The sequence below is a fragment of the Kogia breviceps genome, chromosome 9 (genome assembly GCF_026419965.1).
Source record: "Kogia breviceps isolate mKogBre1 chromosome 9, mKogBre1 haplotype 1, whole genome shotgun sequence".
NCBI classification, from domain to species: domain Eukaryota; kingdom Metazoa; phylum Chordata; class Mammalia; order Artiodactyla; family Physeteridae; genus Kogia; species Kogia breviceps.
The window spans coordinates 7,185,673-7,239,960 of record NC_081318.1 but is presented as its reverse complement, the minus strand read 5'-3'; the positions used below and the strand labels follow the sequence as shown (position 1 = coordinate 7,239,960).

General features: G+C 44.6%; 2 protein-coding genes across 7 annotated transcripts in view; one reads left to right on the top strand and one right to left on the bottom strand.

The window, feature by feature from the left end:
• The window catches only part of LOC131762942 (zinc finger protein 425-like), an 11,573-nt gene extending 1,579 nt beyond the window's left edge, over positions 1-9,994 (bottom strand). Inside the window, exons 1-4 of the mRNA XM_067041933.1 lie at positions 9,891-9,994; positions 9,148-9,241; positions 5,756-5,880; positions 1-202 (exon numbers count right to left, since the gene is read on the bottom strand). The exon at positions 1-202 is cut by the window's left edge and continues 1,579 nt beyond it. Of these exons, the coding sequence (XP_066898034.1) occupies positions 1-202; positions 5,756-5,864 (311 nt within the window). The 5' untranslated portion in view covers positions 5,865-5,880; positions 9,148-9,241; positions 9,891-9,994. The remainder of the gene's footprint in view (positions 203-5,755; positions 5,881-9,147; positions 9,242-9,890) is intronic.
• Positions 9,995-21,980: 11,986 nt separating this feature from the next.
• On the top strand, positions 21,981-50,880 carry ZNF398 (zinc finger protein 398). 6 transcript variants are annotated; one of them, XM_067041930.1, is made up of 8 exons: positions 21,990-22,277; positions 22,972-23,192; positions 24,280-24,399; positions 25,680-26,075; positions 32,709-32,835; positions 33,385-33,498; positions 43,465-43,578; positions 44,970-50,880. In XM_067041930.1, exons 5-8 carry the CDS (start codon positions 32,802-32,804, stop codon positions 46,112-46,114), a joined length of 1,407 nt encoding a protein of 468 aa, XP_066898031.1. In that variant the 5' UTR covers positions 21,990-22,277; positions 22,972-23,192; positions 24,280-24,399; positions 25,680-26,075; positions 32,709-32,801; the 3' UTR covers positions 46,115-50,880. The 6 variants fall into 6 exon arrangements, with proteins under 6 accessions (XP_058930266.1, XP_066898031.1, XP_066898030.1 ...); XM_059074283.2 differs by lacking the exons at positions 22,972-23,192; positions 24,280-24,399 and having other exon boundaries at positions 21,981-22,277; XM_067041929.1 differs by lacking the exon at positions 22,972-23,192 and having other exon boundaries at positions 24,280-26,075.
• Positions 50,881-54,288: the final 3,408 nt, after the last annotated feature.

The following is a 54,288-nucleotide window of genomic DNA, read 5'->3' as shown; positions in this document are numbered from 1 at the left end:
TCATTCTTGTCCTGATTAGATGCTGTGATGTCGAGGCTTTTATTTAGAATCTCTGTTTCTTGGAGAGTTGGGTGTTGTAAGGCGGCTCTTTGATCTGATAAAATCTTTCTTTCCTCCTTGGATAAGGGAGCACAGAAGCCTCGCTCTTGGAGACCATTTAAATGGCATTCCTCCTCTTTTGTCCGGAGAGTTCCCTGGTCACCTGGAGAGACAAAAAGGCCCACCCTCATCAGTGATGGGTCTGCAGGGTCAAGGACTATCGTAACATCACCGACAACGTGGGAAAGGGACTCCCGTTGTCCCCATGACTTTGTGAATCTGCCTGCCACAGGTGAATTATATTGAAGTTTAAGTTGGATGTGCAAATCCTTTCATCATTTGTTAGCAAAAGGCTTAGCATGAAAAACAATGGCAGGCAAATACATTTTGTGAGCCTATGAGGACCCTCAGAGGCTAAGCAGAACTTGGAGGGAAATAAAAATGAGTTACTCTGAGAATCTGACCATTTCATTATAATATTTTTTTAAATCTGTGAAATAAATAGCACAATATTTAAGTAGGAAGGCTTCGGGTCATATTCTTGCACCCTTCCACCACAGATTTCAGGAAAAGTTTTCTGAAGAAATGCTAATAGGAAGTATCTTTCTTAGGAATGTCAAATGGAAATTTACTGAATTCACAAAGAACACCGTGGAAATAATTCCCTTTCCCAAGGAACTCCGAATTATAAGAAAGTCACTGCTGTTCCCAAAGTAAGAGCCATGATGACAGGGAACAGAGGGAGCTGAGCTGGCACCTTATTCTCACCCACCACACCTGGAGAGGACAATTCCCGACAATCACCTGAGCTGCGATATTCCAGAACATCTTTTTCTCCCTCATCCTATTGCAGTGGGTCACATAGGTCTCCTTTTTTAAATCTCTTAACCTGGGAGCAAACCTCACCTATCAGGCTTGCCCCAGAGCAGGACTCTGATTCTGCTCTGAGGTCATCTCAACAACAACACAGATGTTTCCAACTAGATGACGTCATTTACTAAGTTAGCACCCACAGCTTTTGCCTGGACCATGAGAAGAGCATACTTGCCTGTCTCCTTGAATCCTATTTCTCATCACTTACTGTTTATCCCAGGCAGGGGAGTAGTTGTGTTACTGGGTGAGTACCACCTGGTACAAAGGAAACCTTTGTTTTTAGGGACAGCCACCAATGTCGTTCATTCTTTGGTACTCAAAAACCTTTCTAAGCCCTTTCTAAAGGATGAAATTAAACTCCCACCATGGCATTGTTGGTCTCTGATACCAATTATGTGCCACCACTTCCACGCCCCCATCTTCCACTATGTCCCACAAATAACATTCAGCGATACTCAGCGCCTTCCATTTTCTAAATATAACAGGCTTGTTCCCACCTCTAAGCCTCAGCTCATGTATGACCCCTGTTGAGTCTTCTTTGCCTTACCAAATATGCCCATTCTATGCTATTTAAATCCTAATTCCTTTAGAAGTCCTCCTGGGATATTGCTCTTTCTCCTCTGCTTTCTCCTCTAAATCCCTATAGCACTTTATTATCATTGCCACTTACTATTTATAAGTTGTATACAGTCTTATTTTATAGTTGACTAATCCGATAGTTCAATATAATTGACTAACCTAACTTCCATGTCAGTAGGTCAGTAAGACAGACAATAAACTCTTAGAGTGGGAAAAAATATATATATATCTCTGTTTCCCAACCCCTGGCCTAAATAATATGTGACATAGTCCTATGAACATGGTAGGGACAACACTGATTAGATGAGTGAATTAATAGACCGTAGCAGTGAAATGAAGCCCCTGGGAATTCTTTTATCCTCCGATGGAGCTAGTCACACACTCCCTGGGTTTAAATTCCCTCTTCTTCAAGAGAGTCCTTGATACCCAGAGACTTAGTAGATCTCCATTTAGTAAAGCATTAACATACTCTAAAAAATGGCACATTCTCTTAAATACTTAAAGTATTAATATGTTTAAAATGTTTTCCTTATAATACAAGGAATTAAAAAGTAATCCTTCAAAAGGAATAAAAAAATCCCAAGTTCTAAAAATCTGTACAATAAAAATATATATTGCACAAAATTGGAAGGCTTCTCATTTCTCTGTACACAAATGGCCATGACGATGTGATGGGGAGACCGTTTCTCCTCAGGGCTGGACAAGTGGGTCCTTTACTGTTCTCTTAAAGGTAGTTCCATTTTCTGTTTTTTTTTTTTTTTAAAAATGAAATATATACAACTTCCTTCTTTATAAAAGTAAGACATTCTTATATTGCTACCAACTTGAGTGAAAAAAAATAACATTCTCCATCAAAATAATATTTCTTATTCACTACATCCTGCTGACTCTGCAGAAAGATTAGCAAACAAAGCTAGGAGAATAAATGAGTCAGGCCCTCAAATCCATCTACTCACCAGAAAGGCTAAGTGTCATTTGTGTTTTCTCTAAGTGTCCTTGGTCTCTGATTAACAGCATGCTTCCTGTTCCATCCAGGTGATCAAATCTGGCTTTGAAATACAGCCTGCAGAGAGAGTCCACACAGACTCAGTCTGGGTTTCCTGAGTACTTGACTAAAAACAATTTTAGTTTTTAATTTTTAATTTTAATTTTAGTTTCATGGCTGACCTTGATTCCTGGAGACGAGAGATCAATGTTAGGTTAAAAATAATGGAAACCCTTGAAATTACATGAATAACTGTTAAATGTTCCCGACAATATTTCACAAAATTAAAGGGAACAGAGAGGTTGGGGATGATGAGGATCCAGGTAGAAAGTATTCAAAAGGGATCATTATGAGAACAATGTGAGTAGAATAAAAAGCCATCGGGGGGGCGGGGTCAAGGAGGGAACCCAGGTGACAAAACTTTTCTGATTAGACTCTGCACATCTAAGGAACTAATTACTGAGGTGCCCACATTCTTTCTAATATTTTATTTATTTATTTGGTTGTGCCACGTTTTAGTTGCAGCAGACTAAGGCGGACTCCTTAGTCGCAGCTTGCAGGCTCCTTAGTTGTGGCTTGCCAGTTCCTTAGTTGTGGCATTCGAACTCTTAATTGCAGCATGCATGTGGGATCTAGTTCCCTGACCAGGGATTGAACCCGGGCCCCCTGCATTAGGGGGAGGATTCTTTACCACTGTGCCACCAGGGAAGTCCCGCCCACATTCTTTCTTGATCAACGTAATGAAGGAACCAGGAGGCTGTTAAATGACAGTGATTATAAAGAAGTGGAGAGTAATGTGTCTAATGACATCAGCCCGAAGGGAAGAGGGGCTGTTACAAAGTAGTGGAGGGATTTTAGAAGATGCATCAGATACCCTGCAGTGGTGTCACCTATGGCTCAGCCCTTGGATCAGTGTTTCTCGAAGTGACCTAGTTACCACCAGCATTAGCAGCACCTGAAGTACTTGTTAAAAACGTAGATTCCTGGGCCTGAGCCTAGACCTGCTAAATCCTAATCTCTGAAGTTAGGATCTGGACATCCTGTAAAGAAAATCATTTGCAAATAATACTGTTTGGTTTTTAAAATTTGGGGAAATCAGACTGGATTCTCCAAGACAAAGGATTGTGATAACTCAAAACTCAACACTGGATCAGCACAGGGCTGATAGTAGTTTCTCCTACCCTACTGGCCTCAGTCTCCTTAGCTTGACCCTAACTGTTGGGGTGTCCTGGGGACAGCTGGGGGGTGTCCTGTCCTACTGACATATTCTCCCTAGATGATCCCAACTAGCCCTGTGGTTTAAATGTCATTTATACAATGACCCCAAATGTGTGAATCCAGTCCTGATCTTCACTGGAATTCCAGTCTCGCATAATCAATTATCTACTTTATATTTCCATATAAATGTTTAATAAGCACCTCAAACTTAATGTGGCCCAAACCTGCTCTCTCCCAAGACTTCCTCATGTCAGTGAATAAAACCACTGCCATCGGGGCTTCCCTGGTGGCACAGTGGTTGGGAATCAGCTTGCTAATGCCAGGGACATGGGTTCAAGCCCTGGTTCGGAAAGATCCCACATGCTGCGGTGCAACTGAGCCTGTGCGCCACAACTACCGAGCCTGCGCTCTAGAGCCTGTGAGCCACCACCACTGAGCCTGCGTGCCACAACTACTGAAGCCCACGTGCCTAGAGCCCATGCTCTGCAACAAGAGAAGCCACCGCAATGAGAAGCCTGCGCACCGCAACGAAGAGCAGCCCCCGCTCGCCGCAAGTAGAGAAAGCCTGTGCGCAGCAACAAAGACCCAACACAGCCAAGAATAAATAAAATAATTTTTTTTAAAAAGGCATTGCTCTTTAAAAAAAACAAAACAGAAAAACACTGCCATCAGGATACTCGAGCTAAAAATCTAGAAGTTCGTTCTTCTTTCACCGGACTCCACTGCAAGCCACTGGCAAAATCTGGGGTGCTACCTCCAAAACATATCTGGAGACTGCCTCTTGCTCTCTATCTTCATTACTACATACCTGGTTCAGCTGCCACAAAGATTCACCAGTACTGCCAAGGCTCCTGGTTGGTCTCTCTCCTTTATTTCTACGCACTACAATTTATTTTCCACATAGCAACCCAAGTAAACATTAAAAAAAAAAGAGATACCGTATTACTTCTCTATTTAAATCCCCCTACGGGAATTCCCTGGTGGCCCAGTGGTTAGGACTCTGCTTTCACTGCCAAGGGCGCAGGTTCAATCCCTGGTGAGGGAACTAAAAGCCCACAAGCTGTGGTGCGGCAGAAGAAAAAAAATCCCCCTATCATCTTCCCTTTATCTTTAGAAGAAAATCCAACCCTGCACCTCAGCCTAGAGGCCCTTCACAATTCGGCATAGCTGCCCTTTCTGTCCTCTTCTCCCATCACTCTTGTGCTAACCCTCTGCGCATATGCCACAATAGCCTCACTGGTTCCCACGGTGTACTGAGCTCATTCACTCCAACCTTTGGGCCTTTGCACTAGTTCCTTCTCTGCTTAGAATTTTCTTCCCCCTGATTTCACATGGTTGACTCCCTCTTGTCATTCATATCTCAGACAGAATAAATTATAAACCCCCAAAGAGAGAAAGAATTCTTCAGGTATACTAAGATCACCTATTAAATTGATAAGAGGAGAACTATTCTTAATGATAGAAGACCGAGTTAGAGCAAGATGAGTAAGCAGTGAGGTACGATCTCCCCAAATTCCTCTTCCAATCCACTTCCTGAGTACTTCCCTGGAGATATCTAAGTATCCTATCCCCCTGCTCTCTTCTCTCTCCCTTTACCAGGGAAACTTTCTTCCCTGTTGTATCCACGTTCTGCAATGTGTTGGGTCCTCAGCTTATTCTAATATAATAACTATGTCCCCTTCAAGAGAGCCTTAGTTCTTATAAGGATGCATCTCATTCAGGCAACATAAGCAGGCACTAAAGTATCAGTTAAAGAAATAAAACAACACACTTTAAAAAGAGAGAGGCAATTAGATTATTTTGTAATTCTAACTGTGGGAGAAATGGGGGAGGGTTGGAGTGGGAGATAGGGAATTCAGAGTGTTAACAAGGCTGAGGGGCACAGATATCACTGGATAAAAAGGGACAAAATTCCCAGGCCATTACAGGAAGTTAAAGAGACATTCTCAATGTGAATTGGGCACAGTATCATATTCAACCAGCCAACAGCCAATAAATGGAAGAAAGCCTATTAGTATTAGGTTGGGTCCCAAACAGCGATTCCTTAGAAACCCATCTTACCCAGGGAATCAAGCGTCTCATCATTGGTCTTCATTTCTTGCTGATACATTTCCTTCTGCCACTTCTCCAGGATTTCCCACTCTTGCTCCAAAGCATAAAGCCACATCATCAAATGCCATGGGTAACTGAAACCATAAACAGTACATACATATATTTTCATTTCAAGGCTACTGTGTTTTTCAACATCCATGTCTTTAAGAGACAGGAACGAACAGTATTAAAGCAGTTACCTCTGGATGGTGCCATGAACATAATAAAGGGGTCTACTGGAACTAAGTAAAGTGAATGAATGAACAGCAGGCCTTTGAGCACATGTACCATCTAAAGGAGGATACTTAGCATAGCAGCAAACAATTACTGCAATGTATGACTGGGCCAGTGTTGCCAGATATGTCCATTTTAAAAGTAACTTTTTAATTTTGAAACGATTATAGATTCAAAGGTAGTACAGAAGGGTTCCCTGTACCCTTCAGTTTACCCCAATGGTCACACGGTACATTATTACAGTACACTGTCAAAACCATGAAACTGACAGTGGTAGTGTGTGTATAATTCTCCGTGATTTCATCACATGTGTTGACTCATATAACCACCCTGCAATCATGAACAAAACTATTCCATGACCAGAGATCTCCTTTGGGCCACCCCTTCATAATCACACCCACTAATCTATTATCCATCTCTGTAACTCTGTCATTTCAAGACTGTTACAAAAATGAAGTCAGAGAATTCACTGGCAGTCCAGTGGTTAGGACTCCGTGCATCCACTGCAGGGGGCACGGGTTCGATTCCTGGTCAGGGAACTGGGCTACTGCATGCCATGTAATGTGGCCAAAAAAAAAAAAAAAAGTCATAGTATGCAACTTTTTGAAATTGACATTTTTCAGCCATCATAATGCTCTTGAGATCCATCCAAGTTGTTTATTGTTTATCAATATTTCATTTCTTTCTATTGCTGAGCAGTAGTCAATGGTGTGGGTATCCCAAAGTTTGGTTAACCACTTACCTATTGAGGGACAATGTAGTTGTTTCTAGTTTGGGGTTATTACCAAACAAACTGCTATAAATAGTCATGTACGAGTTTTTGGTGGGGATACATTTCATTTCTCTGGGATAAATGCCGAGGTCTACAACTGCGGGGTCATATGGGAAGTATATGTTTAGTTTTCTAAGAAACTATTTTCCAGAGTGGCTGAACCCTTTTACATTCCTACCAGCAATGCATGAGAGATCATTTCTCGCATCTTCACCAGCATTTGGTAATGTTGCTTTTTTTTTTTTTGCTGCACTGCACAGCATGTGGGGTCTTAGTTCCCTGACCAGGGATCGAACCTTCGAACCTGCACCCCCTGCCTTGGAAGGGTGGGGCTTATCCACTGGACCGCCAGGGAAGTCCCAATGTTGCTATTTTTTTTTTTTTTGTGTGTGGTACGCAGGCCTCTCACTGTTGTGGCCTCTCCCATTGCGGAGCGCAGGCTCCGGGCGCACAGGCTCAGCGGCCATGGCTCACGGGCCCAGCCGCTCCGCGGCATGTGGGATCTTCCCGGACCGGGGCACGAACCCGTGTCCCCTGCATCGGCAGGCGGATTCTCAACCACTGCGCCACCAGGGAAGCCCTGAATGTTGCTATTTTTTAATTTTCATTATTCTAATAGTTGTGCAGTGATCTCATTGTGATTTTAGTGTGCACTTCTCTAATGAATAATGATGATGAGCATCTTTTCATGTGCTTATTTCTCATCCACATATCCTCTTTGGTGAACTGTCTCTTCATGTCTTTTGCCCATTTTCTAATTGGCCTGTTTTTGTTGTTGTTGTTGTTGAATTGAGAATTCTTTATATATTCTAGATATAAGTCCTTTGTCAGATATGTGGTTTGCAAATATGCCCTCCTCCATCCGTAGCTTGTCTTTTCACCCTCTTAACAGAATTTTTCCCAGAGCAAAAGTTTTTAATTTTGATGACATCCAACTCATCATTTTTTTCTTTTATAGATTGTGTTTTGGGTGCCACATCTATGAACTTTTCACCAAGCCCTAGGTCCCAAAGGTTTTTCTCCAATGTCATCTTAGAGCTTAACATTTTACATTTGGATGTGACAGTTCATATATATTTATTTATTTACTTATTTTGGCTGCGATTGGTCTTAGTTGTGGCAAACAGGCTCCTTTAGATGCGTCTCAAAGTCTCCTTCATTGTGGCTTGAGGGCTCCTTAGTTACGGCACATGGGCTCCTTCGTTGTGGCATGCAAACTCTTAGTTGTGGCATGCATGTGGGATCTAGTTCCCTGACCAGGGATAGAACCCGGGCCCCCTGCATTAGAGGTGTGGAGTCTTTTTTTTTTTTTTTTGGTGGTACAAGGGCCTCTCAATGCCGCAGCCTCCCCCGCCGCGGAGCACAGGCTCCGGATGCGCAGGCTCAGCGGCCATGGGCCACGGGCCCAACCGCTCAGCGGCATGTGGGATCCCCCCGGAACAGGGCACGAACCCGCGTCCCCTGCATCGGCAGGCGGACTCCCAACCACTGCGCCACCAGGGAAGCCCGGAAGTGTGGGGTCTTAACCAGTGCCACCAGGGAAGTCCCTGGATGTGACAGTTTTATGTGAACTCTCCTGATTTTTACATTTTGGCAACTAAAATTCACAATTTTAACAAGGAATAGTTAAAAACAAACAAACACCCAAAACACACAGCTGCGAGCCACAATTTGTTCATGGACGTTTAATCTACAACCTCCGGTATGAACTGACTAACCAGGACCCCTCTTCCTGGAGGTTCGAAGGACAGATGCACTGTGACAATAGGGAAGGAAGAGAAGATATGTAATTTAGCTTGTGAAGATTCCATTTCACTCCTTTCAAATTCTGTGCCACAAATGTAGATGAGAGCCTACCAAGGCAAGTGCTGGGCAACTCACAAGACAGCTCGGGCTCTTCGCAAGTATATGAAAAATGTTGGTCCCAAATGCTACAAAGTAAACTCTCCCAATAAAGGAATCTAGGAAACTCCACAAGCAGGGCCACTTAACACTTTCTGAAGAGAAAAGTTGCAGAGATAAAATTCCATCATCAAAACTATTACAGGCGCCCAAAGCTGAAGTATCAGCTAGTATAACAAACAAGTTTAAACTTGGTGTTGCATTTAAGGTGGGACTTTCAAAGAAATTCCTCTACTGTTTACTTGCAATTCACCCACGTGCTTTCCACCTACAAAAGACTTTTCTGTGAGCATTCTCACAATTAGCACTGAACTGCTCCAGTGAAAAGGAAAATCAACCAGAAAATGCTGATCTCTCCCTGCCTACCCCCAATAACACAACAGCCAAGAAGCTGACATCACTTGAGCTTTCTCTGTGGACTCAAACTTATAGGCAAAGAAGAACTATTACAAACCACCAAGTTTCACAGAACAGAGAGAGATATTCCAGGACGTTGAAGAGAGGTGGCCTGAAGAAATCTGAACACAACTGGTACCTGCCAAGGAGTGCTGGGGGAGAGGGGTGAGAAGCAGAAGGAAAGAAAATGCATTACATTAGTGAGATTATTAGATAGGAAATCTCGGTGGAGATACGAGGACAACTTGCATACTTAGGCAGGTTATACTTAATTGAATGTAGAGTTTCCTGGATTAGGCTTGGGATATGTCTTTCAAACTCTAAAACCAGTGTTCACATTTTCCATTAAATCACTAGAGTATTCGTGGTAAATCTGAATTAGGATAACCACCCAAACTGGTTACGTTTTCCGTCTTTTCCTAGAAGAAGCAGTCTCCAGTCTTCTTCCAACTTTTCCTCATTTGCTGATGAAGATGTGCTTCTCTGAAACTCCGTATCAGCAGAGCTCGGAATGTGAGCCCAAGAGAAACCAGGACGTTCAGAGACCCCAGCACAGGACGGGAACAGCAGGGGAACTGAACGGACCACGAGCGAGACCCTGGGTTTCTCCACGGGGCCCCTTTCTCCCAGATCAACCTCACAACAACTCGAGCACCTAGACCGCGCCTTCTCCGGCCCCGGGGTCGGAGCGCAGTCCTGCTTACAGACAATCACCGGCCAGGCTCCCACCACCTCGCTCCCTCAACCGGGGAGCCCACTCCAGATCGCGACGGGGCCCGCATCCTCCACGGCCCCTCTCACCGGAGCCGGCTCGGCCATGTCCCCTCGCGGTCCCGCCCGACCCAGGCCCCCCGGCCACCCGGACATCCAGGCGACGCCGCGGCACCTCCCCTACGGCGATCCCGCGCTCCGCCCAGACCAGCCGGCCCGGCCCGGGCGCGGTGCACGCTGGGATTGGCGGCCGCTCCGCTCCCACAGCGTCCCCTGCGGCTAGGAGGAGCAAACGCCGGCCGTGGGAGCCGCCCTCGCTGTGCCGGCCGCAGGAGTGGACCTCGAGCACATTTTCATGTGCCTAATTCTCAGCCACAGACCCTCTTCGGTGAAATATCTCTTCACGGCAAATAGTCTTATTTTAACTTTGTTCTGATTTACATTTCTTTAATTACTATTGATGCTATAGACTTTTTAAAATTGAAAAATTTATTGAAATAATTATAGTTTTATATGCAGTTATAAGAAATAATGCAGAGAGGTCCCATGTTTCACTTCTATTAATTTGTGTGTGGGTATTTAGTTCCATGAGGCTATAGGCTTTTCTATGCATTAATTTGTTTTTCCTCCTTTGTAACGCTTTCTTCATTCCCTATTTGATCCTAGAAAATGATCTTACATATTTATATAAATTCCATATCACATCACAGTCACATCACATAATCCAGTGATGTTTCTCATACATTTCTTATTCAGTAGCTTGACTTATCAGATTTTTCAAACGTATATTTTCAAATTCACTTATTTTTGTCTTTGATGCCATCTGATTCTTAAGTATTTAGAATTTCTCTGCATATACAGTTTGTAGTAAATACAAATTTATTTTCTTTGATAAATCCTTTATGTAAAACTATCCAGTTTATGGTGTTAGATATGGATCTAAAGTAGTTCTTATTATTCTAATATCCATCTGTACTACCTGGACGGCCTTTGCTCTATCACAGTGACATTTGCTTTATGTCCTTAACTAGTAGTGTTCCTGAGACTTCAAAGCCACTGGAACCCCTTCCTCTTTCTGTGTGTCTGGAGCGCTCACAGACTCTTGTAGTATCTCCACTGTTGTCCCTCTGCTGCTGCCAATGAGCATGTCACTGTTGTTGTGGTAGCCAGTGATTATTTCTCCTAAAGCTGCTGCTGGGGCCTCAAAGTTGGGGGTATGGATTTTCCTCAAGTGATTACAGTTTTCAGCCTAATTAAGTTTCTGGGCTTACAATGTCTTTTACTGGGACATTCAAATGATATTCCCAGGAGACCAGAAAAGTGAGCACCTGATGGACACCCCTACCTATTACACACTTGGTGTGTAAATGGCAGCCCAGTCTCTGGATGTCTCTTACACAGAAGGAAAGAAATCACAAATAGGCATGAATACAGCTATTTTTGTAAAATTCTGCTTAGCTTCCTAAGCCATCTGTACCAGGTCAGCCCTTCTGTTCTCCATGAATAAGGAAGGTGTTTCCCTACATGGCCTCATAAGAATCCTGCCCCAAGATTTAGGCTATCCCAAACCAACTTTGCACATCTCCATTTTCCCCAGAGTTCTTTCTGGCTGACTTCAGGGAGTCCTATTACAGCAGGAAGCCAGCTATGGTGGAAAGAGCTTGAGTTTAAAGTGAGAAAGACCTGGCTTTGGATATAGGCTATACCGTCCGCCATCTCTGTGACACCAGGCAAGTCACGTGACACTTGGAACCTTAGTTTCCATATCTGAAGTGTTGCTGTAATAATTAAGTGGGAAGCAAATTAAATGTTCATTGACAGAGGAATGAATAAAGAAAATGTGGGGGCTTCCCTGGTGGCGCAGTGATTGAGAGTCCTCCTGCCGATGCAGGGGACACGGGTTCGTGCCCCGGTCCGGGAAGATCCCACATGCCACGGAGCGGCTGGGCCCGTGAGCCATGGCTGCTGAGCCTGTGCTCCGCAACGGGAGAGGCCACAACAGTGAGAAGCCCACGTACCGCAAAAAAAAAAAAAAAAAAAAAGAAAAAAGAAAATGTGGTACATACATAAAATCGAATATTACTCAGCAATAAAAAAAGGAACGAAATAATGCCATTTGCAGCAACATGGATGGACCTCAAGATTACCATACTAAGTAAAGTAAGTCAGAGAAAGACAAATATCATATGATATCACTCATATGTGGAATCTAATTTTAAAAATGATATAAATGAACTTATTTACAAAACTGAAACAGACTCACAGATTTCGAAAACAAACTTATGGTTACCAAAGGGGAAACGTTGGTGGGGGAGGGGTGGATAGGGATAAATTATGAGTTTGGGATTAACATACACACACTACTATATATAAAATAGGTAACCAACAAGGAAGTACTGTATAGCACAGGGAATTTTACTCAATATTCTGTAATAACCTATATGGGAAAAGAATCTGAAAAAGAATGAATATATGTATATGTATAACTGAATCACTTTGCTACACACCTGAAACTAACACAACATTGTAAATCAACTATACTTCAATACAATTAAAAATAAAATAAAATATATGTAAGCAAAACATTTAAAAATAAAAATGAAAAAAAAAAACGAAGAGAGAGGACATAGATAAAGCAGTTTTACCGCAGTACCTGGCATTCATTCCTCCCGGCCTCGCCCCTCTCCCACCTCCCTTGGCCTCAGATTGTCTGGTATGCGGAGAGGCACATCCTTCACCCTACCTGGAAGGCTCCTTGGCTCTCTTCTCTTGAGTCTTATTTTCTCTCCTGGCCTGAATCTCCCAGTCCTGTGTTATTTCCCTGCTAACAATTCAGTATAAAAGCCAGCATATTAGGCAAAAATCAGATATAGTCAAAATTACCCCAAACATCTTCCAATTTGCTCCTAATTGTTGTACACATGGTTTTATACAACTCTGTACAGCAGTTCTTATACAAACTAATGTTTCAGAACCAGTGACTTAGACCAGAGGCAGGAAGAAAAGGAAAGTCCAGTTACAGATGTCTGCACATTCAAACCATCCTGCCTCTGAGATAATCATCGAATCTCTGGAGGTGGAGAAGCAGCGAGTGGGGAAATGGAAAGTGTTGCTGCATGACTGTTGGGACTCCTCTAGTCCTCTATAATATTAAACCTTTATAACCTTTCCACAGTCAATAGTCTTGTTGAGTGCTATCATTCCACTAAGCACATACGGGAGGCACGCAAGATGTGAAGTATCTGCCACATGGGGGCTCTATGAGGACTAAAAGCTACAATGTGCTTATTGCAGCAGCACTTGGTGTATAGTAAGCACTCGACATAAGTCAGCTGTTTTTATTACCTTCTTTAAAAGGAGCAGATAAAAGATCAAAAAATCCCAGAACCAGATGGAAAACTGCCTTTCTCATTTCAATGAGAAGCATCATATACACTTAAATGAAAATACATGAACCAGTTCTTTAAAAATATCTGGTTAGAGAAACCTAGGATTCTGAAAAATCACACACACACACACACACACACACACACACACACACACACACGGAGGAAGAACGTTACCTATAATATTGTTTTATTTTTACTTTTTCTTTTCTGGGGCTAAGCCAGGATCTGTTTAAATTACTGGGATTCACTCTTCACTGTTCTTTTTCTGGTGCTGGAAATGAGGAGGAAGGTGCCTGTCAGCCCCCAAAGAGAAACCATATCCTAACCTGCAGCTTAGATTGTAAAGTTGCATTTGTCAAGTTTGAACTCTGATTTGAATCACTATTTACAAGCAAACACTGATGTTTCCTCCTTGATAAGCAGGAGAAAAAAAATCTTGTTTTTAAAGCAGGAATGAATAGCGGAGGCTGTATCGAATCTAGGAATTCCGGGAGAATGTGGCAGTCTGGTCCCCAGCTGCATATTAACAGATGCCTGGCATAGAATTTTGTTTAGGAATCATATTAGCCACTCCCACCCGCCGTATGGGGCAAAACGCATCACCTAACAAATTACCCTTTCCCTTCTTTTAAAAACAATTTATTTGTTTTATTTGTGGCTGCATTGGGTCTTCGTTGCTGCACGCGGGCTTTTTTCTGGTTGCGGCGAGCAGCGGCTACTGTTCTTTGCGGTGCGCAGGCTTCTCTTGTTGCGGAGCGTCGGCTCTAGGGGCGCAGGCTCTAGTAGTTGTAGCACGCGGTCTCAGCAGTTGTGGTTCACGGGCTCTAGAGCGCAGGCTCAGTAGTTGTGGCGCATGGGCTTAGTTGCTCCATGGCATGTGGGATCTTCCCGGACCAGGGCTCAAACCCATGTGCCCTGCATTGGCAGGCGGATTCTTAACCACTGCGCCACCAGGGAAGTCCACGCTTTCCATTCTAAAGATCTGGCCTTCTTAGTCTTACACTGAGGAAACGTTTCCATGAGCTGCAGTGAACTGAGGAAAAAACATATGTTCGAGGCTCTCTACCCCCGTAACAGCTGGAGAAAGTGTAACAATGACACAGATGGGGAGCTCCTGAAATAAATCCCCAGGAGGCATCTATAAATTTGTAAAATGTGGATTCAGGGGAACTCGCCATGGGGAAGGCTTGGGACCCTGTTGCTTACTCATTGTCTTGTCAAAATTAAATGTTCTGTGGTTGCAGTTATACTGTGTTTTGGTGATGGTGACCATTTCTATCTCTTCGGGAATGAAACCTGGAGAAATCCAGTGTCATAGTCTCACTTTGGAAATGATAAAGCGAGCTCCCCTGGGACTTGCAGCACCCCAGACGTATGTCAGGAGTTTCCTCTGATACATCTCAAAGTAGTCTCTGCAGTGTCCATGCTGAGGACCCCCACCAGTGTGCCAAGTTAGTAAGTGCTTTGTGCTGCGAAAGTGTCAACCTGCTGTATAGCACAGGGAGAGCTACTTCACTTCGCTGTACAGTAGAAACGAACACAACATTGTAAAACAACTACACCCCAATTTAAAAAAAAGAAAGAGAGATCAGTGTAGATGTCCTTCTCCATAGGGACAGGAATTTGTTTTGTTCCCTGCTGTATTGCCAGGGTACAAAATCTGATACAGAGTAGGTAAACACATCTTTGTTGTATGAAAGAATATTAAAATCAAAATATGTTGCCACTTTAAGCAAGACTAGAAAGAATAAGTAAAACTCTTCTCTTTAAACGACTTGGGATCTGGATCACCACTGACACTTTCCATAATGAGTTTTACCAAAAGCTTTAATCCGAGAGCATTACAATTGTCTGCAAATTTGCTTGGGAACAATATAAGAAGGAAAATTTTTTGAGTGTCAGAAAACTGTATATCCCACACAAACAAAAATATAATTTTTTATCATAAAAAAGAAGGTCTCTGTAAATAAATGCGAAAGTATAAAGAAAATAAAGTCATACCACCTAGGTAAAAAAAAAAAAAGAAAAAAGAAAGTGTCACTGAACCAGAAGTCCCCCAGAGATGATAGCAAAATGCACCAAAAGCGAGGCTGAAGTTTTGAGTTATTATTTCTCTTTTTAAAAGATATTTATTTAGGTTGTTCCAGGTCTTAGTTACAGCATTTGGACTCTTAGTTGTGGCATGCATGTGGGATCCAGTTCCCCGACCAGGGATTGAACCCTGGCCCCCCGTACTGGGGGCGCAGAGTCTTACCCACTGGACCACCAGGGAAGTCCCTGAGTTATTGTTTATTTCATGAAGACTTCTTCCAAAAATGTTAGGGATTAAAAAGAAAGAAAGAAAGAAAAAACTCAAGAGGGGGGAGGGCCTTCCTAAGCAAGGTACCAAACCCCCAAATCATAAAAGACTGAAAATGTCAATTACATAAAACTAAAAAATTTCTGTTTTGCAAGATGCCAAATGGCAGATGTCAGACTAGGGAAAGTATATATAACATAAAAAATTGCTGTGTTATATAAAGAGTTTGTGCAACTCAACAAGAAAACATCAACAACTCAACAGAAAAATGATATTTTAAATGTGAACAGTTCACAGAAAAGGAAATTCCCAAGGCTTTTAAGCTTAAGATGTTCAACTTTATGCATAATAAGAGAAATAAAAAGTTAAATTAAATGAGATTCCACTTTTTACTTAGGTTGGCAAAGATCAAAAAAGTTCATAATACATTGGGCTGCAAATATGGAAGAAAAAAGCACTCTCATACATCTTGGTGAGACTTTGTGAACATGACCTCTATGAAGGACAATTTACTGATAGACTTCAACATTTTATTTTATTTAAAAAATTTTTTTGGCTGCACCGCGCAGCATTTGGGTTCTTAGTTCCCCAACCAGGGATCAAACCAGAGCCCCCTGCATTGGAAGTGCAGAGTCTTAACCACTGGACTGCCAGGGAAGTCCCTACTTCAACATTTTAAATGTACACACCTTTTAACCCAGCATTTCCACTTCTAGAAATTTTTCCAACCGATGGTTTTGTACCTATGCACAGAGAATTATGTTCCAGGATATCTGTTACTATATATATATAATATATATAATATAATATAATAATATATAATAATAATATAAAATTATATTATATTAATATTATAATGTTAATAATATATAATATAATTATATAATATATATTAATATTATATATAATATAATAATATAATATATTGATATTATTATATTATAATAATATATTATATTATATATAATATTGATATTATTATATTATAATAATATATTATATATAATATATAATATTATATATAATATATATTATAATATTATTATATTATATATAATATTTTATATGTTATTATATTATATATAATATAATATATATATTACTTATAAAAGCAATATTATCTATTTAGACTAGAAATAATCTAAGTGTGCCTCAGTAGGGGATTGGTGTCAAGTAAGGAACTACACAGGGTTTTACCCTATTTGCAAGTTCCCAAGTTAGCCTGCCATAGTTTCCATGGATGCTGGACAAGACAGGAGATTCCTGGGTCAGAGACAAAGGACTTTGTTACTCACAGAGCAGGGGGCAGCGTGAGCTTCGTGCTCCGGTCAATTCACTCCTGGGGGTAACACAATATGGCCCAGGTGGCTAAGGCACACACAATGGACCTGTGCCAAGGAACAGTGAGCCTAGGAGCCCCCAGCTGGGGCTGCCAGATTTAGCAAGTAAAAACACAGATGTCCAGTTAAATGAGTTTCAAATAAACAACAAATAATTTTTTAAAATCTATTTTTGGCTGTGTTGGGTCTTCGTTGCTGCGCGCAGGCTTTCTCTAGTTGCGGCGAGCGGGGACTACTCTTTTTTTTTTTTTTTTTTTTTTTTTTTTGCGGTACGCGGGCCTCTCACTGCTGTGGCCTCTCCCGTTGCGGAGCACAGGCTCCGGACGCGCAGGCTCAGCGGCCATGGCTCACGGGCCCAGCCGCTCCGGGGCACGTGGGATCTTCCCGGACCGGCAGGCGGACTCTCAACCACTGTGCCACCAGGGAAGATGCGGGGGCTACTCTTCATTGCAGTGTGCGGGCTTCTCATTGCAGGGGCTGCGCTTGTTGCAGAGCACGGTCTCTAGGCACGCGGGCTCAGTAGTTGTGGCTCATGGGTTCTAGAACTCAGGCTTTGTAGTGGTGGCACACGGGCTTAGTTGCTCTGTGGCATGTGGGATCTTCCCGGACCAGGGCTCAAACCAGTGTTCCCTGCATTGGCAGGCGGATTCTTAACCACTGCGCCACCAGGGAAGTCCCCCCAAATAATTTTTAATATGAATGTTGCACAGGGCACATTGACACTAAAAATTACGTGTGGTTTATTTGAAATTCAAATTTAACTGGGCCTCTTATATTTAATCTAGCAATCCTATGTTAATCTTGTAAGGGGATGTTAGTCGACTTGTCCAACCTCTGACCTGGAGGAAGACAACATCTTTACTATCTTTGTCAAGAAAAAAATCGGCCTTCTCCCCCAGGGGGAGACATGGTCTCTGTCCTCCCAGGTTGTTTGCATACACATTCCCTTGAAACGCCAGTCCAGGATAAAAACTGTTGCAAGACATGTAGAAACACCATGGAGAATTGCCCACCAAAAATTCACATAAACTATGGCGTAAAAAACATGTATGTCATATGGTTGATGTAAGGATTAAACCTGACGGTTGTGTAAACAAATAATAATCACTACTTCATTTTCAGTTTCCTTACCTAAATGCTGTTTTAATTTTTTTTGCAAGCTTCTTTTACGATTTCATTTAGCTTGTCAACCTCTCTAACTTTCTGCATCTGTGCTCTGCTCCCCACGTTACCACATTTTAAGATCCAACAGCACTGCCCCTCATGTACTTTTCTGAATATCCCATGCTGAGCACACCTCTGGAACTTTGCATGGCTCTTCACTCTGATTGGAATGACCCTCTCCCATTCCCGGGACAGCTGATAACTTTTATTTTCCTTCAAGACTCAGCTATCACGTCAACTTCTCCAGGAAACCTTCCCTGAAACTCCCAGGACACAGAAAAAGGTTCTTTCCTATATGCTACTTACTATAGCTGCTTTTATTTCACGTTTATATCTGTTGTGGGTTGGACTATATTCCCCCTCCCCACCCCCAAAAGACATGTTGAAGTCCTAACCCCTGGTATCTGTGAACGTGACCTTATTTGGAAATAGATTCTTTGCAGATGTGATTAAGATGTTAGTTAAGATGAGGTCATATGGGAGTAGGGTGGGCCCTTAATCCAATATGACTGATGTCCGTATAAGAAGAGGAGAAGAGAAGCAGAAACACAGAGGCACAGGGAGGACACTGTGAGTTGACGGGGACAGAGATTGGAGTGGTAGTGATGCCTCTACAAGTCAGGGAACACAAGGATTACCACCAGCAAATCCCAGAGGCTAGGTAGAAGCAAGGAAGGACTCTCCCTAGAGCCTCAGAGGGAACATGACACCTTGATTTCAGAATTACAGCCTCCAGAACTGTGGGAAACTAAACTTCTGTTGTTTTAAGCCACCCAGCTTGTGGTACTTTGTTATGGCAGTCCTAGGAAATGAATGCAATGTCACATAATTACACAATATGCATTGAGTTGAAATTATTTGCTTTCTTGCCACCTCCCACTGCTACACCGCTAAGTAAAGCTACAGCCCCATGAGGAAAGTTTATCTTACTCCACTCTTTATCCCCTGTACAATATCTGGCACACGGAGGCACTCATAAATGATTGTAAAACGTAAAGGAAATGTTAGAGTGTCAATGATCATGTTTGACTTTTCCAAAACCCCAAAGTTCTTAATCGGTTTACACTTGGCCGTGAGAAGACAATTTTGCATATCATTGAATGTTTCAAATTGTAATGTCTTCTCAGTGAAAAAAATCTATAACCATCTTCAGCCATCTCCGATTGGTGGGCTCTCTCTTCTTACCTTATTCAGGTAACAATTTCACATTAATATTTGGTTTAAAGGCAATATGGGGAGTTCCCTGGGGGCCCGGTGGCTAAGACTCCAAGCTCCCAATGCAGGGGGCCCGGGTTCGATCACTGGTCAGGGAACTAGATCACACATGCCGCAACTAAGACCCTGCACAGCCAAATAAACAAGTAAATATTTTTTTTAAAAAGCGGGGAAGTAATGCAGTGGAGTAGTCAAGAACTTGGGCTGTGGATAAACAACAAGGCCCTACTGTATAGTACAGGGAATTGTATTCACTATACTTTTATAAACCATAATGGAAAAGAATACGAAAAAGAAAATGTATATGTATAACTGAGTCACTTTGCTGTATAGCAGAATTTAAACACAACATTGCAAATCAACTATACTTCAATAAAATTAAAAGAAAAAAACAACTTGGACTGGGAAGTCAAAGGAATTTGCATTTGAATCCCTACTTGTCCATTTCTTAGTCCTGTGACCTTGGGCAAATTAATTGACTTTTAAGGCATGTTATCTCTATTATAGAATAGTTGAGAAGATTAGATCGTATAATACATGTAAAGAGCATAGCATGGCCCCTGACATTTAGTACTCAATAAATGTTAGTTGTTATTGCTATAAAGAGATCATGAAAGGGAAAGACTTTAATATAATTTTTCCCACAACTAGAAGAAAATGTAAAACTATTTTTGTAGTTTTGGAGTAACATGGCAAAACGCAAATTTAGAAGGCATAAAGGGAAACACACTGACAGATTTGACTACATAAAAATAAACTTGGGGAATTCCTGGTGGTCCAGTGGTTAGGACTCCACGCTGTCACTGCCGAGGGGCCAGGTTCAACCCCTGGTTGGGGAATTAAGATCCCACAAGCTGCGTGGCGTGGCCAAAGAATAAAAAATAAAATAAAAAATTTAAAATAATGAATAAATAAAAGCTAAACTTTGGAACATTAAAAGACACAACAACGGCAACAAAAACAAAAGTGAGAGTTATGTATTGCTGGTGGGAATGTAAATTGGCATAACTTCTCTGGATAGCCACATATCTCAAGAGTCTAAAATAATCATGCCCTGGCCCAGTAATCTCTCACTCCTGGCAACTGCATCTAAGAAAACAATCAAAAAAGCTTATAGGGCTTCCCTGGTGGCGCAGTGGTTGAGAGTCCGCCTGCCGATGCAGTGGACACGGGTTCGTGCCCTGGTCCGGGGAGATCCCACATGCTGCGGAGTGGCTGGGCCCGTGAGCCATGGCCGCTAAGCCTGCGCGTCCGGAGCCTGTGCTCCGCAATGGGAGAGGCCACAACAGTGAGAGGCCCGCGTACCGCAAAAAAAATAAATAAATAAAGTAAAAAGTCATTTGAAAAAGAAATTAAAAATACGAGGAGGCCATCTTAAATCTGCTTCTGAAAATACGTATTTTCTTGAAACAGTGCACAAAACTTCAGTCAGCGAAATTGCTTCGATGAAATGCTATCACCATCCCCCCAAATTTTCAAGGCTAATCTTTACCTTAATAAGCTCCTATTAGAAGAAAGAATATTTAATAGTAATGTTACCATATTATACTGGCGGAACTAGAACTGTGCCCCAAGAAGCTCAGTTGAAAGTATCTTATTTAGTAATACAGTTGTTTCTATTTAATGGTCATATGAGTGTCCAGCAGTTGCTCTTCTTGCCTTATAAGTTCAAACTTTAAATTTTTTAAAATTTTAATTACTACATTTTTAATAATAAAATTACAAAAATGAATTTCCTTTCCGAGAAAATTCAGATTTCCCCCCTCTTTTCTAGAAGTTCATTCGGTTATGGTGATATTCTGATTCAGAGAATAGCACTTTTTTTAAAAACATCTTTATTGGAGTATAATTGCTTTACAATGACAATTTTTAACCATCATTCACCATTTGACCAAAATATATATTAATTTGAGGTAGACCTCAAATTACATACTGCAGGTGTAGCTGCAGTCTAAAAATAGCTTAGTAGGCTCAAGAGCAGGCCCAACGGGACGGTTCTCATACTTTTGTGATTTATAGCTTCTTTAACTGTTACGGGCATTGACTTGATTCATTTGCTGAAATACAGGTTCGGGAAGACTTTGAGTCACATTCAGCCTGTTTGAAAGGAGGGCCTTGCTGGAAACTCAGGGTTATGTGGTTGTCTTACTGTAACATACGCTCTGTCAGCCTTAGATACACAACCTCCGTAGATACAACTTGGTTCTTTGCTGTCCGTTAGCACAGACCCAGCAAACCCCAACTTCAATAATCCGAGAGGTAAGGACGACTGCAGTTTTGGTCCTAACACCGGCCACGTGGGATGTGAACCGCTTCCCCTTAGGAGCCACATTTGCAATTTCTGCAAGTGATGAACGTCGCCTTCATCACAGATCTGTGCCTCATGGTGTATGATTCTAACCCACGGTCTCCCTACGCCCTGTCCGGCACCTGGCCCTCGCACTCCGCCCATTTCCACCTTCCTGCGTCGGGCTGCCCTCCCCCTGGCGCGTCCCTTCAGACGGGGCCGGCTGATTGGGCCTCCAGGAAGAAAATCACTTCCCACAAACCACACTTCCCGGGTTTGTGGCTGGGCCCTAAGTAGCAATCTGTTGAGCACTCTCGGGGTTTGTGAGAAAACAAGACCCACTTAGTTCCGTAGAACAAACCATTCGCGAGCGGAGCCGAGCAAAGCCCAGCCAGCTGGTGGGGCGCAAGTGGCCGCCGGGGCCGGCAGGGGGCGCGCTGCCGCGGCGGGCGGGCGGCGCGTCTAGGCCTGAGCGGTCCCCGGGGTGCGCTCGGTGCCCACAAAGCGCCAGCTGAGGGGCCGCTGCGGGCTGAGCGCGGCTGAACCTGCCCGCCACCCGAGCTCCACCGGTCGGCCGCCCCGCGCCTCTGCCGCGTCCCCGCGACCCGAGCAGCCGGGCCCGACGGCAGTGCGATAGACGGGTCGGGAAGGCAGGGCCGGGCGGGCGCCGCCTGCGGAGAGGCCGGGGGCCGGCCTGCGTGGGACAGCGCGGAGGCGGCGGCGGCGGCGATTCCGGCCCGGGCCGGACAGCGCAGGACCATGGCCGAGGCAGCCCCAGCTCCGGTAAGGGGGGCCCGCGCGCCGAGCGCAGTGAGCCCGGGAGGGTCGGGGCGCCTCGGGCTCTGCGATCGGACCCGAGGGAAGGGAGGAGGGCAGGGAGTCCGGCCTGTCAGGCTCGGGGCCCCGGAGCAGGGCGCAGCCCGGACGGCCGAGCACAGACACCCCCCGGGGTCCCGCCGGCAGGGGAGGGGCCTGGGGTGGACCCCGACGCCGAGCGCGGGTCTGGGACAGCTCGCCCTCCCCCATCGTTGGGTCCCTGCGCCTGGGTGTGAGGCCCCGGCTCGCCCATCCCGTTTGGAGGTTTCTAGCGGAGAGAGCCTCTTACACCAATGGAAGAGGACGGAGTGAAGCGATCCTCGCCTGGTGCCAGCCCCGCTCCTGCCTGCCGGACGCGGGGCAGTGGGGTTGGCTTGGTTTGGGGTTTTCATCAGCCATTCTCCAGCCCTGGGAGCCGACCCCACAGTCACCCTCGCTGCCGCCTCCGTGAGCCTCGCGCAGTCACAGATGCCGTGGTGACGGCAACACTTAGGTGTGCTGAAGTACCGCCGGAGGACAGGGATCCCCAGTGCCCAGCGCGTGACGATGCCGGACACGCAGGAGGCCCTCCGTCGGGATTGCAGAGTGAACGACCGGTGCAGGTTCCGAGGGCGGGATTACCTTCTGCGTGTTTTATTCATTACGCGGATGTTTACTGCAGGCCTGCCGCGTGCCAAGCCCGCTCCGTCAGTTGCTAAGCCTGCAGAGCTGACCAAGACAGTCGCTGCACACAAGAGCCGTGCAGAGCCAGCAGGAACTAGTCAAGTAACAGGACTGGAAACGATGCCTTGGATTTGCCAGCTAAGAAGCCTCTGCTCACCCCAAGGAGAGTCATTGTAGTGGATCAGGAGCCAGACTGGCCTACAGAGTAGTGACCCGAAAGTGAGAGGGGGAGGAAGAGGAGGAAGAAGGGAGCAGCAGCAGTGGGGTGGGGGACGAGCACAGGGAATGTCATCTGTGCCCTCAGACCTATTTTTCCCTTTCGGATCTTGTTTTTCAATATGGTAGAGATGATCATGCGTCTATATGCCAGCTCTGTCCGATAGAAACATAATAGAAGCCACATATAGAGCCTTAAATTTCCTAGCAGTCACATTTTATTTATTTAGTCATTCATTCATTCATTCCCAGTGGCCTGCTGAGCCCTCGGCAGTGAAAGCATGGAGTCCTAACCACTGGATGCTAGGGAATTCCCAGTAGTCACATTTTTTTCTTTCTTTCTTTCTTTTTTTTTTTTTTTTTGCGGTACGCGGGCCTCTCACTGTCGTGGCCTCTCGCGTTGCGGAGCACAGGCTCCGGACGCGCAGGCGCAGTGGCCACGGCTCACGGGCCCAGCCGCCCCGCGGCATTGTGGGATCTTCCCGGACCGGGGCACGAACCCGTGTCCCCCGCATCGGCAGGCGGACCCCCAACCACTGCGCCACCAGGGAAGCCCGCAGTAGTCACATTTTAGAAGGAAAGAGAAATAGATGAAATGAACTTTAATGATATGTTCTATTTAACGAAAGGCTTACAAAATATTTCAGTGTGTAATTAGTATTAAGAAATTATCAATGAAGTTTTACATTTTCTCCCCATACTCAGTCTTCAAAATCTGGTGTGTATATTTTACTCACGGCACATCTCAATGGAAATAAATGCATCTCAAGCGTTCAGTGGCCACATGTGGCTACCATATTGAACAGTGCAGGTCTGTCCCATGGAGAAGACCCAGGAGAGATTGAAACATTGACCATAAACAAGAGAAAAGATTCGTGTACCTAAAACAGTGGAAGGAGGTGGCATTCAGAGCATAAAGTGGAGAGATTAGTTTTAAATAGGATGAACCTTTTTCCTGAGGGAAGGAAAGAAGAAAGCATGCACTAAGCTACTGATGAGTTTGAAGTGGGAAGGAGTGTGAAGGAAAAGAAGAGAAAGAGGAGAACGTTGAGAGAGTTGAGGTCTAATAATTCTAACCCTCTTCTCAAAGTAGGAGCCGCGTCATCTCCCGCGAGTGAGGGGCCCACAGCGGACGGGAGTCTTCCTGCTCAGCCTGCGCTCCCTGAAGCAGCGACAGCAACATCACCTGGTTTTCAATGCAAACTCCCAGGTTTCCTCCCAGACCTACTGAGTCAGTCTTGCATTTTAGCAGGACCTCCAGATGATGCTTACGCTCATTAGTTTGAGAAGTGCTGTGCTAACAGCTGGGGAGGGCCAGGGGCTTGTAGTGGCCCCTCTGTGGAATGGGAAGAGGAGCATGGCGGCACAGGGCAGTGCTGAGTCCCTGCTGAGCTGAGAGACCATGGGTGTGTGGTGACACCAGTTTACCTGGTTGTGTGACTTCAGTTGGTAGGGCTTACCAGCCTGCTTCCAGGAACAGAGAATGAGAACAATTGAACTGATTCAAACCTGGAGGTTAGCCGAGCAGGTGAGGCAGACGAGCGAAGGGGTTGAAGTTAGCTGAAATGATCAGCCAAGGACGAAAGCAAAGCCCGGGGCAGGCCGGTAAACCCGGAGCAAATGGAACGGTCAGGGGTTCAGTGGGATTGCAGAGCAGGTGAAAGGGGAAAAAGGTAGTGGGAGAGCTGCAGAGACCGGAGGTTGTGGCCAAAGAGCCGGTTATCAAACTCGTAGAGTCAGAAGGCTTTGCAGAGGCCATCCTCATCCAACCTCCCATTTGTTGTAGGAGTTTCATTTTCTATACACTCTTTGTTCCAAGGTATGTTCAGTGAGGGGGCAGCCTGTTATGTTCTTGGAAAGATCTAGTTCAAAACTTATTTATATAGGCCAGAGTTTACGTTCCTGAAAATTTCATGTTGGCTCTAGTTCTGCCCTCTGGAGTAACACAGTATAGGAGTAAACAAGTCTGTCCTGCCTTCTGTTTTATAACCCTCAAATATTTGAAAATAGCTGTCATGCTTTCTCCACACTGAACATTCTCAGCTTATTCAGCTACTACTGAATGATATGGTTGTGGCTTGTCAGCAGGGTGATGGATGGGGCCAGAGCCTAAGTCAATAAATAAGGGGTTTATCAGAAGAGCACTGAGCTCATTGAAACCTGGAAAGATCCTGATGCACTTAGAGCTTTTCCAGAGACAGAGGATGCAGCAGCAACCTGGCCTCTGGGTGATTGGCTCTGTGCCAGGCTGCTTCTTGATCCAGTTTCACCTGTTTACTGTCTTACCTACTCCATCCCTCAACCACCAAAGCAGTTCTCTTGGCTTTTGATGTCAGTGAGCTCCATAAAGAGGAGGCTTATGCAGGCACTACTAAAACTATATTTAGATTAATCTCCTCTGGCCACTTAAGCAACGCTTATCTCATTTTAGTTCGGATTAGGGCTCCTTCTAACACTCCATGTCTCATCTCCTCTCTCTACTGCACACAGACTTCTGAATGGGACTCCGAATGCCTTACATCCCTGCAGGCGCTTCCTCTTCCCACACCCCCAGCAGCAAATGAAGCACACCTGCAGACTGCGGCCATCTCCTTGTGGACGGTGGTGGCGGCCGTGCAGGCTATCGAGAGAAAGGTGGAGGTCCACAGCCGGCGACTCCTGCACCTGGAAGGACGGACAGGGACAGCCGAGAAGAAGCTGGCCAGCTGCGAAAAGACAGTGGCTGATCTCGGGAACCAGCTGGAGGGCAAGTGGGCGGTGCTGGGGACCCTGCTGCAGGAGTACGGGCTGCTGCAGAGGCGGCTGGAGAACTTGGAGAATCTGCTGAGGAACAGGAACTTCTGGATCCTGCGGCTGCCCCCCGGTATTAAAGGAGATATCCCAAAGGTAATACCTCCACTTCTGCGTGCAAAGTGCTACCACTAGACCTTAGACTATTAGCAAGGGGTAGTCTTGGTCAATCAGTTTGGCTGAAGGAACCAAGAAGTTGTTTTGTGTTTTATCTATTTTGGAAGCATTCCGTGTTCAATTTAGTGATCATGTGAAATGTCAAACTTCAGATTGGAAAACTCTTCGCAATCCAAAGCTGGCTATCTGGCAGATGGATTTTTTTCTCTTTTGCTTTCTCCTGCCCATTACCCCCAAGTCACTTTTTTCATTTTTTTTTTTCTTGCGGTACGCGGGCCTCTCACTGTTGTGGCCTCTCCCATTGCGGAGCGCAGGCTCCGGACGCGCAGGCTCAGCAACCATGGCTCATGGGCCCAGCCACTCCACAGCATGTGGGATCCTCCCCGACCAGGGCACAAACCCGCATCTCCTGCATCAGCAGGTGAACTCTCAACCACTGCGCCAGCAGGGAAGCCCACTTTTTTCTTTATTAACCTGTCTGCTACTTTACAAAAGTAAATATTATTTAAATCAGTCAATTTGAATTTGTTGGCAATTCTGGTAAAAAAAAAAAGTTAGAGGAGGACAGAGGAAGGGATGTGGAGTTAAGTGGTTAATATAAGGTTTGGGTCTGTCTGTGGGTCTAGGATCCACATGGATCCTGTCCTTCAGCATCCTTTACACAGTGTGCCACAGTGCTAGGGCCCGGCCTTTCTGAAGGGAATAGTCCCTAAAACAATAGTCCCTAAAACAGGAAATAAACATCATTCTTGAGCTATGGAAGACAGCCTTGAGGCAGCTAGTTTCCAGACATGCCCGTTTATTTATTCATTCATTCAACAAATACTTCTTGAACATTTAGTATTTGCTTGATATCTACTTCCTGAAGGCACAGCAGTGAACAATTCTTGTAACCTCCCCTGGAGCTTAAATTTTAGGGGGAAAGATAATATAAACAAACAAATCCATTTAAGTACTTTGATAAAAATAAAAGTGCTATCTGATGATTTATTTTTTAGATTGGATGTCACAGAAGGTCTCAAAGTAGCTAATTTTTAGGCTGAGACTAATGACAGGAAGGAAATTACTGGGAGAAGATTGGAGGAAGAGCTTTCCAGGTGTAAAGAATACCTGGTGCAATGCCCCAAAGGCACAGACAAACTTGAAACACTGAGGGGCAGGAAAAAGACCAGTTGGCTGGTGTGCAGTGAGTAAGTGGAGCGCGGCTAGAGAAGCAGGGGCAGCTCACTTAGGGCAGTGCTTTTCAGCCCTAGCTGTACAGGAATCACCTGGCGGGCTTTTAAAATTTTGATGGGCATCACATCTAGAGGTTCTGACTTAACAGTTCAGGATGGGGCTTAATCATTAATCTTAAAACTCCATAGATAATTCTAATATGCAACTACGGTTGCGAACCACTGACATAGGGCATTGGAGACCGAGGTAAGGAATGTGGACTTCATCTTGGGTGTAATGGGAAGACTGGGGGATTTTTTAGCAGAGGGGTTATATCTGGTCTGTATTTTGAAAGAATCTCTTTGGCCGCTCTGGGCCGAATGGGTCATGGGGGTAAGAAGAGAAGCAGGGAGAAAACAATAAGGCAGCTGTAATAGTAGGAGGGCCAAGAGTGGCTTGAGTGAGGGTGGCAGCAGTGGAGATGGAGGCAAGTGGACAGATTCAGGCTGTTTTGATGGTAAAATGGACGGTAGGACTTACAAATGGGAATTAGGGAGTGAGGAATTAAGAACAAGAACTGTAAATTAACTGATAATTTACTGAGCACTTAACTGTTGTTAGTGCTTTAGTCACTTTAATAAGACTCCTAACTTGCCCAAGCTCATATAGTCAGTAAGTATAAATAATGGAGTTGTACCGTGACCCAGTTGGCTCCAGAGTGTATGCTCTTAACCACGGGCTGTTAGGCTTTTGACTTGAAGGACTGGACGGATGGTGTTGGCATTTACAGAGGTGGGGGTGCTTCAGGGTGGGAAGGAATTCGTTCTCCTTTGGCAGCATTGGTCTGAGATGGCTGGGATACATTCAGGAGTGATGTTAAGTGATCTTTGAAGCTCAAAGGTGAGAAATATTTGGAAATCATTGACGTACAGATTGTATTGTTAAGTCATGAGGCCGGGGGTGATTACTCCGGGAGAGAATGTGGCGAAGCAGCAGAAAGAGTCCAAGGACCGAGCGCCATGAGTGGGAGTGGTGGCCAGTGAGTGTGTGGGTCACGGGGTCCAGGGACAGTGGTCGTGTGGGTTAATGTGTTACTGAGCGGGCGAGAAGGATGGGGATGGTGAATGCAGCCTGGCAACACAGCCCCGCTGGGGACCTCGCAAGGGTCGTTTTAGCGCAGTGGTGGGGAGAGGGGGGGTGGGGGGGCAGGCTGAAGAGTGAATGGGAAGAGAGGCGACGGAGGCTCCTTTAAGGCTTGCGGGGGAGGGGAACAGAGGTGAGCAGGAGGCCGGAGGGGTCAGAGTCAGCATCTTAGAGGGAACCTTCCCCACACTGTGTTTTGTTTGTGTATCTATCTGGAGCACCTCCAGAAGTTTTATTGGGTAATTTAAACGTAGTATTTGCCATAAAGTTACTTACTGTCTTACCTGGATGAATGGGTAACATTTAAACTGTCCATCTTAAACTCCAAAGTCATGTATAAAATAATGTGATTTCTCTGAAAGATTTCTTCATGAAATTGAAATATATTGAAGATTTACTAGATTGAAACATGGGCCACAAAGAAGTTTTGTGTCCTTGATTTGTTGAAAGTGCTCTTATTCTGCCCTTACTTTTCAATGCCAAACTCAAAATAATTTTCCCTCAGAATTTTTTTCTTAATTTTAATTTTTTAAATTGTGGTAAAATATATATGACATAAAATTTACCATTTTGGGGGGGAGGGGAGAAAAGAAAAAATATTTACCATTTTAAACATTTTAAATGTACAGTTCAGTATTCACATTGTTATGCAACTGTCACCACCAACCATGTTCAGAACTTCTTCATTTTACAAAACTTTAATGCTGCACCTATATAACCCCCCCATCGCCCCCTCCCCCAGCCCCTGGCAACCCCGCTTCTGCTTTCTGTCTCTGTGAATCTGTCTGCTCTGGGTCCTCATCTAGGTAGGGTCATGCGGTATGACGTCTGTCCCCATATGGCTGGCGTCTTTCACTGAGCATGACCGCTCCCAGGTTCATCCGTGTCGGAGCAGGTGTCAGAATTTCCTTTTTAAGGCTGAATAATACTCCATTTCTCTCACAGTTTTAAAGGCATTGGTCCTTTGTCTCATAACATCAAATGCCATTGATGAAAGGTTTAATAACAAATCAATTCTCATTCGTTTGTAAGAAATCTCTCTTTTTTTTTCCTCTCTGGAAGATTTTTATCTTCTCTTTTTTTTTTTTTTTTTTTTTTTTTTTTTGCGGTATGCGGGCCTCTCACTGTTGTGGCCTCTCCCATTGCGGAGCACAGGCTCCGGACGCGCAGGCCTAGTGGCCATGGCTCACGGGCTTAGTTGCTCCACGGCATGTGGGATCTTCCTGGACCAGGGCACGAACCCGTGTCTCCTGCATCGGCAGGCGGACTCTCAACCACTGCGCCACCAGGGAAGCCCTTTATCTTCTCTTTGAACTTGGTTTTTCTAAAATTTATTGAGGCTGTGTCTGGGTGTAGGTCTTTTAAAGGTTTTTGTTGGGCACTCGGTATGACCTTTCAGTCAGAAGACTGATATGTTTTCCACTCTGGAAAATTTTCTTCTGTGATTCTATTTTTATAATTTTTCATTTCCCCCTTTCACATTATTTTCTGTTCTCTTTCTGGAATTACTGTTTGACAGATGATGGATTATTGTCTTTGTGTCTAACTTTTACTTCATATTTTTCACCTTTTAAAACTAGAGTTCTGTGACGTTTCCTTCCAGCCTTTCTTTTATTTTACCAAGTATATATTTAATTTTCCAGAATATTTATTTTCTCCTTTTTTAAAGCAGCCTGAATTTTTTTTTTAATGGATGCAGTATCTACTTGAATGTCTCTGAGGATATGTATTAGAGCTTTGTTTTGTTTGTTTTTTTAAAATTCTCTAGGATTGTTTGTAGTGTGTGTTCATCTTGATGCTGTTAGTTTTACTTTTTCAATATCGAGTAATCCTTGGTTGTTTGTAGGTTAATTAAGAGGTTAATTTGAGGAAGCTGGCATGTTTTCTCTGCCACCGTGTAAGTCTGTTTAACCAAAGGATCTTTCCTTTGCAGGAGAGGCTCTCTCCATAGGTGCCCGATATAGGTGGGCTTCACTTTAAGGTGCTGTGCAAGGAGCAAACAGGCAGTGCAGGGGCCACCCAGAGGCCAGGAGTAAGGTGGTACTCTAAGTTGTCGGCACCACACTGGGACCGGGTACTGTCTCCAGGCAGGTTTTTTTGGTTTTTAAAAATATTTAATATTTATTTATTTATTTATTTATGGCTGCGTTGGGTCTTCATTGCTGCGCACAGGCCTTCTCTAGTTGTGGCAAGCGGGGGCTACTCTTCGTTGCGGTGCACAGGCTTCTCATTGCGGTGGCTTCTCTTGTTGTGGAGCACGGGTTCTAGGTACGTGGGCTTCAGTAGTTGTGGCTCTCGGGCTCAGTAGTTGTGGCTCGCAGGCTCTGGAGCGCAGGCTCAGTAGTTGTGGCACATGGACTTAGTTGCTCTGCAGCATGTGGGATCTTCCCGGACCAGGGCTTGAACCCGTGTCCCCTGCACTGGCAGGTGGATTCCTAACCACTGTGCCACCATGGAAGCCCTCCAGGCGGGTTTTTAAATGTCTTTAGAGTTGAGGTCTGGGTTTCAGCTTTGGGATAAATGCTGCTTTACCAGGGCTGATGAGGACAAGGCAGGGGGCCCCACTATTCCAAAGGTAGACCTCCAGACTGCAGTTTATAACCAGTAACCCCTGCTCAGCATCTCTTCCAGCTTTGAGCTTGGAATTCTCTGGATTCCTTACTGCAGTCCTTTCCTGTGTGTTGTCAGAGATGCAGCTTCCTCGTACCTTAGACCCCAGCACAGGCGCATCCTCTAGGTCTCAGTGAGAAACTCATCAGAAATGCTGATCTAGTGACGGCCTCTCCTTCTCATTCTTGGTACTGTTATTTAGTCCCTCCTAATCTTATTTACTGTCATTTCAGTGGAACTCTGGGTGGAAAGGGAAGTACATGTGTGTTTAGTTCACAATCTTGAACCAGAAGCCCATCTCAATCCTATATTTTTGTCATTATTTTATCACATGTGTTTCTGTTGTAAGCTATCACAAATCTTTTGTGTAGTGAGATTAGATAAAAAATTAACTATTGAGCACCTACATTTGCCTCAGTTGGTTTTAGATGCTGAGCAGGATGTAAAATGAGTAATTTATGGTTCTAGCTCCTAAGGAACAAAATTTATGGTTGGGGAAAAAAAGATGACACAAATGAAGCAATTAGAGAGAAATTAGTTGCCTCATAGAATTGTATAGACCTTTGTATTTTAAAGGATATGTTAAGTTTATGAAGATGAGTATCTTTTTATTGAATTTTTTAATTTGGGGGGAAAAGTATATGTATATATATTAGTTATGTGGAGTCTTTCTTGCTCTTGGATATTTCTTTTCCCGTAGCATCCTGTTTTTATTTTATGGGTTTAATATCTCTCGAATCTTTATGGGATTACTGATTAAGGTTTTTAAAAAAATTCTGTTGCCTAGGTATTTCTATTTTTTCCACAGTTATTTTTTCCCCTCCTTTTATTTTAGTCTTTCTTGATCATGTGGCAGGATTTCTCTAAATGGTCACTGATACTTAGAAATAAGCTCATATTTAAGAAAAAAACTGTTGAAAGCTGTCAGGCAGGAAAAGGAAGAGCTAGCCATCATGATGATGGTAGGAGGAGAGCTTTACACTAGGGGTAGTGCCCGTACTTGGTGCCTCAATTCCCCAGGCAACTCTTGTATTTCTTTCCAGAGAAACATATCCACTTGCCTGTGGATAAGCTCCTAGCTTTAGACAGAATTGTGCTGGAAGGTGGGAGGATTCTGTTCTGTATATGACCATTTCCTTCATGAAACCTTGACTCCAACTAGGCAGAATCTATCATTGTTCTCTGAATGCACTCTCCAATGTTCCATGCTTAAATGTTTTTCCCATTCACATTAGGTCTGTTTATAAGCTACGTGTCTTTTAGGACTGGCCAGAGTCCCGTCTTTTCTAGACTCATCCCAACCCATTATAGATCTGTTTCCAAAATTTCTTGTCCATGTCTTTAATTTGAATAGACTCATATGCTCCTTTTAGGCAGAAACGATATATTTATAATCTTGGTGCTTAGGATAAGCCTTCTACTGGATGGATATTCAAAATATGTAGAGCTCTGTGAATTAAACCCTGCTTTGCATTTGTACGTACCTCTATGAGTGACTGTTTGCACTCTCCTAGAACTCATAGCCCTAAAGTTTATCACAGTGAAAACACTGTCAACTCTTGGAGGTTAGATCTGTGTCTTAAATATTGCCTGTGTCCTTTCAGCATCTCACATAGGTTTGTTGTAACTAGTAGGCATTTAGTAGAGATTTATTGAATGGTGAAACTGCAGTGAGAGAAACTAACCTCGGTGTTATAATTTCAGGTGCCTGTGACATTTGATGACATCTCCATCTACTTTTCCACTCCAGAGTGGGAAAAATTAGAAGAATGGCAAAAGGAACTTTACAAGAATATCATGAAGGGCAACTACGAGTCTCTCATTTCCATGGGTGAGGCTAAGTTGGCACCTTTAGAATGAGGTGACAGCAGCTCCAAGAAGTCTCAGAATGGTCCCTTTTCCTCCAGTGTCCTCGTTTTCACTCTGTCCTCACACACTTCTGGTTCCAAGCGAAAGATTTCCAGTTCACCCTTGCTAAACAGGAAATCATGATCTCTTCTTCTGCCCAATCATGGGACAGAGAATGAAGTTCAAGGTGATGGGTTATGGGTGCGCCAGCTGCAGTGGTTTCCATGGTATCCTTCACTTTGCAAGGGCCTTGCCTCTCCTCCTTGAGGCACACTCACTCTTACTCCATGGAAGTAGCAGGCGGTGCCCAAGTAGCACATGTGCCTTTCCCACACCTCACCTCTCCTCTTACCTGTTTCCTAATAGATGGCGTCCATAGTTGGAGGTCAATGGATGGGGGGAGGTGATCTAGACTCTAAAAGAAATTCCCTGGGCCTGTGGACCTCACAGCCTTCAGTTCAGCTTTATGGCCATTAGTTGTCATCCTTATTTATCACTTTGTTGTACCCTCTTTCCCATTTTCCTCTCCTAGATTATGCCATGAATCAACCTGATGTCTTATCTCAGATTCAGCCAGAAGGGGACCATAATACAGAGGACCAGGCAGGGCCAGGGGAAAGTGAGATTCCCACAGATCCCAGTGAAGGTGAGTGAGAGAAGAGAGTATCCACTCCTTGTCTCCCTTTCCTGGTCAGAGATGGTGGCTCAGAACTCAGGTAAGCAGGGCTTGGGGCTTCTAGAGCCTCTCAGTCCTAAAGCAGGTAGACTGCGAATGGGTCATCAGGCATTTAAGTAGAGCTTAGAGACAACCTTGTCCAAGGCCTTCGCTCATCAGTACCACACACCGAAGGGCTATTGAGGGAATGTGTGCCCAGCTGTTCAGAAGTGCTAAGGGGCTGGGAGTCTGCCTGGTCCCTCGGGGACGCACTTAACTGGCAGACCCTGATGGCATCCACCTGGGCAAAGTGGATTTTGCCCAATTAGGGAGCCAGCTATCATTAGTTGACTCTCCCTAGTTTTTTTGGTTGGCAGCTCCTTGATATTATGTGGGAAAGACTACTAGTCAAAGTCCAGTTGTATTATTTCTCTCAAGTCCCACCTCTGTTATCAGAAAAGTCTCATGCAATTTGTGTTCTTTGATAGAAAGCTCACAGAAAATTCATCCTCCAGACATCTCTATTAGATGAACTTCTGACAACCCACCCCCGCCCCATACACTGTTATTTTTTCTAACATTTTATTTTGAAAATTTTCAAACAATCAGAAAAGTTGAAATAATTTTACAATGAACACCTAGATACCTATCACCTAGATTCTATCACTAACATTTTACTGTACTTCCCTATTACATATATATCCATCCCTGCATCCCTCTATCCCTGCATCAATACATCTTATTTTTCATGTATTTCAAAATCAGTACAGATATCAATACATTTCCCCCTAATTAGTTCAGCATGAATATCATTTACCTAGAGTTCAATATTTGTTTATATTTTTCCTTTTGATGTAAATTTTTCTTTTTAATTTTATTTATTTATTTTTGGCTGTGTCGGGTCTTCGTTGCTGTGCGTGGGCTTCCTCTAGTTGCGGCGAGTGGGGGCTACTCTACATTGTGGTGCGCGGGCTTCTCATCGTGGTGGCTTCTCTGCTTGCAGAGCACGGGCTCTAGGTATGCAGGATTCAGTAGTTGTAGCACACGGGCTCTAGAGCACAGGCTCAGTAGTTGTGGCCCGTGGGCTCAGTAGTTGTGGCACACAGGCTTAGTTGCTTCACAGCATGTGGGATCTTCCCGGACCAGGGCTCGAACCCGTGTCCCCTGCATTGGCAGGCAGATTTTTAAACACTGTGCCACCAGGAATGCCCCATTCTCTGAGTTTTGAGGAATGTATATATCTGCTACCCACTATTTTTAAGAATGTGTAGGTGATTGTATTTAGGCAGTGTAACAGGTTGAATTTTATTAATCTCTATATCATGGATATAAATAATGAGTCTAAAATCATATCACAAATAAAGATGGGTTATTTGATTGCAGAAAAATTCATTATTGGAAATGGCTCCTTGGTCACCTTTGTTAGTTACATGACATAGTTCTCAGTGAGAAAAAATGAGTGTATCATTTTATTGTTTAGGGATGAATGGAAAAGGTATAAATAATTTGGTTTTGAAATTATATATGGGGCTTCCCTGGTGGCGCAGTGGTTGAGAATCCGCCTGCCGATGCAGGGGATACGGGTTCGTGCCCCGGTCCGGGAAGATCCCACATGCCGCGGAGCGGCTGGGCCCGTGAGCCATGGCCGCTGAGCCTGCGCGTCCGGAGCCTGTGCTCCGCAGCGGGAGAGGCCACAACAGTGAGAGGCCCGCGTACCACAAAAAAAAAAAAAAAAAAAAAGAAATTATATATGAAAGTTTGATTTAGCTTCCATCTTGTCAATTTATTTTTACCTTGGTTTTTAAGACTATTTGTGGGGGACTTCCTTGGTGGTCCAGTGGTTGACACTTTGCCTTCCAGTGCAGGGGTGTGGGTTCGATCCCTGGTTGAGGAGCTGAGATCCCACATGCCTCGGGACCAAAAAACCAAAACATAAAGCAGAAGCAATACTGTAACAATTTCAATAAAGACTTTAAAAGTGGTCCACATCAAAAAAAAAATCTGAAGAAAAAAGACTCTATTTGTAGTCACCCTTTATACTTTAATACATTTTTATTTAGAATTAACAGTGTAAGCATTGCATTTATTTAGTACTCTGGTTTTATTCTTTAGAGTTTTAGCTTGCATTGGTGATTACCAACCTAGATATTTACCAGAACTTGAGGAAAGAAGTCATATAATTTGGACTGATCAATATATAGCCTTTAAAAAATTCATATGTTTCTAACCTTTAGAACCCTTAATATTTTCCTCCTTTTAGGTTTAATTATATTTTAATGCCTTTTTATTCATTTAATTCAATTGTTTTCTTTTGGTTGCTCAAATTGTCAACAAGTGAGAGGACTTTTAAACTATCTCCTGTGTCTCCTGTGTCCTTCTAGTACTGCCTCAGTACTCGTTTTCTTAAAAAAATATGTTCCAGGCTGTGTTGGGATTTCCAAGACTTCTCCTAGGCCCTGTAATTTGCTGGGAGGACACACAGGACCCAGCATATAGTCACGCTCAGGGCTGAGATTTTATTACAGTGAAAGGACACAAAGCAAAATCAGCAAAGGTTAAAGGCACTCAGGGCAAAGTCTGGAGGGAACCAGGGGCCAGTTTCCAGAGTCCCCTTTCAGTAGCGTCTCATAGGACACACGTAATTCCTCCAGCGATGAGTGTGACGACGCGTGCAGTGTGCTGTCTCCCAGAGAAGCTCTCTGGGGCCTCAGCGCCCAAGGCTGGTCACGCAGGCACCCTCTGCCTGGCAGGTACCAAGATTCCAGACTCCCAGAAGGAAAGTGGATGTTCAACATAAACCACAGTGTTTGTACAAACAGCTTAGGCCCAGTGAGGCACTCAACATATAGGAAAGTTTGATGTCAGCATAGGGAGCTATTTGCCAGCCAAGCATCAACCTTGCAAGCAGGCCTAGGGATAGGCAGTCTCAGGACTGCTGTGTTAACAGGAGCCTATTTTAGATTTTCCTTCTCCTAACACATTAAAAAAAGTCCTGGTTCCTTTCGGTGGAGAGTAATATTAACTGTCTGGTCATCAAGGTGCATAACAGACCGTCCACACGGATGCCAGGTAGATACTAATGCTGGGCCACTTTAGTGACAGAACTAATAAAGGTTTTTTTTTGTAGATTATTCTTCCCTTTAGCCATTTATATCGTTTTTAACATCTTTTATTATAAAAAAAAGAATCAAAACTTTTCATTTTTGAGCAAGCAGCTTCTCTCTTCTTTAACGTCATCATGTTTGTTTATTTATTTTTTTTTTTTGGCCGTGCTGCGGGGCACGCAGGGTCTTAGTTCCCTGACCAGGGATCGATCCTGGGCCCCCAGCAGTGGAAGCTTGGAGTCCTAGCCACTGGACTGCCAGGGAACTCCCCATCTTTGTTTAATTTTAATGCACCTTGTAATTTTTATTAGACCAGTGTGTTTGCATTAAAATTTTGATGTACTTTTAGAAACAATTTTCTAAAATTATGTTTGGATTTATCCATATTTCTTATAAAATAACACCCATAATTTATTATTGTATTCCATTTTAGAGCTTTAGGAAGAACTATGCATTGTAATTAAATGAAAATATGCATAGGTTGACTAGATTGGGGATAGCAATAGTGCCATGTGGCACCCCCTCCTTTTTATGTCCAGATATCTTAGAATTAATTTTATGCTTTGTCTCCATCACCATCATCTGAATCTGATGAAGGAAAAGAGAAATTATTATTCCTCCTAGGGAACAGTCATTGATGTCTAGGATCTTAGATAAAACTGCTTACAATTAGTAGAAAATAGTAGTGAATGGGAGAATAGAGAAAAATATAAACCTGAGATTTCTGAAATTCTTCTTTAACTCTATTACTAGGGCCAAAATACAGACCAGCTCTGTGTGTATGTGGGCATTATTTGGTTGCTGATAGTTTTAATATTGAACTCCAGTATTTTAGAATTCTTTGGAGAAAAGCCTTAACTAAGAAGTTCAGATGGAATAATTACCAAAAGCCCATTATCTAGCCCTTCTTCTAGTTTGAAAGCCATGGACTAGAGCCAAGATTCTACAATGACCCATAAGTAAAATAAATTCATTCTCAAACCTTGTAGTCCTGAGGAGACTTCTTTGATCATCATTGTTTTGGGTGCATCACCCTTATCTCCTTTATCACTGTTCACTCTAATCCAGCAAGGCCACCTTTTCCTAAACAAAATCAGCGACTAAGGCACATCCAAATATGATAGTCCTTTTATTTTATTTTAGCCTATTTGCAAACAAGAATTATCCTGGAAATAAAACTTAGAGGTTTTAACTTATTACACAAATACTCAATATATTCACCTGCTATGTTACAGTTCTATACCTATTTCATAAAAAGTGCAAAAAAAGTTTTTATATCTTTACCAATGGTAGTTTCATGTATCAAGTATTTTTTTTATAATTTTATTTATTGATTTATTTTTGGCTGTGTTGGGTCTTTGTTGCTGCGCTCGGGCTTTCTCTAGTTGTGGTGAGTAGGGGCTAGTCTTCATTGTGGCACGCGGGCTTCTCATTGCGGTGGCTTCTCTTGTTGCGGAGCACAGGCTCTAGGTGCATGGGCTTCAGTAGTTGCGGCTCGTGGGCTCAGTAGTTGTGGCTCACGGGCTCTAGAGTGCAGGCTCAGTAGTTGTGGCTCATGGGCTTAGTTGCTCCGCGGCATGTGGGATCTTCCTGGACCAGGGCTCGAACCTGTGTCTCCTGCATTGGCAGGCGGATTCTTAACCACTGCGCCACCAGGGAAGGCCCCGTCAAGTGTTTTTATTGTCTGCTTAAGAATTCAAATCTCAGCACCAGTTTTTGTTTTAACTGAAGTCTAGTTGATTTACAATGCTGTGCCAGTCTCTGCTGCACAGCAAAGTGACTCAGTTATACACATACAGACGTTCTTTTTATATATTCTTTTCCATTAGGTTTATCACAGGATATTGAATATAGTTCCCTGTGCTATACAGTAGGACCTTGTTGTTTATCCATTCTAAATGTAATAGTTTGCATCTACCAACCCCAAATTCCCACTCTATCCCTCCCCCTCCCTCCTCCCCTCCCCCTCCCCTCCCCCTCCCCTCCCCCTCCCCTCCCCCTCCCCCTCCCCTCCCCCTCCCCTCCCCTCCCCCTCCCCTCCCCCTCCCCTCCCCCTCCCCTCCCCTCCCCTCCCCTCCCCCTCCCCCTCCCCCTCCCCTCCCCTCCCCCTCCCCTCCCCCTCCCCTCCCCTCCCCTCCCCTCCCCTCCCCTCCCCTCCCCTCCCTCCCCTCCCCTCCCCTCCTCCTCCCTCCCCCTCCCCTCCCCTCCCCTCCCCCTCCCCTCCCCCTCCCCCTCCTCCCCCTCCCCTCCCCTCCCCTCCCCTCCCCCTCCCCCTCCCCTCCCCCTCCCCTCCCCCTCCCCTCCCCTCCTCTCCTCTCTCCCCACTCCCCACTCCCCCTTCCATCTCCCCACTCCCCCTTCCCTCTCCCCACTCCCCTTGGCAACCACAAGTCTTTTCTCTATGTCTGAGTCTGTTTCTGTTTTCTAGATAGGTTCATTTGTGCCATATTTTAGATTCCACATGTAAGTGATATCGTATGGTATTTGTCTCTTTCTGACTTATTTCACTTAGCATGATAATCTCTGGTTGTATACATGTTGCTGCAAATCTCAACACCAGTTTTTTTGTTCTTTTCATTTTATTTATTTGTTTATTTATTGGCTGCATTGAGTCTTCGTTGTTGCGCGTGGGCTTTTCTCTAGTTGCAGTGAGTAGGGGCTACTGTTCATTGCGGTGCGCGTGCTCCTCATTGCAGGGGCTTCTCTTGTTGCAGAGCATGGACTCTAGACGTGCGGGCTTCAGTAGTTGTGGTGCGTGGGCTTCAGTAGTTGTGGCTCGCGGGCTCTAGAGCACAGGCTCAGTAGTTGTGGCGCACAGGCTTAGTTGCTCTGCGGCATGTGGGATCTTTCCGGACCAGGGCTCGAACCCATGTTCCCTGCATTGGCAGGCGGATTCTTAACCACTGCACCACGAGGGAGGTCCCTCGGCACTTGTTTTAACTCACTTAGTTCATAATACCTTTGTATACATCCCAGAACCTCAAGGTTCCAGCTCCTTTTCAGACAGCCTGGGGCCTTACCTGTTTAAAACATATGCACACACACATAAAATAAGATTTCCTCATAGTTAAAATAATATTCAACCAGTGTAGATATTAAAATTTTATGTTTTCTTGGGATCGGCCTTTCTCTTTGAACTACCCCTCAAACCTAGAACCTCAGCATTTATCGACTTCCTCTTACCTGATCACAATTTTCAGTTTTTCTCTCTTCTCTGGCTTTCTCCAAAGCCTGCTGCTTGCAGGAACCAATGATTTTACTTTCATTTGTGTCTCTTTAAGTATCCACTGTTGGGATTCCTCAGGCCTGTGCAGATGTACTCTGAGTGCTATTGTGGTGACTGGCCCAGTAGTTGCCCTCCTGTCACCAGGCAGGTGACTGCATGAGGCCACCTTAGTGTTCCAGTGCTCCTGCTCCTTTTATTTCACTTCCAGAAGGTCCTCAGTTATACACTCCCACCACTCCCACCAAATGTAGTAGACACAACCATATTACATGCATTCAGTGACAACAGTGCTACGACACAATTATTTGATAAAATAAATATTTACTTAGTTTTACTGATCTAGTTAGTTAAATGACCAGAGGAACTTTAGCATTATTATTCAAAAAGAAGGGTTACCATCCTGGGGTTCCCCAAGTTCAGTGAAGACATACTAAGCCAGTGGCTGTAATAACAATAGCCACTCGCATTTCTGGAGAACTGGCTTGTTCTTTTAGTCCTCCATAGCTTTTATGGTTGGCTGCTGACTAATATTGTAACAAAAGATTGGAAAGAATCCAAATGCCTATCAGTAGGAGACTCTTAAATAAACAATGGTACAGCTACAAAACGGAATGAGAAAGATCTCTGTATACTGCTACAGACAGATGTCCAGAATATATTGTTAAGTAAAAAATGAAGGTACAGAACAGTTTGTGTAGTATACGTCATAAAGAGAGAAAATACAAAGATGTATATATTTGCTTATATTTTCTAAGAAACAATGGAAAATTAAAACAAAAACCAATGAGAATGGCTGCCTATACAGGGAGGGAGAGATTAGAGATGGAAGCTAGACCTCTCTGAATGTACCTTATTTTATAGTTTTGATTTTGGAGCTTTGTAAATATTTTACATAAAAAAAAATAAAAATCACACACTGAAATGACTAAACTGTATACCACAAAAAATCTTAAATTGAGTCCATATTTTTGTTAATAATATTGGTATTATTTTGAAATGTACATTCAGATAAAGCAAAGATTATGTAGTGTCATTAGGAACCAAGATTCTCAGGATAAGAGAGAAAAGATACAAGCATAAAATCAAAGGATTTAATTAAAACCCTGTAATCTTAAATATGAATCATAAATATTAATATAAACTCATGACACCTTCCTTTTTCTAAAAGGTATGTATTTTATAGCTTTGTCCATTGAAAAGACCTAGAAGCAGTGACAACCTATTAGCAGTTAGCGTCCTTATCATCCAGATTGTTGTCTCTAAATTCCGTTTCTCAGAGAGATTATTGATTGTGTGCTTGGAGCAGGAGATGTACAAGATGAACCTGGTCTAGTTTGTCATACCAGAAATAAAGGAAACTAGATGTTTGAGGACGTGAAAATATAGAACTGATCTGAAGGGGCGCCCGCTGGCCAAAAAGGGGACAATTTGAACATTAAAAAGAATAATGACTTGAACTTGTTTACAAAACGGAAATAGACTCACGGACAAACTTAAGGTTACCAAAGGGGGTAGAGGGGGGAGAGGAGAAGGAGATAAATTAGGAGTTTGGGATTAACGTATACACACTACTGTATATAAAATAGATAAACAACAAGGACCCACCGTATAGCACAGGGAACTATATTCAGTAATAACTATAATGGAAAACAATCTGAAAATATATACATACATATGTATAATGGAATCACTTTGCTGATCACCTGAGACCAACACAACACTGTAAATTAATTATACTTCAATTTAAAAAATGGTTAAAAAAATAATGACTGCAACGGATTGAAACTCATTCAGTGTATAGCATTCTATGAGTTCATAGTGATAAACTAAAGAAAAAAGTCAAAACCACTTGAATCACATTTGGAGGTTCTAGGGCACTAACTCATTATTCAGAAAATTGACGAATGAAGCAATTAAGCATTTTACAAGTCTCACATTTTTGATGAATAGACAGTTCATCCTTTGGATGTCTGTTAAAAGATCCACTTCCTTACACTCAGTCTCTCACTGCCTGTTTATATATGTGTGTGTTTATAAAATCGTGGAGAAAAAAAGATAAGGTTGGATTATGGCTAATACACTTCAGCCTTGTAGCTCAAAGTAGGAAGTTGGAAAGACAGACTGCCACGTGTGCAAAAACCTGTATCTTTCCATCTGTCTGCATAACCTGACAGTCTTTTGGGCCATAGTCTTGTCCAACCTCTTATTTCTCCTTTGGGTACGACTTTAGATTTCAGTGGCCTCTAACTGATTTGAAAGGCATTGAGCAAAACTCTGAGTTCTAAAAAAAACAAAAAAACAAAACACCGAGTTCTGTTCATTTGCTAGGAATAAAACCATAACCTTCGTACAAGGCTTTTTTCGTAAATAATATAGAGAGTTTGAATTTACTCTCTGGACCCTGTCAGCGTGCCAGCTTGTCCTTTTAGGCCAAAAAAGGCTATATAGACCTCGGCTGGAATAGCAAGCACAGCTGTTTCTGTACTGACCAAATGAGGCATGTGATGTGCAAAGCCTTTAGAGGCTGTTCCTTTTTTCTTTCCAAAAGAATCCCCAGCGCCTGAGGGACTTGCAAATACTATTCTCCCCACCCCCGGTGTCCAGGAAACAATAACCTATATCATTAATAAGCAGAAGTAATATGATCTCTTGGAAAGAACCCAGAATTGGGAACCTGAAAAATGTTTCTGAGCAGTCAGATCTGTGCTTAAACCTAACTTTGTAATTCTGGAAATTTTTTTTTTTTTTTTTTTTTTAAGGATCAATTTTATTTATTTATTTTTGGTTGTGTTGGGTCTTCGTTGCTGTGCACGGGCTTTCTCTAGTTGCGTCGAGTGAGGGCTCCTCTTTGTTGCGGTGCGCAGGCTTCTCATCGTGATGGCTTTTCTTGTTGTAGAGCACGGGCTGTAGGTGCGCGGGCTTCAGTAGTTGTGACACATGGGCTCAGTAGTTGTGGCTCACGGGCTTAGTTGCTCCGCGGCATGTGGGATCTTCCCGGACCAGGGCTCGAACCCGTGTCCCCTGCATTGGCAGGCGGATTCTTAACCACTGCGCCACCAGGGAAGCCCCTGTATTTGTTTTCAAATTAACATTTTTTTAAAGTTTTCGGTTCATCTTTTTTTTTTTTTTTGGTGTATTTTAAAGCAAATCTTTGATAATATAGCTTTTCACTGTAAATACTTCCTTACTGGCAATTTACTTAACCTCTGAGGGGCCCCCCTACTTAAATGGAGAACATATTCCCTGCTTCATTATTTCATAAAAAAGCTGTGAGAGAAAAAGGTGAACATACTTTGAAAGTAAGTTTGCTGATGAAATGAAAGGTACTATTGAATCTAGATTATTTCAGTGTCACCTCTAATATAAAAATTTTGATTTGTTTTGAAATGGGCTCACCAAAAATAGTGAATCAAGGTGAGTCTATCATGTAAAGATTCATAAATTTGGTTTCATTTTGAACTGGTTCTCTAGATGTTATATGCATTTTTTTAAAAGGCTAGTTTCATTTTGTTGTTATAGTTAATTAGAGATAAATATTTGGGCAAAATGTAATATTCAGCAAACCAACATGATTATTTCCACTTTCTGAGTCAAGCCCTGAAGGCCATTTTCTTCCCCCACAAACAGAGCCTGGCATTTCAACATCGGATATTCTGTCTTGGATTAAACAAGAGGAAGAGACCCAGGTCAGCGCCCCACAGGAGCCCAAGGAGAGTGACATGTGCAAAAGCACCTATGCCGGTGAGTACTGAGCCGCCCGGACCCAGCTTATGCCAGGACCACTGAGAAGAAACGGCAGAGGAAGTGGGGTCGTGGACGCAAGGAAGTGGGTGAGGAATGAGGAATAGGGGGAAAAAAAGCGTGTTCAAGTAAGTTAGAAATGAAACGGAGATCAAACCAAGACACATTTTAAGTGAGAAAACATACTCTTAAGTGTAAAGACAAATTAGAATTGTCCGAGGAAGAAAAACAAGTGCATACAGATGGACCAGAAGTGTGAGGACGGGGAAGGACAGAACATTTGAAGAGCAGAAAGGACAGAACAGAGCGAGGGGGTGGGAGAGACAAGCGGTGGAGACAGCAGTGTCTTGGGAGAGACGCAAATGGGCATGTTAATGAAGAGCTCTCCCTCGGGAAGAACAGTGACAGGAGAAGAAACACGCGTCTTCTAAGACATTTAGCACCATCTGTATTTTGCCAACCAGAAGAGAATCTCAAGGTCAGAAGAGACATGATCGTTTATGCAACTTAATGCAACCTGTTTATCTTCTATGCTCTGTGCTTAGACCCTGGGTGTGGGGGGGGAAAGACAGTTTCTGCTCTTCAAGAAGTTTATATCGGGGACACACACGTCAGTACTAGGCAAGCCTATTGTTAAATGTCAAGGGTGAGTGGGATGGGTGACTTATATACGAGAAATAAGTTCGGAGAACATCCCATCAGTTTTAGTTTAAGTATTTAGATAAGGCCTAAAGAAGGATGCGAAGGGGCTTCCCTGGCGGTCCAGTGATTAGGGCTCTGCGCTTCCATTGCAGGGGGCTTGGGTTCCATCCCTGGTCGGGGAACTGAGATCCCCGCAAGCCAGGATGTGAAGCTAGAACTGGCCTTAGAAACTTGGTGCTGTGTGGTTGGGTATCATCTGGGAAGATGGGAAGAGAGGAGATGCATTCTACAAAAGGGGGGGCAGACTGATGAGAGATGGGCGGGCAGAAGCGCGTGCTCCATTGTCCAGGAAAGGAAAGCGACGGCTGACTCTGGTGAAGGACCTCCCTGGCAGAGTCCCGGGGAACAGGACGAGATAAACGCATGACTTTAGGCCTAATCACAACGGGCGACAGAGAACATTTCAGAGCTTGTGAGCAGAGGTGAGACATAGTGACAGTGATGCGGGGAAAACTGATGCCAGGGTTCTTCCTGTCCAAACGGGGAGCGCCGAAGAGGTTCACTAGTAAATTCTCGAACGATTGGCCTCGGGGACTACAGACACGCTGGTTATTATCTCAGCCCTCCACTGACTTCCTTATCTGGGCCCATGAGGAGCTCAGAGCAGCCTGTCAGAGCTGGGCAGGGACACAGGAGAGTTGCTGGGACACCTGTTGTTGACAGGTGTGACTCTGAGCCCTTTCTTTCAGAGGAAGAGCTTGTCATCAAAGCTGAAGGCCTCGCCAGAGCCTCCCTGTGCCCCGCGGTGCCCGTCACCTTCTCTTCTCCACCAGCAGCAGCTAAGGATACGTTTCCGGACGTGGCCTTCAAAAGCCCGCAGTCTGCGCCCATGGCGCCGTTTGGACGTCCAGCCACCGACCTGGCCGAAGCCTCTGAGGGACAAGTGACTTTCACTCAGCTGGGCAGCTACCCCCTCCCGCCTCCGGCCGGGGAGCAGGTGTTCTCGTGCCACCACTGCGGCAAGAGCCTCAGCCAAGACATGCTGCTGACCCACCAGTGCGGCCCCGCGGGGGAGCGCCCGGCCCCCTGTGCCCAGTGCCCCAGGCACTTTCCCCCGCACGCCGACCGCGGCCCCCAGCCGCCCGCCGGCGAGACGCCACCCACCTGCCCGCACTGCGCCAGGACTTTCACTCACCCGTCCAGACTCACCTACCACCTTCGGGTCCACAACAGCACCGAGCGCCCCTTCCCCTGCCCCGACTGCCCCAAGCGCTTCGCCGACCAGGCGCGCCTGGCCAGCCACCGGCGCGCCCACGCCAGCGAGCGGCCCTTCCGGTGCGCGCAGTGCGGCCGGAGCTTCAGCCTGAAGGTCAGCCTGCTGCTCCACCAGCGGGGCCACGCGCAGGAGCGGCCCTTCTCCTGCCCTCAGTGTGGCATCGACTTCAACGGCCACTCGGCCCTGATCCGCCACCAGATGATCCACACGGGCGAGCGGCCGTACCCCTGCCCCGACTGCAGCAAGAGCTTCATGCGCAAGGAGCACCTGCTCAACCACCGGCGGCTGCACACGGGCGAGCGGCCCTTCAGCTGCGCGCACTGCGGCAAGAGCTTCATCCGCAAGCACCACCTCATGAAGCACCAGCGCATCCACACGGGCGAGCGGCCCTACCCCTGCGCCGAGTGCGGCAGGAGCTTCCGCTACAAGCAGACGCTCAAGGACCACCTGCGCTCGGGCCACGGTGGCGGCTGCGGTGGGCCTAGTGAGCCCTCTGGACAGCCGCCGGAGCCCCCGGGCCCCCTGCTAACTGGGCTCGAAACCGCTGGCCTGGGCGTTAACCCCGAAGGTCTAGAGGCCAATCAGTGGTACGGGGAAGGGACTGGAGGCGGGGTTTAGTAAATCTCCTTTCAGGCTTGGCCGTGCTGGCAGCGGGGCAAGAGGCAAGCCCGGAAGCCCCTGCACCCCGCTAAGCCGGTGGCAATGCCTGCCCGGCACGTCCGTGAATTTGGGGTCCTGTGCACTTGACTAGAGCCGTGCTTGAGTTTCGGAACCTCGCAAGAGCAGCACGTTGTGAAACCCAGGAAGACCTGGAAGAGAGCCCTGCTTCCCCATCTTTTCGAAAACATTACCGAAGCAGAAGTTGTAAGAATGTTGCAGAGAGGTTGGAAAGCAAGATTTGGCCTCTGGCGATCCATCCCAGGGTAACTGGGCCTCGGGTGATCCATCACTAGGTAGAGTCAGGTGCGCGGAAGAGCCTCCGAGGCTTGAAGCCCATTCTGCGGCAGAGAATGTTTAACTGAGCCTTTCATCACCTCCTTGATGGTAGGATGGTTGCTGGAAGAAAGTGCCCAGGCCTGGGCACCACTCCTGTTCCTCCCAGACAGTGGCTCCAGTTGGCTCACGTGCTTGGGTACTGTCTCTCCCGAAATGATGTCTCAAGACTGCCTTCCTAGGTCTCCTAGATTAATTCTTCTAATATATTTTGTTTAATTAATACTGGATGAGCAAAAAATCTGACTTTAAAAGCTTCTTAAGGAGAACAGTTCTTTCACTAGCTTACTTTGAAGCATTCAGGCTTTTTCTGCCATTTAAACTGCTAGAAACTTTGGCCGGGGTCCTGGTTAAAAATTTGGGAAAAGGATTCTCAGCCCCAGCTTTAAAAGCTAGAGATCCCCGAGAAGTGACAAAACAGCCTAGAGTTTGTGCCTGAACCATGTTTCTTAGAGTCACTTTTATCATATTCTTCCTTATTGTTTCCAAGCAAGTAAGCTGGCTTTTCCATTCCCGGGGTCTGGTATTCTGACAGTCATCAGCAGAAAAGGTCACAGCACTTTCCAGAAGCATTACAGAGTTCTGGAAAGTGCCAGTGGACTGTCACCTTTCACTTCCTCAGTAGTGAGATGATAGTTACAAAAAAATGCCGCTTTCTTGAGCCAGCAGAGTGTCTGTTCATCCCCCCGGCAATGAGCAGGTCGAGGGACGTCGTAGGCCCCTGAGAGCTAAGCACCAGCCATGGACGAGGACAGCCTCTTCCTGCTGACTTTGCGTCTGGGGACCTTGGCTATCGTGTGTTCTTTTGTCAGGGTCAGTCAGTCACCTGGGAGCATCTGAGCCTGGTCCCATTCCCAAGTGGCTTTGCAGTTGCGCCACTTTCCCTTTACAGATCTCAGATTTTCATCTGCAAAATGAGGCTGGTGAAAGGAAAAAAAGTGAAGCTTTAGAATTAAAAAAAAAAAAAAATTTGTACATTCCTTCTCCTGCCAAAATCCTGTCTCTCTCTCTGGCTTTTATCCAGGCAAAGCAAAATAAGACAGCAAAATCAAAGCAGCGACATTCTTGCTGAAACTTGACTGAAATCAGTTTGATTTGTTGTTTTACTCTCGCTTGGAGACGGAGGTAGAAGAGAATGCAGAAGTCCTAAGTCTTGGGCAGAAAAGTTGTTTGTACCTGTACTCTCCTGTTTCCCCTGAATCTTCCTGAGATGGCTGTGACAGGGTCTGCGAGTATTTAGACAAGACACTTTCCTGATGAAATGATAAGGGAAGGACCCATTTTTTCCCTTATCACCCAGCCCAACCCTCACCCTGCCTAGTTATGTGTAACTACACTAGGAAAAAAGTGTCACCCCAGCTAGCTTTGCTCCTGGGAATGCTCTGTCTGAACATGCTGCTCTTTCGGGTAATCACATTTCTAGAACATCTGTGACATTCTCAACACCAAGCATCATGGGAGGCCTAAGAAATGTGTATGAGGCCTACTCCACGGTCATAACTTATAGTCTCAAGGCAGGGGTATGGGACAAACCAACAGAGATAATAAACAGAACCCTGGCATATGGGATTAAGAGTTTTCCAGCTAGAATCTGGACGCATACCATGGAAAATTGGGGGGGGTTCTGGGGATCCCAAAAGCAGGGTTCCAGCTTTACTGGTGCCCCACTAGGAACCTGAGTGTGAGATCCAGCTCTGGTTTGCATCCTGATCTTCCTAATGAAAAGGAAGAAGAGTCAGATCTTCACGTGGTGAGGTCCCTTTTCTGAACAGATGGCTGTGAGCATCCGCCAGGGTCTGCTGGAGAAGGCGCTCCTGCACTAGGGGTGATGACGGATGAGATCACATGGAAATCCGTTTTTGCTCAGAGGTTTACTGAGGACACAGAGCTTATTAGTGAAAGAGACCTGTGGATTGAAATGCTGCCGATAAGGTCCCACAGTCCCTCTTGCAAGGAACTGTGGCCAGCAGGGACCCACACTTTGGCAAGAAGTGAACAGAGTTCACATACCAGTGGGGCAAGAGCCGTGAAGCTGAATGAAAGGGAAAGGGCGGCCTCATGCCAGCAAGATGGAAGCAGGTGGTAGCCAGTCCTCAGCCCTTTGCACAGACTAAGGGTTCAGCCGCTGTACATTCTGGCCTCCTTTCCCTCCACCAGCCCTCTCGACCAGGTAGAACTTCAGGCCAGCTCTTAATTCGAGTTTGTTTGCTTAAGATTCAAAAGTGGATAAGTAAAATAGACCAGTGGAAAAGATAAGTCCACCGGAGAGGTTCCAGTGTGTGGAGAAACGTGGCCCCTCAAGGGCTCCTGAGACAAACCATACACGTAACAGTAACTGAGGACCGGTCTCCCCGACTAGGCACGGTGGGAAAAAGGAAGACCTAGAAACGTGCTCTTCCGCAGTCTGCCCGCTGGGCTGGGAGGGCTGTACTATCACATAAATAGGCACCATCTCCTTGGAGTGGGTCCAGCTGTTGACTGTAACCAGATTCACTCTTTGCTTACTAGATTTTTCATTATCACCGTAAAATGAACCTCTGGCTCAGCCACAGATGTGAACATAAATGGAGTTGATTGTCCAGAAAGTGAAAGAAGACTCTGATCTTTTCTGCTGGATATTTGTTACCGGAACACCGTGGCTGGGCTCTAACTGCTTTACATAACTTCCCAGCAGTGCTTTACATAACTTCCCTCATCATTAGTAATAGTCTGCGGACTTTCTGCTGGGGGACTCTGCTGGGCTTCTTTTCAGAGCATTTTAAAATATTTGGGTGTTCACGCCTATCTGAACCAGGACCAGACCTTATGGCTTACTAGGGCGTAACAAACGTTCACTGTCTCAGTCGGCCACGCTCTTGTTGATAAAAGGGGGCCCGGGTTCCTTTATCTGTTCATCCCGAACGGGATGGAGAACCCAAATTTCTGCTCCGATTTCCTCTTGAGGAGGGTAAGGGCATGCTGTCCCACAGCCACACCCCACGTTGTAGCTTCTTAGACGATAAAAAGCATCCTCCTCGGCTGTCTGAGGGCTGCCGAGGAGCGATGAGGAAAAGCAAGTCTCCCCGAAAGGTTCTCACAGACCAGGGACTCTGTTATCACCAGAGATATGTTCTTTCTGTGTGCTCGGTGGACACCTTTGACCCTGTTCCCTTCACTCGACAAAGGAAGCAGTCTTCTCTCGCAGGGTTTTACCCAGAGGACATTCTTTGACTTGGGAAGTGTCAGGCTCTTCCAAGCAAAAGCTCCTCAGGTTAGGGCAAATTGGTGGGAGATGGAAGTAGGAAGTGCTTGGGCCTTGTAAGGACGTGTCATGTGGGTTAGTACAGCTTAATGGCTTAAAGCAGGGACTAGATTCAGACCTAGATTCAAGTCCTGACGTCATAAGAAGTAACATAACTTATTTAGCCATCCTGAGCCTAGTTTCCTTATCTGTAAAATAGAATGGTGCCATGTCTCGGAGGTGTCAGGGTTTGGGGGGAACCTGTGAAAGTGCTTAGCACAGAGCCTGGCACACAGAGGTGTCAGGGGGCAGCCATCAGGAAAGGTGCAGAGAGGGGAAAGTGCAGAGAGCTGAGGTCGCTCTGCAAAAGCACGTGATTGCTTGATGACGTAGCTTGTGCCTTCCACCTTTTGCTTCCATTTGGCCTGTTCGTTTACTCTGTCTTTTCTGTATCTCCTGGCTCCCAAAAGTTTGTGTGTGCCATGACACCAGGTGGTTCTGATTCTCTTGACTTTTCTTGGTTCACATTCTAACATGTGGGATCTGGCCCAGCTCCTCTTTCTATACCAGGCCGCAGAAGTCTCCATCCAACCCTTGGACTGGCTGCCCTTGGGTTACATGCTCATCTTGGTTCAGTCAGCTGTAGTCAGGAGGGAAGGTCCCAGATCCCAGGATCTGTGGGCCTGGTAGACTGACTTGGTAATGGGCAAACGGTGGCACGGCGGGGCATTTCTCGTACTGCGAGGAGAGGAAAGACTCTTGTTTCACCTGTATCAGGCTTCCTTGAAAGGCTTCTACTTCATCAGCACATCCTAGACCAGAGCTCATGGCCCCTGCGTAAAGGACCTGGAAGGTGCTGCTTCTGTATCTTGCAAAAGAAGTAATTTGTTACTTTCTAGGGTGTTATTCCTCCTTTCTGTCCCAGCTCCACTTTCTTTTTAAATATGTAACTCTGGCCATAATTCTATTTATACACACATACACAATGACTTCTGTCAGCTTGGTCAAATTGCCTCTTCAAAACAGAACATAATTCCACCCCTTTAGACCAACCACCCACTGAAGAACGCAGAGAGATACAGTCAAATCAGAGAGGCCTCAAGAGTACTGCGCTGCAGTGCTCTTAAAATTGCCAGGTTACATTTCAAATAAAATATTTGGTAAAACCTCATTGGGCTATGTGGCTTTGTGTCTGCTATTAGCAAAGCCAGTATTTACTGTAAAACCTTGTAGCTGGTCTAAAAATTAAGCTACCCAAGAACTGGGGCCATGTCTTGTTTTGCATTCCTCGTGGTGCCACATGCGGTCAGGGACGTGGATGCTTGATGAATGGTCGTGCTGTGGCAAGACCACCTGAGGAGGGATTACAAACGACTCTGGTTGCAGCTTAACATTCTCTACCTGCTTGGTGCAGAGCAAGCCGCTTAGATTGTGTAGATCTCATTTTCCTAATTCTAATGGGCAGATAGAACAACGTGGTAATAGAAGGTCCCCTCCAACTCTAAAACCATAGAATTTAAGATTTTACTTCCTGGCCCTGTTTTCCTTGTCTGGTTTCTCCCCAGATTCTGCCCTATTGAGTAATTCCTTTGAAAGAGAAGAATCAACACCTTGGAGAGGTATGCGTTATTACAGATTAAGGAGTCTCATTCTAACCATATTATGATTACTCCAAAACTACACAAACTGACAAAATTCTAGCAAAACTATAAAACTTCATTTTAATACACAGTATGTGTTTGACTGCACTTTTAAGCATAGGAAGACACAACAAAGTAATAGTTGTTCTAGGGTGTTGGGGTCATTCAGTGGTTACTTTTTCTTGTATATTTTGTGTAATGTAAAACATTCTGTATATAGCACTTGTAATGCTTTTATAAGAATAAGGGTTATCATAATGAAAGAGGTCCTGGAAAGGAAGTCAGGGAGCCTCTTGCTTTGGTTTTCTCACTCACAGTGTGAGTCTAGTGTACACTTTACCAAGTTTACCTAAGGTGTTGTGAGGCTCAAATGAGGGAAGGTCTTAAAAAGTGCTTTGAAACATACTGCAAGCCTAAGAAGAAAGTGTTGATATAGTAGGTGCAGGAGAATTACTTGTTGACCAGTTAAACAGTTTCCTGGATGTTACTTAAATGATGCTTCTCTTCAGTCAAGACTGGGCAGTGGCTGTTTCTTCACTTCCAGTTTGCTTGCCTGTGCTGGGGGGAAGCGAGCCTGAGACTGCAATTTGGGAAGCAGTGAGAGAACAGAAGTACATGTGCGCAGAGACTGAAAAAAAGTTTGATGCAGAAAATATCAAGGTGACATATATAATGTGATCTATATGATGTGTTGACTTCCATCAGCAACTCAGGCGAGATAACCAGTTTTATGTATATGAGGAATTATAACAAATTGGAAAGGCAGGCACATTCCTGGAGAGATTGGTTTAAACAGAATTCAAAATTAAGGATGTATGTAAAGCTATGTACATCAAATCAGTTCTTGGCTTTGAGGTTATAGTTTTAAAAAATTATATAAGAAAAACAATATCTGCAAGCCAACCTCAATGAGTAAACAGCAGAATAAAACAATGAACAAGAACAGTTAAGTCAATCATTTTTTATTACTAGTCAGTAAGTAATAATTTGGGATGTTTATGCCCCCAGGGAGATCTTGTGGGGCTGAGACAAGGATCTGAGGAACAGCAGGGAGCCCTTCTTATGCTACTTTGTTCTTGGCCCGTCATTAGAATAACCTGGGGAGCTAAAAAAAAATATTTATGTCGGGGGCTCACCCTGGCATGATTTGATTCATCTGGGATGGGGCCTAGATGTTTTGTTTTTTAAAGGTCCCCCAAGTGATTCTAAAGTGCCTGCAAGTTTAGAAGATCATAGAAAGAGAGAGTGAGTTATTATTGGACTGGAAATGACCAGTTAGCCTGCTTTCCCAGAACAGGGAGCTGTGGATTGAAGATGAAAAAAAAGGATTTTTGAATCCACAATGGGAAGTCATAATTTGATTCTAGAGGCAGGACTTGGGAGGAAATAAGGCTATGGGAATGGTTGTTGAAAACGTTCTGACTGATCTCAGTAGTTAAGTTAGGAGCTCCAGAGGCAGCATTCATTTCAGCTGTGCCCACTGCAGGCTCTGTCCAGAGACCTGGTATGGACAGGACGCTGCACGAGCACAGGTGGGAACAGCACCAGTGCCTGCAGCGCCGTCCTCCCTAACCTCCATCGTGGCGAGGCCAGCACCTCTCTGTAAGAGCAGTTTGCTGAAGAACCGAAAGGGACTGTGGTGACGTCACTACCAGCTCAGATTTAACAATAATACACGGTTTTAATACCTAATTTGTTGCTTTTAGAAAAACCAGTATTATTCTACACGAGCACTAGACTATTTTGAATGAATTTTGACCATTTTTAATAATCAGCCCAGGGACTTCCCTGGCGGTCCAGTGGTTAAGATTCCGCCTTCCAATGCAGGGGGTGCGGGTTCGATCCCTGGTCCGGGAGCTAAGATCCCACATTCCTTGCGGCCGAAAACCAAAACATAAAGCAGAAACAATTTTGTAAAAAATTCAATAAAGACTTTAAAAATGGTCCACGTCAAACAAATGAACCCCAAAACAAACAAAAAACAAACAAACAAAAATAGTCACCCCACACTTAAATGTTGAAGGGTTGCCCACTGAGAAGATTCGAGAGGATGTACTGCAGTTATCACCAACATAAAACATGTCTTCTGCATAAAGGGTTTCTGAGCCCTGGTGCCTGTGTATAGGACTGTCGAGTAGCTCACTGAGTCACCAAGCCGTCACACATCGAGGAAAGTGCCATAGAGTCATTAAGAACTGAAGAGAACTTCGCTCGTCTACTGTGTCGAGACTTGCAAAGAAAGTGATGGCATGCCTACCTGAAGTAGGCTGAGAATAAATTCAAGAGGGGAAAAGTAGTATTTTCTCCAAACTTTGCATAGGTATAAAGGAGAAATTTTCAGAAGGCACTGAGAAAGAGAGGAGAGGGAGAGAGGGAAAAAAAAAAAAAGTGTGTATGTGTGTGTTTGGGCATTTAAGTTTGAATCAAAATGTTGGCAGAAAGTGGATCTGAAAAAGGCAAGGATATTGAAAACTCATTAGCAAGAGCAAATTGACCTTAAAACTGTATAATACAAAATATTTGACTGTGTCCCCCACATTAACACTTTCTGCCTCTTCTAAGTACTCTTGGAGCTTTATCACCTTACCCCCAGCGACCCTCCCCTTCACATAGTCTTGCCTCTGATTTTTAATTATACTTAGGATGTCAGTGACTCTGAAACCTAAGGTGTTATCCTTCCTTGGAGGTTGGCACTTTAGGTTGGCATCCTAAAGTGAAGGTAGGAAGTTGTAACCATGGATATATCAGCGGGTCAGGAGAGCTTGAGGATTACATTGCAGTCCTTAAGGCTGCTTTTTAAACTAAGCAAGGAGCGACACTGAGGTAGAAGTGCGGATCTGGTTACCCTCTTCACTTAGCTAAGAGTGAATCTAGAGGGTTGCTTCCTCAAATAAAGCTTGTAGTTGTTGAGAGGACACGGAGTGCACAGGGAGCGCCAG

Excerpts from the sequence above, each read along its gene's own strand:
- ZNF398 (XM_067041932.1), top strand. The coding sequence starts at position 25,286 with ATGGGGCCAGAGCCTAAGTCAATAAATAAGGGGTTTATCAGAAGAGCA. Across the intron at positions 33,499-43,464 it reads TCCCACAGATCCCAGTGAAG|AGCCTGGCATTTCAACATCG; the intron begins GTGAGTGAGAGA and ends CCCCACAAACAG. Across the intron at positions 43,579-44,969 it reads GTGCAAAAGCACCTATGCCG|AGGAAGAGCTTGTCATCAAA; the intron begins GTGAGTACTGAG and ends CCTTTCTTTCAG.